The sequence below is a fragment of the Colossoma macropomum genome, unplaced genomic scaffold (genome assembly GCF_904425465.1).
Source record: "Colossoma macropomum unplaced genomic scaffold, Colossoma_macropomum, whole genome shotgun sequence".
Lineage (NCBI taxonomy): Eukaryota > Metazoa > Chordata > Actinopteri > Characiformes > Serrasalmidae > Colossoma > Colossoma macropomum.
Genome location: NW_023496040.1, coordinates 406,752 through 478,840, shown reverse-complemented (window position 1 = coordinate 478,840; position 72,089 = coordinate 406,752). Strand labels below are relative to the sequence as shown.

Genomic DNA, 72,089 nt, shown 5'->3' with positions numbered 1-72,089 from the left:
CTGTAGCACCAATACTCATCTCTACATTGCCAACTACCACACCCCCAACTACCGACACAGGGTCTTCATCAACATCTTCTGTAGCACCAATACCCATATCTACATTGCCAACTACCACACCCCCAACTACCGACACAGGGTCTTCATCAACATCTTCTGTAGCACCAACACTCAAATCTACATTGCCAACTACCACACCCCCAACTACCGACACAGTGTCTTCATCAACATCTTCTGTAGCACCAGTACTCATATCTGCATTGCCAACTACCACACCCCAAACTACCGACACAGCGTCTTCATCAACATTTTCTGTAGCACCAACACTCAAATCTACATTGCCAACTACTACACCCCCAACTACCGACACAGGGTCTACATCAACATCTTCTGTAGCACCGATAACACTCAAATCTACACTGCCAACTACCACACCCCCAACTACCGACACAGGGTCTACATCAACATCTTCTGTAGCACCAACAACACTCAAATCTACACTGCCAACTACCACACCCCCAACTACCGACACAGTGTCTTCATCAACATCTTCTGTAGCACCAGTACTCATATCTGCATTGCCAACTACCACACCCCAAACTACCGACACAGCGTCTTCATCAACATCTTCTGTAGCACCAACACTCGAATCTACATTGCCAACTACCACACCCCCAACTACCGACACAGGGTCTTCATCAACATCTTCTGTAGCACCAACACTCGAATCTACACTGCCAACTACCACACCCCCAACTACCAACACAGGGTCTTCATCAACAACTTCTATAGCACCAACACTCAAATCTACATTGCCAACTACCACACCCCCAACTACCGACACAGTGTCTTCATCAACATCTTCTGTAGCACCAACACTCGAATCTACACTGCCAACTACCACACTCCCAACTACCGACACAGCGTCTTCATCAACATCTTCTGTAGCACCAATACTCATCTCTACATTGCCAACTACCACACCCCCAACTACCGACACAGGGTCTTCATCAACATCTTCTGTAGCACCAACACTCAAATCTACATTGCCAACTACCACACCCCCAACTACCGACACAGTGTCTTCATCAACATCTTCTGTAGCACCAGTACTCATATCTGCATTGCCAACTACCACACCCCAAACTACCGACACAGCGTCTTCATCAACATCTTCTGTAGCACCAACACTCAAATCTACATTGCCAACTACCACACCCCCAACTACCGACACAGGGTCTACATCAACATCTTCTGTAGCACCGATAACACTCAAATCTACACTGCCAACTACCACACCCCCAACTACCGACACAGGGTCTACATCAACATCTTCTGTAGCACCAACAACACTCAAATCTACACTGCCAACTACCACACCCCCAACTACCGACACAGTGTCTTCATCAACATCTTCTGTAGCACCGACAACACTCAAATCTACACTGCCAACTACCACACCCCCAACTACCGACACAGTGTCTTCATCAACATCTTCTGTAGCACCGACAACACTCAAATCTACACTGCCAACTACCACACCCCCAACTACCGACACAGTGTCTTCATCAACATCTTCTGTAGCACCGACAACACTCAAATCTACACTGCCAACTACCACACCCCCAACTACCGACACAGTGTCTACATCAACATCTTCTGTAGCACCAACACTCAAATCTACACTGCCAACTACCACACCCCCAACTACCGACACAGTGTCTACATCAACATCTTCTGTAGCACCAACACTGAAATCATCTTCTGTAGCACCGACACTCAAATCATCTTCTGTAGCACCGACACTCAAATCATCTTCTGTAGCACCGACAACATTCAAATCTACATTGCCAACTACCACACCTCCAACTACAGACACAGTGTCTACATCAACTACCAGGGTGCCAACAACAGTGACTCAAACATTAACTTCTACACAAGCAACAACAACAAAACCAAAAAGCACAGCTGACCCAGTGACCTCACAAACAACCCCAACAACTACACAGATCACCAGTGAGTAATAATTCGAGAAAAGAACAGTATCGGCTGCATGATGACATTTTGAATTTACATTTTTGTTTTTTCAGGACCACCAACTACAATGACTACAACGACTACAACAACCCCAACAACAACAACAGTAACACCTAAACCTGGTACAGCTATCTCAACAATATCTACCGCAGTGCAAACTTATCCTCCGACTCAACCTCCAACAGCAGAAGAAAAAGTGGTGATCCTCAAATTCAGTTTGGCTTTGGATTTCACGAGTGATCTGAAAAACCACTCATCACCTGCTTTCATATCCCTGGCCATTGAGATTGAGATTAAGGTAAAAAATTTTTATTCAGGAGCATGTAACGCTGTTGTTGTTGGTTTTTGGGGTGGTGGGATGTACACATATCATACTTACCATTTGCACTTTAGGTTTGCCTGAAAAAACAACTTACAAAATGTATGTCTTTCAATCAGATTAATGCCATATATACATTAAAATATGCAGACTTCAGACGATGCATTATTAATGGCTTTTCGTGAGTATAACGTATTTATTTGTACTAAAACTGTAAAACTGTACACAGTTTTTAAATGCTGTTTTTTAATAATCTCAAACCATTAATTTTGCCAACAGTCAAGGATCAGTTGTTGTGAATTCGACACTTGTCTTTGCCAACACAACACTGCCTACCAATATCGAAATAACCAAAACCCTGATTGACGCCTGGACACAAAATCAGACTTCCTTGCTGCTTGTAAATGGCACCGTTTTTGTTGTTGGTAAGTGTATGCTGTCATCTTTGACCCTGGCATTAGACAAAACAACAATATCAAATGTGTAACAAAGTTCTGAACTATTTTTTTGTTTCCAGAACCAACCACATCCACCTCCAGTACCTCTCCAGAAATGGTGCTCTATTCTGCAGTGGCACTCTTTCTCACTACTGCAGCTGTAATCTTACATAACCTTTCAATAACGTAGTCTACAGAATGTTTGTCACCATTCAAATATCTCCAAGTAAAAAAAATCTGGATTTAGTGCATTTAGACTGCTTATTATGCTAATACATAGTGCATTCCAAACTTGATAACTTCTTTATGAAGATAACTAGATAATCCAAACCCTCAATTCTTCAGTCTGACTAGATTAGATCCTTAAATTTGTTAGTTGTATCGGTGAGAGCATGTCTTGCTGTATACATGTTTTTAGAGATTATTACACTATTTATAAACTCATTTGCATCCTCAGAGAAGTTTATCTCGTGTTTTAGCTTTTAGAAAATAAGAACGCTGACCCTGCCGGAACTCAGGGCAGATCTAAGCTAATTATTGCAGTATGTAACTGCCTCAGCTTGATGAATCCTGTGAACGATCCTTGAAGCATTTCACAAATTGGTTCATAGCAAAGAATTTGTGCCCAAAACTGACGACTGAGTTCTCGTCATCTAAAAGCAACAAACTTAAATATGACATTTTAGTGCACAATTACTGTGTGTTTGCTGAATTTAACATATTAAGGGGAAAAAATAAAATGTGACCTGCATAAAACGTATGGCACATTTTATACATTTTTTCAATATGTTATACTCAGCAAATAAATCAAAACTGTGCACTAAAACTTGCAGAAAACGCCGTATTTACATTTGTTCTCCGTAGATGTTTTAACTTATTTTCACTTAGAAAATCAAAAAACATAATGTGACTGGGGTGTATTCAAACTTCTGCTTACAACTGTATACAAGTGTTTAAAGATCACTTGCAGACAATAAGGTTTTAGTAGGAATGAAAAAAAGTCTGATGAAAAAAATATGTATATTATTGTTCATCTTTTTCATTCCAAAGGATATGAATATAACGTGCCAGTCACATACTTCATTCATGTTCTAATGAATTTGCTACTAGTTTGACCAAAATATTTGATGTCCACAAAACGCAGGCTGGTAAATAGATCATTTAAATGACTGCCAGAAATGAATTGCTTAATTAAGTCCAAAGTATCTCATCTAGCCTTTGGACTTAGGATGTCCAAGAATATGGGAAACATTTTAAGCCAAACTTGTCTCTGTATACCTCCCCATTTGTAAGATTAAGCTTCAGCAAGTCAGCACTTCTTTGGAGGTTTGTTAATATTTTACTGTTGTTGTGCAAAGCAGTAGTTCAAATCTGTAACAATTTGTGCCATGGTTCCTATTTGGTAGTCAAATTGATGAATTTTAGTTAAATAACACGTGCCTGATACTTGTTTGAGCAAATGTCAGTCAGCTGTAAATATTTGTAATTATTCTGTATTATATGTATTTGTCATTTACTGTGTATATTTATTTATTACTATAGCTCTATGTATGTCTGGGTGGCACAGTTAGACTAAACTCTGACCTATAAAAACCATTATGATCTTCCAGTCCTACTTACTTTGTAAAAGTAATCCAATGTTGATGTTACTGAAATGCTAAAATGGAAAGTGCAATATTTGCTAACATGTATGGTTGACTTCAAATAAATATATATGAAGCATCTGAACTTGTTTTGACTACAGTATTTCCAGGTATCCGTTCTCCTTCTTGAGGATTCCCTTATATTATTGGAATGAAATTTAAAGAACTTGAGACAGTATATGAAATGCTAATAGATTGATCTGCATCGCATTGGAAAAAAAAAATACAAAAACACAATATTTTCTGTTTTACTTTATGAACTTTGTTTTAAATTTGAGGCTTGCAACATGTTCCAAAAAAAGGTTTAACAGGTTAAACATAGGGACACAAACTGGTCCAGTTTTGAAAGCATAATTTTTTGCCATTATTCTGTTATACAATTCTTTAGCTATGCAGCCATATGGGGCCTTTTTGTTGTATTTTGAGTTAATATGATACCTGTTTTCAGTGAAAGACAGTTCTGGACTGCAGACAGGCCAGACTAGCGCCCTGCAGTCTCTGATGATGCAGCCATGCTGTTGTAACACAAGCAGAATGTGGGTTGGCATTGTCATATTTAAATTTCTGAAAAAGACGTCATTTAAATGGCAGCACATGTTTGCTCCTAAGTAAGTTCAGTGGTACTTTCACAGATTACTCACTAATATCTTACTCACTAATATAATGTTAGACCCTGGCTTTTGAACTTCACACTGGTACAATCTGGATGGTCCTTTGCTTCTTTGGCCAACAGCTAATTTATTTCTATAAACAGTCTGAAAGGTTGACCCATTAGACCACACGTTTTCACCGTGCATCAGTCCATTTCAAATGAGCTCGAGCCCAGACAAGTCGGCAGACGTTGTTGACATATGGCTTCCACTGTGCGTTTGCAGATACAGCAACAGATGGTGTTTATTGACTGCAGTTTCTTAAAGTATTCCCAGACCCATATAGTGATATCCATCACAGGAGCATGCCGCTTTTAATGCAGTGCTGTCTGTAAGGTTAAAGGTCATGGGCGTTAATTCATGGTCTTCAGCCTTTTCATTTACACACAGGGATTTCTTCAGATTTCCTCCATCTTTTGGTGATATCATGCATGGTAGAGTGAAATACCTAAAATCCTTTCCTTCCCTGGCTGAGGAATGTTATTTTTTAAACTGTTCGATTTTTTGCTGACGTGGCGAGCCTCAACCCATCCTCATAAAAGACTAGGCTTTTCCTGGATGCTTTTTATAAGAATAATTGCATCACCTGATTAATATGTTTTCTGAACATTTCACAATGTTCTAGCCTTGAATTGAGAAATTGTAGAGAAAGAATCAGCATTAGCAAGTAGTCTGTTGTGACCAAAACACAGTGAGTGCCCTGTTTCTAGGAAGTCAAATTTCCTCTCCTGTTTGAGGCATTGTGATATCCTACAAATCTCCAAGTGGCACCTTACCCAACGTCTGTAAATCTACAGTGGTCACCCTATGGATCTCCAAGGGAGGTTTTTAGGGACCCAGTGGTGCAGACTAATCAACAGGGCAGAGTCAACAATACCAATAAAACCTTCTCAGAAGCATCAGTTTTTAATGAAGTGGGATTTGATGGGACAGTTTTCTTGTAAACTGTACTAAAAAGAGTTACCCGAAGCTTTTCAAAACTAGTGCCATCTAGTGGTCAAAAGAACAAACAGCAGGTATAAATCTAAGGGAAGGTGCAGCAATAGAGTTTAGGCATAGGCCACAGCAATGTTACATTTAGCCTAGCCTTGTGCTTCACCTATTCTTTTACAGGTAAGGCTCATGCAGGTTTCTTTCTGAACTCAAGATATAAATTAATCTACAGTTAATCTTTAAACCATGAAAACCTGCACCAAGGTTTGTGCTTCTTCTTTTTGCTTCTTTTGATTCCAAAGCAGCCATGTGGTTGTGCGCTGGATACACGTCGGACATAACTAAATAATTTTTAATATAAAATGAGCCATGCTTTATTTCATATTAATTTTTGTAATTCATGTTAGCGATGTTACATCCGGAACCTAAGACTGGCTAGGCGGTGGCTCCTTCCAGCAGGACAAAAATCCATAACATGCCTCCAAATACACACAAACATCAATTCACTCACCATAAAATGAAGCTTTTGCAGTAGTCATCACATTCTACTGTCCTAAACCCCAATGAAAACCCATGGAGTGAACAAAAGAGGAGATTTTTGTACACAAATCAACCAGAACATTAAAACCACACTCTTTGTCCATTTTATCAGCTCCACTCACCATATGGGGCACTTTGTAGTTCTACAGGTACAGACTGTAGTCCATCTGTTTCTCTGCCTACTTTGGTAGCCCCCCTTACCCTGTTCTTTAAGTCAGGACCACCACAGAGCAGAGTATTATTTCTGTGGTGGATCGTCCTTAGCACTGTAGTAACACTGACGTGGTGGTGGTGTGTGGGTCAGACACAGCAGTGCTGCTGGAGTTTTTAAACACTGTGTCCACTCACTGTCCACTCTATTAGACACTCCAGTCAGTCCACCTTGTAGATGTAAAGTCAGAGACGATAGCTCATCTGCTGCTGCGCAGTTTGTGTTGGTCATCCTCTAGTCCTTCATCAGTGGTCACAGGATGATGCTGACTGGATATTTCTGGTTGGTGGACTATTCTCAGTCCAGCAGTGACACTGAGGTGTTTAAAGACTCCAGCAACACTGCTGTGTGTGATCCACTCGTATCAGCACAACACACACTAACACACCACCACCATGTCAGTGTTATTTTTATATCAGAATCAGAATCAAGCTTTATTGGCCAGATATGCTTACACATACAAGGAATTTGGTTTTGGTTACAGGAGCTCACAGTGCACAGTATCAAACATTTACATGTAGTTAATAAAATAAAATAAAATAAATATAAAATAAAATAAAATACAATAAGATAAAATACAAAAAAATAAAATAAAGATAAAATAAAACACGCATTGCTACCATCACTCACTCATACACACACATACAGTCATACCTGTAACCTTTACATTGTGCAAAGTATGCATCTAAAGTTAAAGTGCTGAGTGCAGCAGCAGTTAAAGGATGTATAGTGGCAAAGAAGGGATCAGTGAGGTGACAGTCAAGATAAGTGGGGTGATGCTATATACCAGTATATTTAGAAGCGCAGTTTAGAAGCTGGAATATTTTAATGTGTAATACTTTAACTGTTTAAGAGAGTGATGGCTTGTGGAAAGAAGCTCCTCTGTAGCCTGAAGGTCCTGATCCTCATCTGGCTGAAGTGCCGGCCTGAGGGAAGGAGCTGGAACAGGTGGTGTCCAGGGTGTGACGAGTCAGTGGAGATCTTCTCTGCACGCTTCCTGGTTCTGGAGGCCTGCAGTTCCAGCAATGTGGGCAACCTAACCCCAGTTGTCCTCTCTGCAGACCTGATGATGCGCTGCACTCTGTGGAGGTCATGCTTGGTGGCTGAGCTGCCCCACACTGTGATGGACGTGGTGATGACAGATTCTATGATGGTGTAGAGCCACACCATCAGCTCCTGGGGCAGGTTGAACTTCCTCAGCTGACGCAGGAAGTACGTCCTCTGCTGGGCTCTCTTGATGATGAAGCTGATGTTGCTGTCCCACCTCAGTTCCCTGGTGATTGTTGTGCCCAGGAACTTGCAGGATTCTACTGCCACCACAGTTCTGTCCAGGATGGTGAGTGCTGCCAGGGTTGGAGGGCTCCTCCTGAAGTCCACTGTCATCTCCACTGTTTTCTCTCTATTCAACACCAGGTTATTGTGGCTGCTCCAAAGGACCACCTGATCAACCACCTGTCTGTAAGCAAACTCGTCACCGTCTCGGATGAGACCAATGACTGTAGTGTCATCTGTGGAGATTCAAGATTTTCACTGAGGGGTCCGTGAGAAGAGCAATGGTGAGAGTACACAACACTGTGGAGCGCCTGTACTGATAATCTGGGTGTTTGAGGTGAACTTTCCCAACCTCACCTGCTGCTCTCTGCCAGTGAGGAAGTTGGTGATCCACTGGCAGGTGGGGGTTGCCACACTGAGTTGGAGCAGTTTGTTGTGTAGCTGTCCTGGGAGATACACACATAAATTATATACTGTTCAGTCACTAGAAGATAAGAAGATACAGATTTTCCTAAAACATCCTCTAACACAGAGCAAATTTATAACTGCTGTTCATGCTTTTAACCACCAGGTGTCATTAATGTGCACTGGTGTTAAAAGCTTCGAGCAACCAACGTTTTTTTTACATCAATTTACATCAATAACAGTAACAATTAAGCTAACTCAAAGAAAAGGGTATATAAATAGAGAAAGTAATCACTGCTGATGTTGGCAAGTCTAATGTTTGATGTGTGCACATCACTGGGACATCGATCAACTCAGATCCTATTCTATTGCCAAATTATCTTAACAAATACTATGTGGAGGGTTGTGATATTACATATGCTAGTTAGAATCTTGTGTAATTTTACCTTTTAATCTCTCCATAACACTTTTACAGTGACTTTTTCAATAAAGTGCTAAATTTAAAGCCTGTCACTGCATATGACAGGAGCTTGTTACCATTAGCTATCTGCAAACATGACTGACCTGCTCTGGGGAGGGCATAATATATACCAGTTTCATAGAAGTTTTTACAAGTAACAGATGGTGTAGCACTGTCTTTATTATCTGGTTGCGATAGATTTCAACGACAACAACTACACACCAAAATGGAAAAGGTTTTGCTTTTAGCATTGGTTGTTATTTAGCTTATGAGTTGATTTAGTCGTTACGGCCACAGAACAATGTTTCTTATGCAGTGTGACCTATGCAGCTTTGCGTAGTTTTGTATGTGATTTTGGGTGCCCCAGTCATATTCTTATATGAAAAAAAAAAATTACAGGGTTTCTAATCTACCATCAATACTCTTCTAGCTCTGTCCTATCTCACTGATAATGCACTGTTTGAGTTCACCAAAACTGACATACGAAAAAGACTCCTGCAACAGGAAGACCCCCTTTCTTTGTGTTTGAAAAACATTTGATATGGTTAAAGACAAATGTTGCATTCTTGTACACATATCAGCCTCTGTTTTTTTTCATACTTTTTTCAAAGTCAAGTGAACAGTAAAGGTCCCCCCCTTGTGGATACACTATGTATAACATGCTCCATGCATTCACATGAAACGGCAGGTGAAGTTTGAGGATAGATTTAGGATCACCTTATATCTGCAACAACAGTTTATGGTGAAATGTGGCTTCCCTGTTAAAGAGCATCCTGAACCAGGAACGCTTGAGTCAAGGATGAACGAGTGCTTGTTCATCAGAACACCACATGTGGCTGAGGCAGACTCAATACATTGGTCAGAGAAATTTACCTGGCTTTTTGCGGCAACCTGCCAATCTTCAAAGACTGGTTCTTAGTTGGTTGGCTGGTTCCATGTAGACAGAGTGAAACAGAATATAAACATGGATTTATTTATCAGAGGATCAGTGATAGGTTAGATGAAGACTGGAGCATACCTGTCATTTTATGTGAATGTAGTGTGCATGTTGTTCACTATGTATCCACAAAGGGGGTCTTTATTGTTCGCTTGACTTTGAAGAAGGCATTAGGTAAAACGGGGCTAATATCCAGGGCAGCTGGGACCCAAAGATTTTATTGAGGTGGCACCCTGCTACAATATATATATATATACTGTATTATAATGAAAATTAGTGATGCTTCAGTTGTCTGTAATATAAAAACTAAATCTATCCATCATTTCCACATGAATAAAAGATCAACGTAATTATTAAACTAAACAAAAATAACTACATATTGAACTAAAACACAAAACTTTGTTGATGTAGTTTAGTTCTTAGAGGAAATGATGTGTCGATGTGTCGATTGATTCTTAGATGTATCGCGATGTGGACGTGGACATTGGTGAATCGAATCACAACTGTCAAAAATCTATTTTGTACATTTTAATAATAACGTAATGTTGACTGAACGCAAAAGGCGGAACTTGGAAGTGCGGAAGTGCAGGGTCCGAACAGTACGTTACGTAACAGTACACTACGTTAAAAGCTAGGGCAGGGGTCGGCAAGCCAAATGTTAATAAGAGTCGTTTTGTCCTTTCAATAAAAAATCAAACCAGCTTGGGAGCCACAACATTTTGAGTCCATTTTACCATCTTGGCTGTACAGCTTTAACACAGCTGTAGCCACTTTTCTTGCATCACCAGCAGGAAACTTTTCTACAAAAGTAGAAACATTTTTTTGTAAATTGTCTCTCAAATGTTTTTACGAGGCTGAAGTCAGTTTCTCGTTCTCCAGTTTCTTGTTCAAATTTTCCTGTTCCACCTGAGGCACCAGAACGTAACTGCTGCCCATTTAAGGTGGAACGAGAAAATTCAAACAAGAAGCTGACTTCAGCTTCACATTTTTTTTTAGTGTTTGACAGCTTCTTGTTGCAGATTAAATGTATCAGGAAACCAGCTGGAGTGCTTATAAATGCAAACAAGTCTATTCGTCTTTAAATTACAAATGTTCATCTTAAATCTTCTCTTTGCCTTTTCATTAGCTACTAGCTAGGTGAACTAACAGTTATAGGCTACATTAATTCCAGCGTTTAAGACCATTTATTGTTAAAATTGTGTTAGAATGATCAGCAGAGTTTTATTTTACTGCAAAGGAGGATTGTTTTTTTTTTTTTACATAGAAATCTAATTCTGACGTGGAGCCGCAACAGGGCAGTAAAAGAGCCGCAGGTTGCTGACCCCTGATCCAGCATATGGAAGCACTTTGGCTTCTATGGAGTTGAAGGGGAAAAAAGCACCTGGACCAGAGCCACACTACATGCAAAATGTTTCACACTAAACTAAAATATTTTGGAAACATGACAAACATGAGAAACCATATTACATGTTTCCACCCATTTTCCGCCCGGTTGTAGTTGCTGCCAACCAGAGGACCATCGATCAAGCGATGTCAAACCTTTCTTCCAACTCAGAAGCGAATTACAAACTCTATCGCTGCTTTTATTGCCAAGGATTTGCGTCCGTACTCAGTCTTTGAGAACCAGGGCTTTCGCACTATGTTGCACACTTTGGAGCTGAGATACAGCGTCTCGTATCGAAGATATTTTACTGACATATTTTAGCTACCCTCACTCTCTAAACGAGACCAAAACCGAAGCTATGGAATCACTGAAGAAAACGGGTAGGACAGCTGTAACATGATGCATGAACACGCATTGCCAGAGGATCTCATATCACCGTAACAGCGCAATTTATCACAGATGAGTGCCAGCTAGAACCTCATTCACTGCTCTAAACAAGAGCAGTGAAGTAAATTCATCATGGACTATTATAAATATTTTGCTTTAAAAGTACCAAGTTGTCACACAGTGAGAAAAAAAGAAATCCTGTATAGAAAAAAGATGCATCAAGATGCATCAATAATCATTTTATAATCGCATCACAGCCCTCTGAATCGTAATCGAATCAAATTGTGAGGTGCCTAGAGATTCCCCTCCCTAAGTGTAAGTAAATAGTTAACATGATAAACGATTATAAATGACTGATTTTTGAGAGATCACTCAAGGCCCAATCCCATTTCATCCCTTGCCCTCTACCGCTTAGCCCTTAGCCCTTACCCTTAGCGTTCACGTCTAGGGTTAGAGCGCCCAATTTTTGTTGAGATAGAGGGGTAGGGCGAGGTGTTAGGGCTACAGGGCCCTCCAAACCGAGGTTTTTCAGTGGCACACTCCAAACACAGTATTATGAGAAATAAAGAAAAAACGGCAATATGGCTGCACGAGTGACCAAAGAAACCCATAAATGTAAGTATTTTCTCCGTTAAAGAAATTACGATAACCATTGCATTATCTTAGTTTGATGTCATTTCAATGTATTATGGTCGTTTTCTTCGTAACAAGCATACAAATCACTAATAGCATGCTAATGTCTTGGTAGCTAGCTAGCTAACTTTCCCATTCCACCTTAAATAGTCCAGCAGTGCTGATGCATGAAGTGCCAGAATGTGACTGCTGCACCATGTAAGGTGGAACAGGAAAATTCTAACTAGAAGCTGGTGAATAGCTGACTTCAGCTTCGTATCACCAAAGAATTAGCAGTGGGAGATAATAAATAATTGTCTTATACCCCCACTTTGAAAGCATATGATGCCCTAAATGTAACTGAAGCCCAGCAGTGAGGTTGCTGAACTTTTCCCTTCTCTGCTATCACTGAAGACGGGCCGGGTCGCCTACAGGGCAGCGCTAGTAGCTGTTAATGAAGCAATTTTTATTTTATTTTATTTTTTAATTTGAGGGTTGTCCCATTTCGTAGGTCAAGATTTCAACCACTACCCCTTGTAACTCAGTTCCAAGGGGTTAGGGTGACACTCAAAAAGGGGTAGGGGTAAAAAAGAAGAAATGAGATTGGGCCAAAATGTAGCTCACAGAGCAGCACTGCTGATGGGACCCAGTTCACATTCACTCAATGTGCAAATTAGCCGATCACACCAAGATATGCTAATAATCTTATAATTGATGGTGCTCAGTAGCAGATTTTCACCAGAAAGCATAACTGATGCTTTATTGATGATGGCTGACTGTCTCACTTTCCATAACTTGGGACTTCCAGAAGGGTGGCCATGCTTCTATCTAGGGTGGCACTGATCACCCTTGGCTACACCTTTCATTATATCACTATTACTGTAACTTCTGAGAAATCAAATAATTTAGGTCAAATCTCAGAAGTTGTAAGAAATGCACCTTTTTCTGCCATTCTTGACTTATGGACACTATTCAGCAATATACGAAGAGATATATCAGGCAGAACTAAAAGAACATTTCACACTTGCTGAGATGAAAAAAATCAGTAAAGACACTTATGAAAATACTGTTTCTCTGGATGTTGCTACTTATCTGTTAGCATGCATTGTGTGAATTACCTTCCTTTGGATGTGTTTATGTTACTCAAGATTCATGAAACATTGGTGGTGGTCATAAAGATGTGCTACATAGGCATTTCCTCTATTTTTGCTGCACTGTAAAAAATTGTCGGCTCAACCCTAAAAAACCTTTGGTAACAAGCAATTTAACTGGTTTCATGCTTAAAAGGTTCTTTACATGGTGAAACCGTTCCTCAGATTGATGAAAAATGTACTTTATAACGTTTTTGAAGTTGGTTCTATTGTTACAAGCAGAACCATTTGTGGTGCTGTAAAAAACCATTTTCAAAAAGGTTCAATGCAGAACCGTATACAGCACAAATTGTGGTTCTCCACAAATCTGCAGAACCATTTCACCATGTAAAGATCGATTTAAGCATGCACATAGTTTTATATAAAAAAACTCATTGCCTTTACTAGCGAACCCCTAAAGAATCATCTTCGTAAGTGTGCATATATGTATGAATATATAATTAGAATATGATGAGTCACTAATGAACCATGGTGAAAATGTGGGTGTGGTTTGGGTGGAGGGCAAAACATTCTTTTATAGTAGCAGAACTAGTACGAACTTGGAAAATGACACAAAGACATTCATTCATGAAAGCTGCTTTACGCATCCTCGAGGGACTTGAGGCCTAATACATGAACAATGAACACCAGTTGTCTCTTATTGAGCTCAGGATTGCAAAGAACAAAAGTGAAATAGAAAACTGCATTCTTTACAACAGTAAAACACTTTTTAAATGTTCCATTTGTTATTTGTTGTCCATGTTAACTACAACACAATCTACATGAACATCTGGAATTCTCCAATAAACTAGGTCTTAGATTTGTTTAAAGTTAGCGAAGGAGGTCGGAGGCTTTGAAAAGTGGGTAAAATAAACATACGTCATACTAACATGCTAAGCTCACTCACTGCTATTACGCAGACAGCTCCACACCCTTCCCACAAGGAACCAGACATGAGTTCTAAAAACAGCTAATAATAACAATGCATACTCATCACCAGTTATTGATGCTGACGAACAAGAAACGTACATGCACTGGAATTCGAAACAGAATCCAGAAGCTGACTTTCAAGCAAAATCAAAGAAACCAAATTATGTCAGGCCAGGTGACTTGAATAAAAAAATAAACAGCACTAGAAATCATGAAATCTAAAATGTGGGTTGGGATTCCAGAGATTCTTCTAGCAGAAACTGACATGTAAGGAAGGTTGGAGACTGAATAGACTTTGCATTCCAGTTCTGGCGCTGTTGGGACCCCTATTTGGCCATTTTGGGAAAATTACTGTTTTTAGAAACTAGTCTCCAAAATTAAAGAACCATTATGCAAGGGCATATTTATTAAACTTAGGTAAGCATGCTCAGCAGCTGACATGAGACATTACATTACTTACAGTAACCAGCATGCCCAGTCTGACCACCTATTAGTCCAAGACTGTCACGAGTGCATGTGAAAAGGTATGGATCACATAATTGTTTATTTCATATCATTCAACATACTTTGACATACTATTTGTGTTGTTAACCTGAACACTTCCACCAACTTGAATATTTGAACAAATTTTTTTATCTAAATCAATGTCATATATTTGCTTGCTATCTTGGGAGTCACAGAGGGCAAGAGAACACAACAGACTGTAACCATTTAAATATCAAAGGTAAATGTCATATTTTACGTCAGCGCAAGGACATTTTGGAGCCTGATGCCCCAAAGCAGCATCCATCAAAAACAATACGTCAAAACCTCGCGTAAGAATTTGTGCAAGGGTGGAGTAAACAGGGTGGGGAACAAAAGGATATAAATTAGGATGCTAAACACTAAGCCAGTCATTTTTTGCAAAGCAGGTGACGGACGCTGTGACAGCACTGAAGAACAAATAAGTGAGTGTTTGTACATCTTTTAATAAATAAAACAGAATTTTTAATACCCGTAATTACTTTATTACTGAAAAATACCAATGTAATAAGGTGTGAGGAGTGATAAAAATCACAATTTCTGATATTTGTTATAATGCACAATATAATATCTGAAGTAAATCATGCGTTATGATACTATCAGCTACTATCAGCATTATGCTAGTGTTGTATGGTTCAGTTCTTTGTTGAATTTTACAGAACAATTTTTACAAAAAACAGTATATCAGAATCAAAAAAACTGTTTATGACATAATTTAAGCATTAACTCAGGCAAATCTTCATCTTTGCTATACAGAAATCTGACACATCCTGCCTCACTCAGTCTGAGTGACATTGTGACCTTTTATTGTTCATCAATACTACTTTTTCTTACATTTATTATGATTACATATTACTCTGGTCAGTTTTTACATTTATAAAAGCAATTTTATCCATTAATATTACTAAATGTATTTTATTCTACATTTCAGCCAGAGCAAACTAACTGAGAACAACATGAAGGAAATAAAACTATACATAACCATTGGTGAGTAGCTCATCACACCATAGCAGATTTTAAACAAAAGCAAATCAGTAAAGACACTTATGAAAATACTGTTTCTTTGGATGCTGCTACTTATCTGTTAGCATACATTGTGTGTATTACCTTCCTTTGGATGTGTTTATGTTACTCAAGATTCATGAAACATTGGTGGTGGTCATAAAGATATGCTACATAGACATTTCCTTTATTTTTGCTGCACTGTAAAAAATGTCGGCTCAACCTTAAAAACCTTTGGTAACAAGCAATTTAACTGCTTTTATTCAACTCAATTAAATCCTCTGAATTGAATAATGCAAAGCAAAATGAATAGGTTATCAACTAGCAAAAAGTATTTCAGTGAACTGAACCAACTTAGAGAAATCTGTTTTTCTCCCCCTTTCAAGTTCAAAATCGAAGTCTTTCTAAGTTTTTAAAGCTGAGAGGGCTAGCTGAGTTGGTGTGGTGTGATCCATCTCTAAAATTACTATTAGACAGCTTGTTCTCCGTTTTGGACTTTTTACTCACCATTCAGAGATCGATCGAGAACAGCAAAATGGTCTATTTTTCTGCAGGGGGTTTCAAGCGTGTAGAGTTAAGCCACTGCTACTGGAGCTGGGTTGTCACGTTGCCTGAGAGACACCATTGTCAATCATTTTGCGTTCTGACGTGCCCACTCAGTTCTGATGAGGCAGCAGTTAGGAATTTTCAGAGTATTTATCGACTACTGAACTGTATTTATTTATGTTTCTTGAATATGAACACTGGTAAACTTTTTTCCAAGCCATATCTTTACTATTAAAACAAACATTTTAATATTTGACAGGGCTTTAAGAGTTTTTTTTTTTAAACCACAGCCAATGGCCATACAATTTTAAAATGCTCTATAGATTGAGACTCTAAATCTGTAAAATACAACAATTAAAACATGTCTTTTTTATTTCATTAGTTGCCTTGTTAAGCTTTTAGATTAAACTGTTGTCATTCACTTACCTTAGTTTGTCTGGACATATGTAAGCAAGAAATGTGATGTAACTTTGCAAGTTCACATTGAAGACCCTGGGTTAGAGGAAAAAAAAAAAAACGTAAATTCAAATACTTTAAAAGAGTGCTGCTTTTTACAGTGTGTACATGTTTTTCAAAACCACCAAACTAAGAAGTGCTTTGCCCTTTTTGAAATAATTTCCTGTGTTTACTTCATTTTGGAAACTTAAAAATACAAAATCTTTAAAAAAAACAACATAGTTTTTAAAACACAAAAAAATCCAAAAATGCTTCAGTAAGTTTAGAATCAGAAATAAGAAAACACCTTATTACACTGATCTTAAGGTGCACAGCCAAGTATCTGAACATGTATTGGAAAAGTAGAGCTGTGGTTAAGACCACATTTGTTGAGTCCAAGACAAGACCATAACTAAATGAGACAGAATTGAGACTAAGTCTAAAAGGGGCCCAAATGAAGAAGTGAGACAAATCAAGTCAGAGTCCAAATGAGAGTAAGACCGGGTCAAGAAACCCAAAGAATTGAGTCCTCTTCAAGACTGCTACAAATTACTGGAAAAATATAAAGGATTTTTTTCCACAAAACACCATAAATACAAAAATAACTCGTGATAATAAAATACCTCCTCTTCTACATACAAACACAAATGAATTGTATGAATTGAGTTTTTTTGCATTCAACACCTGCTCTGAATGAATCCAACCAATGCCTGCTTTATAAAATATCAACACATGTTTCTGTCTTGATGCCTTAATTAAGTCAATTAATTTACTTGGCAATTTTAAGTAACCCTTGTTAGCTAGTTTTAGCATCAAAATTACATCAGGCTACCTTCTATTTCTTTTATGACAGAAATGTAAGACAAATTAAAGCCTTTAAATTGGCAACATGAACTGTTCTTATCACTAATGCTGCCCAACTGACATCAACAACCCTTCCTGTCCTTTTATCTGCTTGAGTCAGCTGCCTCTTGTTTTTAATGGAATGTAATACCAAAGTTTATACAGAAAAACATGTGAAATGGTTCACCTCTGTGTAACACTTATTGCCAGGTTCAGTGCCATCCTATCAGATTTTAGACTCTACACACTGACCTTTCACTCTTAAAAAGATGATTAATCAAGGGTTCTTTAGTAAAGAACAATGTGTTCCATATAGAACCATATGCATACTTTGCATGGTGAAATGTTTTTTCAAACGGATGGAGAATGTGCTGTATATTGCACTATATAGCACCAAAAACGATGTCAAGCATGAACCCATTTTATATATAGAACCAATAAATACATTCTCCATAAATATGCAGAACCATTTCACTGTGTAGAACTCATGGTTCTAAATAGAACCTTTGAAGATATACATTTTTAAGAGTATAAGATAGCCTAGCTACGAACTACATACATTGTTAGCTATGTTAGCTAGCTAGCTAACCTAGCTATGTGCAAATGTGTGCCTTTAGAGTACATTTAACAACAGTTAGTTAGCATAACAGTAGACTAAACACTACACCAGTCAAGCTGACCAGGCTGTCAAATTCAGTAAAAACCCATTTACATGGACAAACCTACTATATGAGCAAATGTTTGCGTTAGTTCCCTCAGTCGTGACAGTTGAAACTCGGCTAATGTTATCTAGCTACACAAGCAAACTCGGCTAACTTAGTTACTTCTGCAACAGAATGCTTTAGCTAAATTACCTCAGATTTAACAAGATAAATAACAGCAAATAATCTGGGCTACCTGGTGCGGTATAATGAAATTGAAACGCGTCTATTTACGTAATTAAAACATCACTAAATAACAGGAATAACCCAGCCAACACTTTTAATGAGCACCGGCCAAAAACGGGTAGTAATGGGGAGTCGATTCCAAAAGAATCGATTCTTCGACTCCAACACGTAGGGAGTCGTGGTCGACTCTTGGTCAGTGACTAAGAGTAGAAATGTTTGGAGTAGATTCTTCGACTCTGTAGGGTTTGCAATACATAATCATTAGAAATGGTACAAGATACGAAAATTAAAACTGAAAACAATATTTTTCACAGGCTGTAGAAAAGATAACGAAGCTGAGATTTGCTGCTCCTTGCAGATTTTTTTCAAATTTCCATTACACCTTAAATGGTGCTGCAGTTACATTCTGGTGCCGGCACACCATTTAGGTAACTGCTGCATCACTTAAGATGGGCCAGAAAAGTCGAGTAAGAAGATTATATATACGAAGACAATTTAAGCCTCGTAAAAAGAGGAAGATAACATCCAACTAATTCCTTTCCAAAGAAAGACTTTGGAAATGGTTCATTTTCATAGCGTAATGATTTTCTAGCCAAGTACATCACTCTGAGCAAACTTAAGTTCATATCACAGCTGCAGGTACACTCAGTTGTTTAGGGTGGTTTAATCTTTGCTGTGTCCCTTTATCACCCGCTGTGGCGCTGTTTTAGTGACATGAAGTGGAGTCGAGGAGTCGACTCGATCAATTCGATTGGAAGGAGCTGATTCTAGCAAACCCGGTGTCGTGCATCACTACTGAGGGGAAGGGTTTTCTCACTGTGGTTTATTATATTTAATAGCAAAATGGTACAAAGATTTTATACCAAACATTTCCACCAAAATGGTTGGACCAGTAAATACTCCGTCTAGAACTGTGCTTCTCAACCCTGGCCCTGGAATCCCACTGTCCTGCACGTCTTAGTGTTTTCCCTGCCCTTACTCAACACTGTGCTGTTCATGAGCTGATTAGGTGGTTCAGGTGTGTTGGGAGCAGGCAAAACACTGCAAAAAAGGGCAAACCAGGGGGGCTCCAGGACTAGGGTTGAGAAACACTGCTTTAAAAAGGAATTCCATCATTTTTTCAAAATTTCTGAATCATTCAGAGTGGTTTGATGTGAAATGTTTCCATGTAGAAAAACGTACAGATTCTGGTGGTGATAGGAACCTATGGGTCACCGTATCTACAACACAAATATAGCCATTTACCATCCAAAACCACCAGTGGACCTGCACATGTCTTCTGAGTTTTTATATGTAATGCTGATGATGGTAAAATAGGGGTAAATATGAATAAGTTTTCTTTGGGGATTATTTTGCCCTAGAACACCCATCTAAAAAATAAGCATTTGCTGTGTTTATAAAAAAAAATGAAGAACTTTTACATTCTCCAGTAAGTTTATTTGCAAAGACTGTAGACTTCGCAAAGGCTTTCATAGATTATTTCCATTCATTATGCATGGAAATTATTAATGAAGGATCTAACACAGATAGCCTGCTAGCTCAACGTAGTAATGTTAGCTGCACATATTGAGTTACAAATGCAGTCTTAAATCTGTGATCGTGCAGTGTTTGAAAACTCAAGAAACCGTGAAGAAAGTACAGGTTGACTTATGAAAGCAGTTACCTTAGTTTGCAGATAGGTACAAACTCAAAGTGATAAAAAATGTTGAGATGAAGGTGGGAAGGGTTATCAATTTTTTTATGTATTTTTTCCAGGCCTGTTACTCCTTAAAAGCAGCGTTAGAGCTCAGACAACAAATATCACTACAGTGACCCAAGGACCTTCAGCATCAACTGACAGCATGACATCACCTGTACCTTCTGCTAGCTCAGTTTCAATAACTGCTGGAATCTCTCTTCTCACAACAAATCATTCCACAACATCTGTTACAGTTCCTGAAAGTTATTCACTCCCATCAACTACATCACAATCAACAGGCACAAGTGCTTCTTATCCAACAGCATCAGGTTACACTAGTTCTACTCCAACTACTGTTTCCACAAACCCATCAGTAGCAACTGGTAGTTCAGTGACAACTGCTAACCCAGCTACCTCAGCCACGACATTAGCAGTCACTTCAACAAGTTTATCAACTCAAAGCTCAGTGGTAACAAGCAGTGGGTCTTCAAGTTCTCCAGCAGCACAGAGTCCAATAATAACAAGTAGTTCTGCCACAGATTATGTGTCAACAACTACAAATGCAGCTGGAAGTTCCTCTGCAATGAGTTCTACCAAAACGACTGTTGACTCCATGATTTCAACAGCTCATCTAACACCTGGAGACACCACTCTTACTATGGGAGTACCTGGGAGTTCTTCTGCAACAACACTTGGTTTCACAGGCTCTCTTTCAGCAACACAGAGTCAAACAGTAACAAGCAATTCAGGGACTTCTACCACAGCTCAACTAACAACACCTGGATACACCACTTCTGCATCAGGAACAACAGAGAGTTCTACTGCAACAACTGTCAGCTCTATGAAAACTACTTTTTACCCTGTGACATCACCCACAGAATCTGCACTAACTTCTGTTGGTTCCACGAGTTCCTCTTCAGCAGCACCAGGTGTAAGCAGTTCTGGGACTTCTGCCACAAATTATTTGTCGACAACTGCACAAGCAACTGAAAGTTCTTCTGCAATAACTCCAACGTCAGTCAAAACAACATTTGACTCCATGCCTTCAACCACAGGTTCTGCAACAACAACACCTGGTTTCACAAGCTCACTTTCAGCAACACAGAGTCAAACAGTAACAAGCAATTCAGGGACTTCTACCACAGCTCAGCTAACAACACCTGGATACACCACTTCTGCATCAGGAACAACAGAGAGTTCTACTGCAACAACTGCAAGCTCTATGAAAACTACTTTTTATTCCATGACTTCACCCACAGATTCAACAACAATTTCAGTTGCTTCCACAAGTTCCTCTTCAGCAGCACCAGGTGTAAGCAGTTCTGGGACTTCTGCCACAAATATTTGTCAACAACTGCACAAGCAACTGGAAGTTCTTCTGCAGTAACTGTGACTTCAGTCAAAACAACATTTGACTCCATGCCTTCAACCACAGGTTCTGCAACAACTACTTTTTATTCCATGACTTCACCCACAGATTCGACAATTTCAGTTGGTTCCACAAGTTCCTCTTCAGCAGCACTAGGTGTAAGCAGTTCTGGGACTTCTGCCACAAATTATTTGTCGACAACTGCACAAGCAACTGAAAGTTCTTCTGCAATAACTCCAACGTCAGTCAAAACAACATTTGACTCCATGCCTTCAACCACAGGTTCTGCAACAACAACTGCTTTTTATTCCATGACTTCACCCACAGATTCAACAGTAATTTCAGTTGGTTCCACAAGTTCCTCTTCAGCAGCACTAGGTGTAAGCAGTTCTGGGACTTCTGCCACAAATTATTTGTCAACAACTGCACAAGAAACTGGAAGTTCTTCTGCAATAACTCCAACGTCAGTCAAAACAACATTTGACTCCTTCCCTTCGACCACAGCTTCTGCAACAACAACATCTGGTTTCACAAGCTCACTTTCAGCAACACAGAGTCAAACAGTAACAAGCAATTCAGGGGACTTCTACCACAGCTCATCTAACAACACCTGGATACACCACTTCTGCATCAGGAACAACAGAGAGTTCTACTGCAACAACTGCAAGCTCTATGAAAACTACTTTTTATTCCATGACTTCACCCACAGATTCAACAGTAATTTCAGTTGGTTCCACAAGTTCCTCTTCAGCAGCACTAGGTGTAAGCAGTTCTGGGACTTCTGCCACAAATTATTTGTCAACAACTGCACAAGCAACTGGAAGTTCTTCTGCAGTAACTGTGACTTCAGTCAAAACAACATTTGACTCCATGCCTTCAACCACAGGTTCTGCAACAACTGCTTTTTATTCCATGACTTCACCCACAGATTCAACAACAATTTCAGCTGGTTCCACAAGTTCCTCTTCAGCAGCACCAGTTGTAAGCAGTTCTGGGACTTCTGCCACAAATTATTTGTCAACAACTGCACAAGAAACTGGAGGTTCCTCTGCAATAACTCCAACGTCAGTCAAAACAACATTTGACTCCATACCTTCGACCACAGCTTCTGCAACAACAACATCTGGTTTCACAAGCTCTCTTTCAGCAACACAGAGTCAAACAGTAACAAGCAATTCAGGGACTTCTACCACAGCTCATCTAACAACACCTGGATACACCACTTCTGCATCAGGAACAACAGAGAGTTCTACTGCAACAACTGCAAGCTCTATGAAAACTACTTTTTATTCCATGACTTCACCCACTGATTCAACAACAATTTCAGTTGCTTCCACAAGTTCCTCTTCAGCAGCACCAGGTGTAAGCAGTTCTGGGACTTCTGCCACAAATTATTTGTCAACAACTGCACAAGCAACTGGAAGTTCTTCTGCAGTAACTGTGACTTCAGTCAAAACAACATTTGACTCCATGCCTTCAACCACAGGTTCTGCAACAACTGCTTTTTATTCCATGACTTCACCCACAGATTCAACAACAATTTCAGTTGGTTCCACAAGTTCCTCTTCAGCAGCACCAGTTGTAAGCAGTTCTGGGACTTTTGCCACAAATAATTTGTCAACAACTGCACAAGCAACTGAAAGTTCTTCTGCAATAACTCCAACATCAGTCAAAACAACATTTGACTCCATGCCTTCGACCACAGGTTCTGCAACAACTACTTTTTATTCCATGACTTCACCCACAGATTCAACAGTAATTTCAGTTGGTTCCACAAGTTCCTCTTCAGCAGCACTAGGTGTAAGCAGTTCTGGGACTTCTGCCACAAACTATTTGTCGACAACTGCACAAGCAACTGGAAGTTCTTCTGCAATAACTGCGACTTCAGTCAAAACAACATTTGACTCCATGCCTTCGACCACAGCTTCTGCAACGACAGCAAATGGTTCCACAAGCTCACTTTCAGCAACACAGAGTCAAACTGTAACAAGCAATTCAGGGACTTCTACCACAGCTCAGCTAACAACACCTGGATACACCACTTCTGCATCAGGAACAACAGAGAGTTCTACTGCAACGATTGCAAGCTCTATGAAAACTACTTTTTATTCCATGACTTCACCCACAGATTCAACAGTAATTTCAGTTGGTTCCACAAGTTCCTCTTCAGCAGCACTAGGTGTAAGCAGTTCTGGGACTTCTGCCACAAATTATTTGTCAACAACTGCACAAGCAACTGGAAGTTCTTCTGCATTAACTGCAACCTCAGTCAAAACAACATTTGACTCCATGCCTTCGACCACAGGTTCTGCAACAACTACTTTTTATTCCATGACTTCACCCACAGATTCAACAACAATTTCAGTTGGTTCCACAAGTTCCTCTTCAGCAGCACTAGGTGTAAGCAGTTCTGGGACTTCTGCCGCAAATTATTTGTCGACAACTGCACAAGCAACTGAAAGTTCTTCTGCAATAACTGCGACTTCAGTCAAAACAACATCTGACTCCATGCCTTCGACCACAGGTTCTGCAACAACACCTGGTTTCACAAGCTCTCTTTCAGCAACACAGAGTCAAACAGTAACAAGCAATTCAGGGACTTCTACCACAGCTCATCTAACAACACCTGGATACACCACTTCTGCATCAGGAACAACAGAGAGTTCTACTGCAACAACTGCAAGCTCTATGAAAACTACTTTTTATTCCATGACTTCACCCACTGATTCAACAACAATTTCAGTTGCTTCCACAAGTTCCTCTTCAGCAGCACCAGGTGTAAGCAGTTCTGGGACTTCTGCCACAAATTATTTGTCAACAACTGCACAAGCAACTGGAAGTTCTTCTGCAGTAACTGTGACTTCAGTCAAAACAACATTTGACTCCATGCCTTCAACCACAGGTTCTGCAACAACTGCTTTTTATTCCATGACTTCACCCACAGATTCAACAACAATTTCAGTTGGTTCCACAAGTTCCTCTTCAGCAGCACTAGGTGTAAGCAGTTCTGGGACTTCTGCCACAAACTATTTGTCGACAACTGCACAAGCAACTGGAAGTTCCTCTGCAATAACTGCGACTTCAGTCAAAACAACATTTGACTCCATGCCTTCGACCACAGCTTCTGCAATGACAGCAAATGGTTCCACAAGCTCACTTTCAGCAACACAGAGTCAAACTGTAACAAGCAATTCAGGGACTTCTACCACAGCTCAACTAACAACACCTGGATACACCACTTCTGCATCAGGAACAACAGAGAGTTCTACTGCAACAACTGCAAGCTCTATGAAAACTACTTTTTATTCCATGACTTCACCCACAGATTCAACAGTAATTTCAGTTGGTTCCACAAGTTCCTCTTCAGCAGCACTAGGTGTAAGCAGTTCTGGGACTTCTGCCACAAATAATTTGTCAACAACTGCACAAGCAACTGGAAGTTCTTCTGCATTAACTGCAACCTCAGTCAAAACAACATTTGACTCCATGCCTTCGACCACAGGTTCTGCAACAACTACTTTTTATTCCATGACTTCACCCACAGATTCAACAACAATTTCAGTTGGTTCCACAAGTTCCTCTTCAGCAGCACTAGGTGTAAGCAGTTCTGGGACTTCTGCCGCAAATTATTTGTCGACAACTGCACAAGCAACTGAAGTTCTTCTGCAATAACTGCGACTTCAGTCAAAACAACATCTGACTCCATGCCTTCGACCACAGGTTCTGCAACAACACCTGGTTTCACAAGCTCTCTGTTGACACAGAGTCCAACAGTAACAAGCAATTCAGGGACTTCTACCACAGCTCATCTAACAACACCTGGATACACCACTTCTGCCACTGCTGGAGCACCTGAGGGTTCTTCTGCAACAACTGTGAGTTCTATTAAAACAACTGATAATTCAACCAGGAATTTGGTGACTTCAGTTGCTTCCACCAGTTCTCAGGTAACAGTCGAGAGTCCCTTTGTAACAAGCCATTCAATGATTACTACCACAATTCCAACATCCACACTTTCAGGGTCAACTGGTTCTACATATACATCTGGGACTCACGAAACAACTGCTGCATCCACAAGTTCTTCTGCATCAACTCCAACTCTAAAAGCAACAAGCAGTTCAGGGACCTCTACCACAGGTCCACTATCAACCACAAGACCTTCTACAAGCATTACAGAAAATACAGCTAGTTCATTTGTCCTTTCAGGGGCTGTAGTGGGAAACGGAGGCATTTCTGGAAATTTCTCTTCAACTACAAATTCCATCACCAATACCAAGAACATTATTACATTAACAACTCAATCTACTCCATCATCATCTGGGTCAGGATCTAAAGAGTCTAGTTCAATTACTGCAGTTCCTACTTCTAGCACAGCAAGATTTACATCTGCAAATGGAGTTTTATCACATTCCAATGAAACATTGGCAACAGCGGCTAGTCTCACAGTAACAATCTCTTCTACTTCTCTTACACAAACTGCAAGTCCCACCCCTGTTACAGTAACAGATTCCACAGCCCCACCTTCAAATGGTGAGGGATCCATGGAGCTTGGATTCAGAATGATACGGCAGTTTGAACCAGATTATGCGGATGAGACAACAGTGAAATATAAGGAACTGGCAGCAAATGTTACCACAGAGGTAAGAAAATACTACCTGTCTATCTATAAACATTTTTAATTTTATGTCTTTTTACATAACTTAATAAGTGATAACAAACATTCAAATTGGGAACTGGTATTAAACTTTCTAAACTTTTTTGAAACATGTTGCTGGCATTAAATTCAAAATGGGCATATTTTTCAAAAAACAATACAATTTCTCACTATCAACACTTGACATATTGTCTTTGTACTATTTTGAATTAAACATAGGGTTTAAACTTTTTGCAAATCGTTGGATTTTGTTTTTATTTACATTTTGCACACATCCCAACTTTTTTGGAAAAAAAATGATCTTGTCTTCTCTCACAGGTGAATCGAGGTTATAAGATTATTTTCCCTTACACATACAAGAGATGTCGGGTACAGCAATTTTCGTAAGTACTTTCTTTTTGCAATGGCTAACGGAGAGCTACAGCCAAAAACTGACCACCTTCCAAAACTAACCATCATCTCTTTGCCTTTTTCAGCCCAGGGTCAGTGATTGTCAACATGACGCTGATTTTCAACAACGAGTCTGTTGTTCCGAACACAACGCAAGCTGAAAATGCTCTTGCAGTGTCTGTAGAAAAAGGAAACACATTTCTGAATGTGGATCTTTCTTCTATCACTGCCAGTAAGTTTGCTAAGCTTCTCATTCATAAATAAATATATAAATAAATAAATAGAATAAAGACAGCAAATCAAAACTACGATGAACTGAAAATGTTAAAGTGACACTAATTTTCTGATCTGTCAAAACTCTCTCTTAGCTCTACTGACCACAACAAACGCCACTACTGCTGCCAGTACATCTGCAAACATCACTACTGCTGCCAGTACATCTGCAACAGCTGCATCCAATACAACATCAGCCAGTACCGCATCAAACACTACACAATCAGGAGCTGCTAGCTTCACTGGAACAATGCTGATCTGGATCACCTTGATTCACACCACCTATGCAGGATTTTGTAATTGACTTTAGTTACTGTCCAAAGAAATACAACAAGAGCAAATCTCTGACTTTAAATATGTCTGTACATGAAACAATGTTCTGGAGATACATTCTGATACAATAGTAATTGCAGAGTAGTTGTAGGTGAACAGTTAAACCTTATAGCCCCTAGCTATCTGCAGGTCATTTCCACTGGGATGCAGTATAACACTCAATAATTATTTAAGTTAAAAAAACAACAAAAAACTTTCAAATATATTTCTCCAAATAGGAATGCATATCTTACGATATACTGCTTTGTCATGCCCATTGGCTACTGGAACCATAGTTAGAGTTCATTGGTTCGTGCAAGTGCACGCTGAGCAAACCGAAAGCCAATGAAAATATATGTGATTTAAATGAGACTATGTAGCCTAGATTTGCTTAGACCAGTGGTCATCAAAGCTGTTCCTGGAGATCCACTTTCCACTAACCCTAACTGACCCCACCAGATCAATCTAATTATTGCCTTAAGAAGTCCTTGATTAGCTGAATGAGGTGTGTTAGAATTGGGTTGAAGAAGAAAGTTGCAGGAAGGTCAATCTCCAGGAGGAGGGCTGGTGACCAATTGCTTAAACATAAGTTAAAAGAGATCATTCAGCACTCGTTTTATAACTTTATCAAATCTTGCTATGACATTGATAGACTTTAGGCAATCGTTTTTTACAGCATGTAAGATAGAGTCACCAGCATCCCCATGGGGTTCTAAGGGTTAATCTATGTACAATTGATCTGAAGGGAAATGATGTATTATCTGCTAAGGTGACATTGTATATAATGCACACACTGGACATATAGAGTCAGATGTACTAACATTTTTTGAAATTTTGGCACTATATGTGCCTGCAATTGTTTGCACTCAGGGAAAAAGAATAGAGAGAGTTATTCAGACACATTTATTTATTTTCAATGGAAAAAAAAATGTATGTATGTATGTATGTATGCCGTGTAACACTTTTCTTATTTAGATGAAGGAAAAAAAACTGTCATAGGAGTAAACTGCTTATTTCTAATACGTTGGGTATATTTTACAGCACACATCTTCAGAGTATGCTTTCTTTTGCAAATCATTGTTAAAAGATATTTATTAATGGCTGTTCAAGCCCTATATTACTAAAGCTACCTGTTACTTCATTACCTCATGTTCACACTGCATGCTCAGACAGAGAAGTCACAGCCTGTGATGCCCTGCACAAAGCCAAGAACTCACTCTGACCAAAAGTTTAAAACAATATAGTTCCTAAACAACCAGGATGCACTCAGGAAAACTAAAACATTTTACAGTATCCATGGTTTCTGAATGCACTTATCATGAAAAGCCTTATTTTCTCAATATAATGACTTACGTCCCAATAATTAACTATTTTTTAACATTACTTTGACTTCAAATTACTCAAAACAATGGTTTATTTTTATTTATAACATTTTAAAATGAAATTTCATTTATTGTATTTTATTCAATTTGAACTAAGGCTGAAACAATTACGTGTCATGATCCATAACGTTGACAATAAAAACTGTCTGCAAATATTTCGGTTGTCAGTTTTTCATTTACATTTTAAAGTGACATCTGACCTGGGGTGAGTTAACCACTTTATCTGATGAGTGCAGAAATAGCCATACCTATGTGAGCAGATAGCTAAAGAAAAACTACTATCATGGCTGAAAGTTTTCAGTTCCAGTGTTTACAAGTGCATGATACAATGTAAACCTTTTACAATATTTAAAATAAATTTGTCATACTACAGGCTTTCAACTTTCAAATGACAAAAAAGTGAATAAAGTACATAGAAATGAGCTTCAAGATGGCCAAACAAATCTTTTCATGTTCTTTTTTTTCACTAGCATAAGAGGCATACTGTTAAATGTTAGGCTTTTTTCTCTTACTTACACTTAACTTTCATCACTACCACCCCATCACATTCAAAGTTGAGACTACACTAGATTTGAACAGGTAAACAATAATCTTTTCAACTGATGCTTGTTTATAGGTATAAGTAAAACCCAAACCTGTGAATCTTAAGTGCAAAAAAATGCATGAGGTGTGGTGGCTCACTTCTAGGAACCATAAACATGGAATCAAGTGTTCAGCAGTTCAAATCCTGCTTGGGGTGTGTTTTTGCATGTCTTTACTGTGAAGCTGTAAATATCAGAGATAAATATCCAAAAAAAAGAGATGACTGTTTCTGATCTGAATAAGCTGCAAGGTGGACTTATTACATCGCCTGTGTCAAGCTCCAGCCCTCATGGGCCAAAACACTGCAGACTTCAGCATGCTGCCTCATTAAACACACCTGATTCAGCTCATCAGCTAATTAGCAAAGTCTTCATGAGCTGAATTCAGAGCTTTAGTTGAGGATAAACGCTAATCTTCACAGCACTTTGGCCTGGAAGGTCCACAGTTTGACATGCCTGTTTTACATTATCGAGGGCAGTTTATGTTTTATGACTGTCTTCCTGATACAAATGATTGTTTAGTGTGGGAAAGTGTGGAAACCATAATCAGGGCGGAAGCAAGTAGCACATATCTGTATTATTAAGATTGTCTCTTATAGTAACTCATTTGCTTTCAGTTCTGTTCAAATGAGGTAAACATTCTAAAACCACATGTGGTGTGTTCAGATCAAAAACAGACAGTCCTCTCTTCCTCGAGATATCCTAGTCTAAGAGTCTTATAAACATCAGTAGAACCAACCTGGGAATCTCAAAGTCAAATGTCCAAAAAAAAAGGCACTTTACACAGTAGCCATGGTGGTGTCCTTGAATAAAGCTATTGCTTTGAATACAAAAGATCGTGGGTTCAAATCCTGTGTAAGAAGTTTCTTTATGTATATAAGCTGGGATTCGAGAGATAAATGTCGAAAAAAAACAAACAATAACCGTGAGATCCTGTGGCTCGCTGGTAGATGCCATGCCCTGTGGTTGGGGGTTATCGGTTCAAATCCCGATCAGGAACTCCACGTCATGGTTGCGGTTGTCAGTTGAAGTCACCTTCCAAGGAGATCCTGGATGGAGCCTGGAGGTGCGCTGAAGCCGGAGGAAGGCCGGAGGGCGATACCCGAGAAGGGGGGGGAAATAACCCGGGCTACCCCCCCCGGGCCTCCCGGACGAAGACAAGAAGGGGTTATAAAGCTGGAACTAAGATTTTTTTTTCGACTTAGGTTTTAAATATATAGGTGTGGTTTAAAACCTATCACCCTCCTTTTGAGCGGCTTCTGGAAGGAAGACCGCTGCTATTCTTCTTTACTTCTGTCTCGCGCCTTACCGCCTCTCCCTCTCTTTCCAGCACCATGTCCATTACCCACCAGGATGAGAGACTAGGCCAGATTTGAACCAGCAACCTCTTGGATTTGAGGCAAGGCTTTTCCCACAAAGCCACCAAGTCTCACACTACACAACCTTTTTTTTGGGGGGTTTATCATGAAGATTGACCACAGCCAGAAAACCCCACAAGGGCTCCACCTTGAGCACACATGGTGTGTTTAAGTTACTCGTTTCCTTTTTAAAGTGATACTGATTTAACATGCTCCTCAACACAAGGAAAAAGAACAGTTCACCCCTACTTTTATTACCTCAAACAACAGTTGTAACAGCAGATTTGGGCAGGCAGTGAAGCATGATTCAGAACTCCAGAGAACATGTTTCTGCTGCTCCAGAGCCCAGTGACAGCATGCTTTACACCACTCCAACTGACGCTTTGCGTTGCACAAAGTGGTCTCGAGCTATGCATGAACAACTCACTCAATCTTGATCGCTGATACATTTCAAAACTGCTCATTGACTGGCTGCATTCAGGCTGATAAACTACTAGAGGTTGCTTTTTCAAAGAACAGACCCTTGATCCACTGCCTGTGTGCATGTGGTGAGAATGTTTGGTAGCACAACTCTTAGATCCATTGGCGCCAACTTGGGTTACATTTCGTGGGGGGATTCAAATATTTTTAAATAGATGTCCTAATCCAATTAAAAAGGTTTCACTTTGTGGAATTATGAATTATTTATTTTGTTAATCAATTATACTAGATTTTTTTCATTTTTAACATTATATGGTGACTGTGCTTCCCTGCCATTACGCTGCAGGTGAGGAAGGGATTGCTCATTGAGTCAAAGACACCAAATAGAGAGCTTCAAAGTACATCCCGTCAACTAATTTCTGCAATTAACTTACAAAGTCCAAAAACTTTGTACTTCTGCTAAACAAAACCAACAATGACTTTTCAAACGCATCCGCCCTCTGCTTTAAGAAGACCTGGTTTTCTGATCTGACCCTAGACAGCATGCTGCACCTACCCGGCTTCCTGCTGCACAGAGTGGACAGAGACGCAGAGGTCACCAGCGAAACCAAAGGGGGAAGGAATGTGCTTCTATGTTAACAAACGCTGGCGTAAAGAAACTGCAAACTGTTTTACTCCCACAAAGAGTTTGCTTCTTTCATTCTTGTCGCTGTTTACATTCCACCAGACTCAAGCAATTCCATGAGGGATGCACTGAAATTAGAGAGAGAGAATCTGTATTCTGTATACTATATATATATATGCATGAATACATGATCAGAATATAATGGGTGATTGATGAACCATGGTGTAAATGTGGGTGTGGATTGGGTGGAGTGCAAAACATTCTTTCATAATAGCAGAACTAGTATGAACACAGAAAATGCAATTTTCAAATTCAAATTGCAAAGAACAAAAGTTTTTTAAAAAACTGTTTTCCTTAAAACAGTAAAAAGCCTTTAGATTATCCATGTTAACAACAACAGAATCTACATGAGCATCAGAATTTTCCAATAAGCTATTTTGTTTAAAGTAAGTGAAGGAGGTAGGAGGCTTTGATTCCTTTATGTTCTTTTTAGATCAATCCGCAGAGATTTTCTTGCTGATTTGATGAGGCTAGCCCAGGCTATACTGCTTTTAAAGCAGTTCAAACACTGGGAAATAATAGTTTCTGTCACTTCAGTCTGGCTCTACCTGAACACTTCCCTAAGAAAACTGGACTTGTATCTCCAGAAAGGTAACTTTACTGTTGCTCCATTCATCATGAAATTTTTTCACAACATTAAGGGCAACTCCCTTTTTCAAATTATGTGAAAAAATGAAAAATGAAAGACACAAGGTTTTGTCATGACAGCAGTGATCTGTCATGCTAACGTGCTAAGCTCACTTACTGCTATTACGCAGATAGCTCCACATCCTCCAGACAGGGAACCAGACATCAGCTCTAAAAACAGCTCTGAACAATACAGACTAATCACCAGTTATTGATGCTGACGAAGGAGAAATGTACATTCACTGTTATTCGAAACAGAATCCAGAAGCTAACTTTCAAGCAAAATCAAAGACACCAAGCTATTTCAAGCCAGGGGGACGGACTGGCAATCAAAAAATAAACAAATAAATAAACTGAGCTAGGACTGAACTAGAAATCATTTAATCTAAAATATGTGTTTCAGTGTGCCAGGCTTTTAAAAATGTTTGCATTGTTTAGGTTCAGATTCCAGAGATTCTTCCAGCAGAATGTGAAATGAAAGGCTTGGTTAGAGATAGATTCTGCCTTCCAGCTTTGGTGCTAGTGTGCTTCCTGTTTGGCCAACATGGGAAAATGACAGGTGCAATGCCTTCCTGGCCAATGGTAGAATTATAAAACATGGGTAAGAATGCTGATAGACAGCGTTATATTTAAAAGACTTACAGTCTGACCACTCATCAGTCCATAGTCAGTGCATGTGAACAGGTATGCATGGCGTGATTAATGTTTATATCACTCAAGATACTATTTAAAACCAAAACCAATTTGTTGAATTTTAATAGGGAACGAGAATGCAATAGATTCTAAATATCTAAATGTTAAACAGTAAATGTCATATGTTTCACTTCAGTCCAAGAACAGATTAGCTTGATATAAATGTGTCCTCTTCTTCAGTTGTCTTTCTCTGTGAATTTGGGGATAATCTTTAGTTTATAGTTTTTAGTGATTTCAGTGGATTTTGCTTTCCCAGTAGACAAAAACAATTCATGTATTATATTATTTGCCAGAGATGTATTATGTTGCGTAGCAGAGAATGTTTGATTACAAAAAAAATTGTTTTTAAAGTGTCCAGTGTTAGGACTGAGTAGGGTTCACAGACCATCAATCAAAAACAATACGTCATAACCGTCATTACATAGACTTTGCGCAAGGGTGGAGTGAACAGGGTGGGGAACAGAAATCAATGCAAAGAAATATGCTGAACACTAAGCCAGTCAAAAAATAGGTGACAGACGCTGTGACAGCACTGAGGAACAGTACAAACAAGTGAGTGTTTTCATATCTATCAATAAATATAATTTTATATCTTTAATAAATATAATTGTACCTTTTCATAGATAGCATTTTAGAATTTTTAATACCCATAATTACATATTACTGAAAAATACCAATGTAATAAGGTGTGAGGAGTGATAAAAATCACAATTTCTGATATTTGTTATAGTGCAGAATATAATATCTGAAGTAAATCATAGAAAACTACTACCTGTGGTGTGCCAATATGGCATTGTTTAGTTCTTTGTCAAATTTTACAGAACAATGTTCACAAAAATAGCACATTAGAACCACAAAAAACTATTTAATAACATAGTTATAGCAAATCTTTGTCTTTGCTGTCATAGAGAAATCCTGCCTTACTCAGTCTGAATGACTTTTATTGTTTGGTATTTTCCTTGTTTCATCAATACTATTATGATAGCGTATTACTCTGGTCAGTTGTTACAGTTATAAAAGCAATATTATTATTTAACATTATAGCCATTAACATTATAACAACATACATAACCATTGGTGAGTAGCTCACAACACTATATCAGACAAATCAGTAAAATCAGTAAAGACACTTATGAAAATACTGTTTCTTTGGATACTGGTACCTTATCTTACCTTATAAATGTAATGTATATACTACCTTGCTTTGGATGGATTTATGTAACTCGATATTCATTAAAAATCATTGGCGGTCACAAAGATGTGCTACATAGGCATTTCCTCTATTTTTGCTGCACTGCAGATAATGGATTGTCGGCTTAACCTTAAAAATTACTTTGTGTGGTAACAAGCAATTTAACTGGTTTTATTCAACTCAATTAAATCCTCTGAATGGAATAATGCAAAGCAGAATATACAGGTTAGAGCAGTGTCATCAACTGGCAGACCAAAAGTATTTCAGTGAACCGAATAAGGAACTTGAAAAAAATTCTGTAGTGAACCTGATTAACGCATGTCAAACATGAACTTGAACCAGTTCTGTCTGTGTTACAGTTTATGCAATCATATGCATTTATGTCAGGGGTCATATTTTTTATTAACTATTTCTGGTTTGAGTAGAGAATGGACAACATGGTTTGTTAAAAAAAGGCAGATGGCAAATTAATGATCAGAGAAATCTATGTTTTTATCCTCAGTTCAACCTCAAAACTGATGGTCATACAATCATAATTTGCTCATTAGATTACAAGATTATAAGATATAAAGACTATTAGATTATAAAGGTATGTCATGTTTTCCTTATATTTTAATGTGTTTTTTTATTTTATTATTTGCCTAGACTAATTATTAATGGTTAAGCATTTAAGAGCACATAAATGTGCACATAAAAACCTAGTCACTGCTTTCAAAGGTTCATCTTTGTTTTTGGGCAGCTTTTTAACTGAAAAGGAACTTCAGTAGGCCTCACACTGAAGTCACTCATCAGAAACATACCTCGTAACTGTTGCTGCACTGAACAAGTGATTACACCTGTTTACTCGCAGTCACTCGTTAACTTGCACTTACCACCTGTCTGTAAAGTATTACCTCAGTGTATTAGGATGGATCCTGAATTTGCAGCAGCTTTTTGCCTTGCATTGCCACTGCTGTGGGAATTTAGTGTGGATGAAGAACAGGCAGCTGTAAGGCCGTTTTTTTCAACCCTTGTCCATCAGGCCCACTGCTCTTCACATTTTAGTGTTTTCCCTGCTTTACCTCACACACATTAACTCAATACTGAGCTGTTAATGATCTGATTAGTTGGATAAGGTGTGTTGGGAGCAGAGAAAACAGTAAAAAGTGCAGTCCAGTGGGCCTCCAGGACTGGTGTTGCATCCATTTCAGTTTCCCCTCAATTTTACATTCCCCTTTACAGATCAAGTCAAGAGGCTGTGTCTGAAATACCATGAATGCTGCCTACTCAGTCAGTATGCAGGGCAGCATTTTGTCATGTCTGAATCAAATGTGTGTATAAAAAGCTGCCTTCTGAAGTTTCTACTTTGAAGACAGCATAAATGTATCCTTCGCTGCCTTACATATCCCATAATCAAAAAATAGCCCAAAACACAGGGCTATGTCCAAAACTGTGCCCTATTAACTACAAAGTGCACTATTTTGATATTCTGCCATATAGTAGTGGTGTCCGAAATCTTAGTAAAGAATATCCAGTGCACTCTCAGAGTAAATACTGTGCAACCGATGTACCCTAGAGAATAGAGAATACACATAATGTGCTGCATTGTTTGTAAGTAATGAGCAAATCCATATGACAGTATATGACAGTGTAGTCACAAACTCTGATCCCTATAATAGTGTCCCTATAATCCCTATAATAGTGTATATAATATAATAGTATAATAGGATATATGATATAGTGATCCAGCATTTCAAATGTAGGGAGCATTGACACAGTGGACAACTGAGGCACTGACTTAAGAGACAGCTGCCCAGTTTCAGACACAAAATCAATGCTAAGCAACACTAGAACTACGGAAAGCGAATAAATTCAATTCTTGTATGGCTGAAATGTTGACAGAAAGAATAATAAACGGCTGTGTTTCTTAAACTTTTTCGCTTTCTGTAGTTCCAGTGTTGATTGACCTTTATTTTTGATGCAACATCGCCTCCTGCCAGCACGCACTTTTCCCCCCTGCAACAGCCCCTCTTCTGCAGCCCCTCAGTCAGTACCTGTCTACTTCTGTAATGTTCATCCCTTTTGTCCCTGAGGACAGAAAAAAATATAAAAAACTAGCAACAGCATCTCAAAGTATAGAATCAAATCAACAAATTATGAAAATGCACTACTGAACACTGAGCAGTCAGTATTTTAAACAGGACTCTCTCCTGTATTGGAGGGTAAGCAAACTGCCTAAGTTTAACCACAGGGAACACCCATATGGAAAAAAACATATATAGATGTATTTTTATAGATTTGAAATGCATGTCGATGCTGAAATACATTCCAAACACTAAAATGTAATTCAGACTATATTGCCATATTAACCAATTAGATTTTAAAATACATTTATTTTTAAGTGTATGGGAAAATGTTACATACACAAATGTACCATGAATAAATGTATGAAAATGCATTATCAAATTCATTCAACAACATTAATGTTTTGATACCATCTGAAATTAATTTGTATTACAGTATCTTAATTTATATTAGCAAACAAACTTTTAATATGAAAAAAAGCAAGTGTTGTAGATGTTGATGCACTGTGAAAATGCAGTCATGGTTTGATGTCCTGTTTATTTGAAATACATTTTGAGCGAGTGTGTCTTACCATATATATACAAGGTTAATACAAAATACAAAGCAAAACACAGAAGTCAGTACCTCACTTCAGTTCATGTATATTTAGTTATATCTGTAAACTTTGTTTAAACTACATACAATTGAAAAGATATAATAACAAATATAAATAAACATATTTTAAAATATATGTTTGACAAATACAATTTTGGCCACTTTCACACATTGCAGAACATATTTGATAAATACTTCTGGAATATATATTTTTCCATATTGCTACTGCTAGTGACCTACAAACATAACTGACTACGTTATTTGTTTAACAATCAAAACAGTAAAAACAGAAGACAAGAAGTAACTTACATCTGTAAATGTGCTGGTGGGCAGAAATGACCACTCCGTCTGCCATGTTTCCAAAACTGAAGCAGAACTCTTGGCCGTTGAACAGTATTATGGGACTGCCTTCACTTCAAATTTGGGCAAAATAAGGCACCTTGTGCTGCATCTCAATGGGACAGAACTGTCTCAGGAGCCTGCAAATGCTGCATTAAAATGCTGCCTCAGGGTTGCCAGGTTTCTTCTAAAATTTTAAGACCCAACAAAATACATGAAAAACCACCAAAAAAGGAAACGGTCTAGGATCATTTGAACCATAATAAGAAATAGTCCAGCATTTAAATAACATGTCAGCAAATAAGCTTCTGGGTACAATGACATTAACCACTGCTAGATGATGCTGTCGGTCTCTTAAACAAAGAAGTTGTTTTTTTTTTTTTATCACAAACACAAAAAAACAAAAGCTTTTCACGTTCACGTTCAACATTGTATACAAATGAAATCTATCACAAATTACAAAGAAGCTATAAATAATTTCCACAGCGTAATTAAATTGTTTAATTTGCATGTGTCCTCATTTCTATGCCTTAAGGAGCTTGCACAAACTCATCAGTGTTTTCAGAGTACTACCATTTTTTAACGTATTGTGTACATTAGGACTAATGATCTCATGCAGTTAGAAAGGCAAACGAACAGCAATAATATTTCGAGTATAACTATTCCTCATAGACATTTTTAAACTTGTTTACTTTATAGGCTCTGCTGAACAGAACAGGGGCTGGTCGTGTTTCCAACAACAGCAGAACTGTGTACAATCAGTAAAACCATGTGAACTAGAGAGTCTGTGTCGTGTTCAGCCCCAGCGCATATCTATCAATAATCCATTAATAATAAACTGGGTACATAAACCCGTTGCGAACAATACAAATAGATGGGGCAGCGGCTTCCTCGCAAGATAAGCTGCATTATTAAATAAGTAATGTAGATTATTAAATAAATATTATTTTTAAAAATCCCTCCAAATGGTGACAAATCAGCCCAATCTGGCAACACTCTGCTGCCTACTTAGACAGCTGCCTCCCGAATGAACCATCCTGATAGTTTCAGAAGCAGGTGGTTACCAGCATAACTAGCTTTCTGGGATTTATGGACGGTGTGGTTTTTGTTTTAGCCGAGTGTAGCCTACTGTGTGAAAAAGTTTCACAATCACCTCACAATCCACTGTAGGGTCCTGCAGTCTGTGCAGTTCCCATGTCAGACAGTGAGACAGTGCCCCCTATAGAATGTAGTGAGGCTGGGAAGAGGGAGGTTTGCTCTCTTTATTCTCTGCAGGAAGTGAAACTGCTGCTAGGCTTTTTTGGCTAGGCAGTCATTTGCTGTAGCAGTCTGTTTGAGTGTGAAGAGGAAGAGGAGAACCAGACTGCAATAGAAGATGTGGGAATGCTTTTAATAACGGCCTTAAATGTTCACCTCCCACTTGAGGGTCTGGTAATAGCAGAGGCCTGAGCATTTACTCTCACAGTTCACAGTAATGCTGTTAATTACCGGAGAACGGGGGGAGCTGGAGCCTATCCCAGCAGCCATTGGGTGGAAGGCAGGATACACCCTGCACAGGTCACCAGTCCATCGCAGGGCTACAGCTACACAGAGCCAGCAAATTCATATTTGCGTGATTTTCTCCTCTGACTCTGTTCTATTTTACACCAAGTACAAAGTACACAATACAATGAATGCATAAACACAGGCATAACACAACATTTACAGCATGGCTGATTTGCTCCATGTTTGTCCATCCTCTCTCAGGGCGTGTTTAGAGTGATGTCTCTCTAAAATCTGTGAAAGTCTTTCAGAGTAGCTACACCTATACTCTGGAGGCCTGTGAAGCCCAATCTCACGTCCGCGACCTGATTTAGCTTCCCAAGGACCCTTGGCCAGAGTTAGCAAGTTAGTCTTCATTATCATGCCAGCCAGTGCAGTTAAGTGTTTTAACGTCACTGTTTTAATTTAGTTGTGTGCTAGCTGTGTTGCATTTGTTTATGAATACATTTAAGTCTACAAAAAGAAAGGCACATACATATCTATCTATACCTTTAGAGTTTCCTATTAGAATTGTTGATTGACAGCTGATATGTACGATTCATCCAGTAACACTGCGAATACCATGACCGGAAACGACAAGATATTAAATCAGGATGGGGCCTTTTTTTAATTCAATCAGTATGAGAAAAGCTTTCCAATCATATTTCATGCAGCAACTTTGATAAACAGAGCAGCAACAATCTGTTCAAATCGTATTAACAGAATAAGAACTTACATAAAACTAACCTCGGGGTAAAAAAAGAGATGCAAGGCATTAATATTCAAAATACAAATGTAACATTGAGGACTGTTTAAAGGCATCTTTACTACACATGAATTTTAAGGATTTGTAAAACAAAGCCAAATCATTTTGAAATGCTGCCAAAAAAAAAGTTTTTTTTTTAAAATCTGCATTTATTTATGTATAAGACGGGGACGTGATACAGACCACCACACCCGAATTTGGACAGTTAATGAGATGGCGTCAGAGCCGGTTTATGAGGAGCAGCCACTGCCTACTCTCCCGTTATATCAAAAACAGGACTGCTGAACAGCAGAGGGCGCCCGCGAGAAAGTCCTTAATGAATGGGAGTAAATGGCGCTCAATGGCTAAAAACGAAAAGTTTAAATATTTTCTAATTACTCGCCCAGAACGTTTCTTTAATTTTAGAGAGTAGAAGGATGTATTTCACTAAAAAAACAAAGAAATCTCATCTGTATATTTCCTTTTTTCTACAGGAAACGGGTTTTGGGCAGCAGAATGCTAGCATTACTGCTACTGAGTGCTGACTGGTTGGCGAGCGGAGCAGCTCATTGACTGTTCGCGCTCACTGACGTCATGAACATACAAGAGGTGCCATTTTAAACTCCTATAACTCGAGTTAAAAGCCCTTAAAAATATAACAGTGGTGTTAAAATGTTTTATGATATTCTGTGTTCAGGAAGTGATTGTATTCTTTTACATTAAAAATGTTTAAACATTTAGAAACTATGATTTTGCTCAAATGCTCCGTATCAACCCATTCATTTTGGACTCACTCGGGAGCGCCCTCTAGCGTTTGAGAAAACCGGAAGACGTTGCAGAGAGGTAATTCTCATCTCTACAAGTTCTCTGGACAGGCCGCCACACCAGAATTTGGACAGTTAATGAGATGTCGTGGCGTCACCAAAACGGTTTCCGGGTCACGGAGGAGAGGAGGAGGAAAAAGCAGTACCTTTTAGGGTTTCTGGATGCAGCTCCTGTTGCCACTCACTCAACCTTCAGTACTTAAACCCATGACTTTGTCTCACTCTTACTGAAGTCTCGTATGCAGCTGCAGTTACGTTTCTGAGCCTCTGCTCTGCGCCCACCTCGTTCATGTCCGTTTTTGGATTGACGTTTTCAGACGGAGCCTTGTGAAGATTTTTTAGGCTTCTTCTTTATTACGCCGAAGAGCCAAAACCTTGGAGCATGGACAACAGTGACATCTGGTGGTTGTCAGAAATGATAGCAGCCAGTTTCTTAAGACTGCGGAAGAGGCATCTCGTTGATTTGATTTCATAGATTCAGTCTGATACAAGCATTTGAAGCCTAAGACCAATAGCCTTCACTTATTAAAGTGCGGCTAAGTACGCTGTTGTGTATGTGTTTCATTTTATACATGTTTATTTGATGAATGTGAATGTGATACAAAAAAAAATGTTCATATGGGTTATAAGTACATGGCTAGGGGGTTTCACAATGCTCTTTGTATCTTGTAGCACATAGGATGGCCAGCCAGTCCACTGACACAGTCACATATCTCTACTGGTGGGTAGGTGATGTCCAAAGCTGTGAAAATCAATAGCATGTTGACTCTTTTGACTCTCGTTTTTGTACTGTTAACCTACTTTTGTATTTTTGTAATAAACCCTGACCTACACTTAGAAATAAAGGCTCTGTGCAGGTACATTTTTCATTCATCAAAGTAAAACCAATGTAAATGTGCCCTCAATGGTACAACAATGGTTTTAAGGTCCAACTATGTACCTTAAATAAGTTTTAGAACAATAGTTCTAAGTAAGTAACAGAACAATAAAATAAAAAAAGCCTGGAGATGAGATGGGGTGTGTGGAGTCAATACAACTTAGAAGATATTATTTCAATGGATTATGGTTCAGTTATGTTCCCTGACTAAAGGGAACTTCAAGTTCTCCAGCAGCACAGAGTCTAATGGTAACAGCGAATCATGTGTCGACAACTACAAACGCAGCTGGAAGTTCTTATGCAAGACTACTGCGGACTCCTTGACATCAGCTTCTCCATTGACTGCATTTTCACAAGGAACACAGAGTCAAACAGTAACAAGCAATTCAGGGACTTCTACCACAGCTCATCTAACAACACCTGGAGGCACCACTCCTACTACGGCAGTACCTGGGAGTTGTACTGCAGCAACTGTCAGCTCTATGAAAACTACCTTTCATTCCATGATTTCAGCCACAAATTCTGCAGCAACTTCAGTTTGTTCCACAAGTTCCTCCGCAGCACCTCAAGGTCTAACAGTAACAAGCAGTTCTGGGACTTCCGCTATGAATTCTACCACAACTGTGAGCTTTATGAAAACCTTCTTCCCAATGACCTCAGCAACAGCTTCAGTAGTCAGTTCACATTCTATAAATTCTCCACAAGTGACACAAAGTTCAACCGTTACAAGCAACTCAGGTATTGCTACGATATCTCATTCACTCATCTCTAAGAGACTCCAGGCTGCACAGCTTCTACAGAAGCATCTCAGATTTCTCTTTCGGCAACTGCTGGTTCTGCAGTAGCGGGGAGTTCTCATACAACAACTGTGTTCTATCAAAACAAGAGGTCACTCAGCCATGTATTTGATGAGTTCTGTTGGACCTCTGCAATCAACCACAAGACGTTCTACAAGCATTACAGAAAAGGCAAGTAGTTCATCCATCCCTTCAGGCGCTGTAGTGGGAAATGGAGGCATTTCTGGAAGTTTCTCAATGACAAATTCCATCACCAACACCAAAAACATTATTACATTAAAAACTGAATCTACTCCATCATCATCTGGGTCAGGATCTATACAGCCTAGCTTAATGTTGGCAGTTCCCACCTCCAACACAGCAAGACCACTGACTATGAGTTATACCAATTACAGCAACAGATTCTACAGCCCCACTTTCAAATGGTGAGGGATCCATGGAGCTTGGATTCAGAATGATACGGCAGTTTGAACATTTACAATTATGGCATTTGGCAGACGCTCTTATCCAGAGATACTTACAATTTGATCATTTTACAAAGGTAGTGTTAGGAGTCTTGCCCAAGGACTCTTATTGGCATAGTGCAGGGTGCTTACCCAGGCGGGGGGATTGACCCCCAGTCTACAGCATAGAAGGCAGAGATGTTACCCACTACACTACACCAACCATAAAGGTTGTTGCCACAGAACAAGACTACACAAATGATACGACAGTAAAACATAAGGAACTGGCAGCAAATGTTATCACAGAGGTAAGAAAAATCTGACCATCTATAAACATGTTTAATATGTTAATATATTTCCATTGCATTACATTAAGATTTTATTAATGAAGCGTTGACACAATACAATGGCTACCTATGAAAAAAACTATATCTATATATCTATTTAACTATATATATCACTATATCTCTATAGATACAGTGGGGTCCAAAAGTCTGATACCATATTGAAGGTCTGGGTTTTTTCTATCATTAGAACTAAATAAAAGAAAGTTTTCAAAAATGTAAAACAAGGAAAAGTTTTGACAAGTAAAATGAAAAAGAAACCTCTGCACTATTTCTAGGTGACTTCAAATTTGAGACATGACCATGTTAAGGCCATTGTACAAAAAGGTCAGACTTGTTTTGGGTCTTGTCTCTTCAGTGAAAGCACAGGTACAGATGATCATTTGATCTACTCATCAGAGGCTTTTGCATGAACTCTTGCAGTCAGTGCCAGCTTGACTTCATTAAAGCAAAATGGGGAACCTATTAATACTAAAAAAATCAGAAATTCTTTCAAATATTTCAAAGATTCTAATTTTCATTCAAAATCTTACACTGAGAATATAATTATCAATAGAAAGTGTTGTACTAATTGAGCAAAGAAGTAAAATAGAAGCATTTTCACTAGTGGTTTTAGACCTACTGTATATCTGTACTGTAAAGTATCTCCATTTTTTTATGTTTTCTATTTTTCTACATCATTTGAGCTCAACAACTGTCCTTTACTTTGTGTGAAAGTTGCTGATGAATGGGCCAGTAGTAATGCTCCAGAATACACTTACATTAAAAGTAACAAGCATTTTTGCCTTCTTTTTTGAAGATATTTGTTTTTTTTTAGACAGCGACAATATGTATGAACAACACATTCAGTAAAACAGAACAATGATCAATCTTATAGTGATACACGCACTAGCTGCATGGTTCAAACTCCTGTTTACAGAAATACTTTCAGCTTTAAAAAACTGAACACATAAACAAAAAGATAAATGTGATTTGTAGCCTGACAGAATCGTAGTCGACTAAAAACAGCACAATTAGTCAGCTAGTCGACCAATTGAGGGAATAGCCTGAGCTAATGTTTCTGGTTTAAATATATGTTATTAGCTCTTCTTAAAACAGTGTTTCTGTTGTTGATAAGCTCATCAAATGTCAAAATTAAGGTTTTCATCTTCATCTTTTCTGTTCTTTATTTCAGTATTTTTAAATAAAGCATATAAAACATCATTGTATATGTTAAAAGAAAGATTCATCTATTTCATTGTAAGATTTATCCCCAAAATCTGAAAATCTGTATGAAAAGTATGTGTACATAGATTAGGTGGGCTTATTAGGCACTTTTCCCCTAGATTATCAAAATCAGTTATATTAACTAACTGCAGTTATTCCTCCCTTGCTACAGTTAAGACAAACACATAGCCAGTTTGTTAAGAGGTTTATTATCTAAGATGACAGTCAGGTTATCCAACATAAGAGACTATATGTAGCTTTTGATTGTTTGGGCTGTGGGAGACTTTACAGTGGTGTAGCCCCCTACTGGACTTGCATGGGTACTTACAGATGTAACACTGACTAGAACCTGAAATAAATGAAGGAATATATTCTAATATAAGAGCACCAACTGGAGACCCAAGCAAAACATTGTCAAATATTACTATGGCAATCATCTTATTCAGCAGTATTTTAATGCACTCATAAGGTTTAAGAATTTGCACGTTGCTTGATACAAACTGTTTTATTGACTGTTTTATTTTATTAATTTTAACTAAATGTATTGTCAAAACTTCAACAAAACAAACTCTACAAATAAAAAAACAGCAAATATCTCAATTTTTGTAGTTTTTACATTTTTTATGAATCAAGAATTATTTTCCCTTTCACGTACAAGAGGTGTCGAATACAAAAGTTTTCATGAATACTTACTTTTTGGAATAGCTAACAGAGAGCTACAGCTAGAAACTGACCACCCTCCAAAAATAACCTTCATCTTTTTACAATTTTCAGCCCATTATACTCAATATGTATAATGTTCTTTAAAAATTGTGTATGTGTGATTGCTTCATACAATTTAGCAATAATGAACATTGAATTTATGTGGTATTGTTACTTTCAAGAAGTCATTTTATTCAAATACCAAAGTTTTTGCAGAAACAATAAAAACATACTTTCTGAAACAGATAAAATGTGCAAGCTTTATTTGATACTGCCTTTATAGTATACATAGGTATTTAAAATTTGTACATAGTGCTTAGTAGTTTCAAAGTATAAGATCATTATGCACTGTTAAGTACACTATAATAATACAACATCATTATTACATGTGTAAGGTTTCTTATTAATCTTATTAATAAAAGGCAAAAATCCTTGTAATTTGTCAGATGTGGAGGAATTTTCAGGAAGGTCCTAACCATTAGGACACCCCCTTCATTAAATTTCCAATTACATTAGAACAAAAGAAGAGTAGAATATACTTCAAACATAAACGGACACCCTGTATTTATAACAAAGAATGGATTCCCTTTTATAATGTAATTTTGTTATCACTCATTTGATAATTCCCAGCTTCAAATAAAACATCTTGTTTATTTATTATGAGCTAGAAAAACATAGATAATGTGTATTTATTCTGACACAACACTGAATTGTGTTTAGAAGTGCAGTGCAACCTAAAGCAAACGCGATAGAAGGGACATCAGTAGCACAGGAAGCAAGCAGATCATTCCGGGTGCCACGGAAATACCTGTGAAAATATACATAAAATTCAGTGTACAGACCAAGCATTTAAAAGAAATGTGACTTTAACAACTGCATGAAGTAATTCAGTGGGCAGTGGGATGCCACCTTCTGATAAATATGGCTGTGCAGCAAGGGTGAATATATATAGTATATAATCTTTGTGAGTGTACACTGACCTGAACTCACGGCAACAGAGGTCTCATCAATAGCAAAGGTAAAACTTCCGTTTCTTATGGCCGCAATGATGGTGTTTTTCAGTTGTTCTGCAGTAGTTTCATTAGTACTAAACTCAACTGCGGAATCAGCCACAATGGAGCCACTCCTGAAAACATACAAAGCATATTGGCAAACAGGTTCAAACTCAGAATCATCATCAAAAAGCAACAGTTATTCAGAACAGCATCTGCTTTCTCACCTGAAACTCCGAATGAACATGCGGATGAAGCTTTTGAAGATTCTCTTGAAAACTACTCCAAACTGAAAGAGAAACATTTACAGATTATTATAGAATACAGATTACAATTATTTTAAATACTTTGGCAAAGTGTTGGGAAACTGTTAGATAGGGCTAAAAAGTTACCAAATAACTCACTATGTATAATATTCTTTCATATGCATTCTGTAAAAAGGGCTAATTCAGTTCAACCTAAAAATTACTCCATGTGAAAACAAGCAAATTTACTAGTTTTATCCAACCTAAATAAATACTTTGAATGAACGATTGTTTCTTTTAATGTAATTTTTTGGGTTGAATAAAACCAGTTCAGTTGCTTGTTACGACATGAAGTCAGTTTTTTGTTTGTTTGTAAGAACTAATTAGAGATAGTAAAATAGCAGTGACTGTAACAGTATCACTGTTGACAAATTACCTGAGAGGTGATGTTGCTAGCTTTTGCTTTAAACTGATCAGAGCTGCTATTGGACAGATTTGTATCAAAGTTTTCATTGATTCTGAAGGACACGTTGAATGTTGCAGCAACTACAGTTGCGGTGGTTGATGCACTTGCAGTTGCATTTTGAGTTGAGGCTGAAGTTGCATTTTGAGTTGAGGCTGAAGTTGCATTCTGAGTCGAGGCTGAAGATGCATTTTGAGTTGAGGCTGAAGTTGCAACAGTTGAAGCCTGAGTTGTAGCGGCACTGACTGCAGGTGTAGTTGTATCTGATGAGGTTGAGACTGGTATGACAAAGCAGATGACAGACAAAACATTTTTATAAAGTGGAGCTAATTCTGTGCACTGCTTATTAGACTAATCCTGGCCAAATATGAAACACCTGGGATATGAGGACTTCCTCTATACTAGTGCAGTATAATCACAACCAAAATGGCTGTGATGGCTGTGATGTGTAACATCAGTGCATAACATTAAGTACATTACAACAATACTAAATCATTTTCAGATGTGTAATGTTTTCTGTTCTACTTAATAAAAGACAATAATCTTTGTAATTTGTCAGATACGGAAAATATGGAATTTATAACCATTAGGACACCATCTTCATTAAATATCCAATTACATTAGTACAACAGAAGAGTAGAATATTCATTAAATAAATAGATACTCTTTATTTCTACTGAAGATTGGCTTCCTTTTATACCATGAGAATTATATAATCATACATTTACCAATTTGCAGCTTAAAATGAGTTTAACATACAAAATAAAGCCTATACCTAGTAAAACAGACTAGGTGTACTCATTTCAATACAATACTTTTGCATTTGACTTCATGATATTACAGCGTGTGTATCTGTGCTCTGATCTGGTTTATGGTTAACAGTGCAGTGCGGCTATAAGCACAAGTGATATAAGGGATAATGATAAGAAAAAAAGTGAGCTGGCCATTCTGGGTACCATGAAAGGACTTGTGCTATTACTTGTAAAAAATACATAAATCTCAATATACTGAAGAACTTTTAACAACTGCATTAAGATATTCAGTGGGCGGCGGGACGCTACCTTCTAATAAATATGGCTGTGCACTGTGTACACTGACCTGGATTCTGGGTGACATTGATGGAGTTTGTATCAATAGCAAGGGTCACATTTCCATCTCTAACTGCTTGAGCAAGGGTGTTACTCAGTTGGGTTGCGTTAGTGCTACTGTTACTCGAACTAAACTCAAGTGTGATATCAGCCACAATGGAGCCTTTCCTGAAAACACACAAGCATATTGACAAACAAGTTCAAACTCTGAATCATCATTCAAAAAGCAACATTTATTCAGAACAACATCTGTTTTCTCACCGGAATGCCCGAATGATCATGCGGAGGAAGTTTCTGAAAAGTCTCTTGTAAAGTCGTTCAAGCTGGAAAAAAAATGTATTAGATTATAGATTACAGTGATCACAAATACTCTGACAAAATGTTGGGTCACTTCAAGGACTAAAAAGTTACCAAATATAACTCACTATATATAATATTCTTTCATATGCATGGTTTCTTTATCTGTGTGCTAAGGCTGCTAAGAACCTTATGGAACTACTGCTATAGTTGGAAAAAGTACTTATTTTCTTAGCTTTGATCGTAAGACATTATTGAAATAGTAAAATAGTAGTCACTGTAACAATGTTAATATAGCTAATATATAATAAGTTCATTTATCAGTAATCAAAACAATTGAACAATTACCTGCACTGTGATTTTGTCGGCTTGTGCTTTAAACTGATCAGAGCTGCTATTGGACAGATTGTCATTAAAGGTTTCATTGATGCTGAAGGACATGTTGAATGATGCAGCAACTACAAGTGCTGTGGTTGATGTGATTTGAGTTGAGGCTGAAGTTGCATTTTGAGCTGGGGCTAAAGTTGCGTTAGGTGAAGGTGAACTGACTGAAGGTGTAGTTGTATCTGGTGGGGTTGGGACTGGCATGACAAAGCAGATGACAGACAAAACATTTCAGTTAATAAAGTGGAGCTATTTCAAAGCACAAATATGAAACATCTGGGATATCAGGATCATCACTAGTGTAGTTCAATCACACCCAAAATGGCGCATCAGTAAACAATATAATATCACACTATGTATAGTGTACATAGGTATGTAGTAGTTGTATGAAACTTGACACGTAAGTGTTCAGTAGTTTCAAAGTATAACATCAGTGCATAACATTAAGTACACTACAACAATACTAAATCATTTTCAGATGTGTAATGTTTTCTGTTCTACTTAATAAAAGACAATAATCTTTGTAATTTGTCAGATACGGAAAATATGGAATTTATAACCATTAGGACACCATCTTCATTAAATATCCAATTACATTAGTACAACAGAAGAGTAGAATATTCATTAAATAAATAGATACTCTTTATTTCTACTAAAGATTGGCTTCCTTTTATACCATGAGAATTATATAATCATACATTTACCAATTTGCAGCTTAAAATGAGTTTAACATACAAAATAAAGCCTATACCTAGTAAAACAGACTAGGTGTACTCATTTCAATACAATACTTTTGCATTTGACTTCATGATATTACAGCGTGTGTATCTGTGCTCTGATCTGGTTTATGGTTAACAGTGCAGTGCGGCTATAAGCACAAGTGATATAAGGGATAATGATAAGAAAAAAAGTGAGCTGGCCATTCTGGGTACCATGAAAGGACTTGTGCTATTACTTGTAAAAAATACATAAATCTCAATATACTGAAGAACTTTTAACAACTGCATTAAGATATTCAGTGGGCGGCGGGACGCTACCTTCTAATAAATATGGCTGTGCACTGTGTACACTGACCTGGATTCTGGGTGACATTGATGGAGTTTGTATCAATAGCAAGGGTCACATTTCCATCTCTAACTGCTTGAGCAAGGGTGTTACTCAGTTGGGTTGCGTTAGTGCTACTGTTACTCGAACTAAACTCAAGTGTGATATCAGCCACAATGGAGCCTTTCCTGAAAACACACAAGCATATTGACAAACAAGTTCAAACTCTGAATCATCATTCAAAAAGCAACATTTATTCAGAACAACATCTGTTTTCTCACCGGAATGCCCGAATGATCATGCGGAGGAAGTTTCTGAAAAGTCTCTTGTAAAGTGGTTCAAGCTGGAAAAAAAAATGTATTAGATTATAGATTACAGTGATCACAAATACTCTGACAAAATGTTGGGTCACTTCAAGGACTAAAAAGTTACCAAATATAACTCACTATATATAATATTCTTTCATATGCATGGTTTCTTTATCTGTGTGCTAAGGCTGCTAAGAACCTTATGGAACTACTGCTATAGTTGGAAAAAGTACTTATTTTCTTAGCTTTGATCGTAAGACATTATTGAAATAGTAAAATAGTAGTCACTGTAACAATGTTAATATAGCTAATATATAATAAGTTCATTTATCAGTAATCAAAACAATTGAACAATTACCTGCACTGTGATTTTGTCGGCTTGTGCTTTAAACTGATCAGAGCTGCTATTGGACAGATTGTCATTAAAGGTTTCATTGATGCTGAAGGACATGTTGAATGATGCAGCAACTACAAGTGCTGTGGTTGATGTGATTTGAGTTGAGGCTGAAGTTGCATTTTGAGCTGGGGCTAAAGTTGCGTTAGGTGAAGGTGAACTGACTGAAGGTGTAGTTGTATCTGGTGGGGTTGGGACTGGCATGACAAAGCAGATGACAGACAAAACATTTCAGTTAATAAAGTGGAGCTATTTCAAAGCACAAATATGAAACATCTGGGATATCAGGATCATCACTAGTGTAGTTCAATCACACCCAAAATGGCGCAACAGTAAAAAAAAACAAAACAATATAATATCACACTATGTATAGTGTACATAGGTATGTAGTAGTTGTATGAAACTTGACACGTAAGTGTTCAGTAGTTTCAAAGTATAACATCAGTGCATAACATTAAGTACACTACAACAATACTAAATCATTTTCAGATGTGTAATGTTTTCTGTTCTACTTAATAAAAGACAATAATCTTTGTAATTTGTCAGATACGGAAAATATGGAATTTATAACCATTAGGACACCATCTTCATTAAATATCCAATTACATTAGTACAACAGAAGAGTAGAATATTCATTAAATAAATAGATACTCTTTATTTCTACTAAAGATTGGCTTCCTTTTATACCATGAGAATTATATAATCATACATTTACCAATTTGCAGCTTAAAATGAGTTTAACATACAAAATAAAGCCTATACCTAGTAAAACAGACTAGGTGTACTCATTTCAATACAATACTTTTGCATTTGACTTCATGATATTACAGCGTGTGTATCTGTGCTCTGATCTGGTTTATGGTTAACAGTGCAGTGTGGCTATAAGCACAAGTGATATAAGGGATAATGATAAGAAAAAAGTGAGCTGGCCATTCTGGGTACCATGAAAGGACTTGTGCTATTACTTGTAAAAAATACATAAATCTCAATGTACTGAAGAACTTTTAACAACTGCATTAAGATATTCAGTGGGCGGCGGGACGCTACCTTCTAACAAATATGGCTGTGCACTGTGTACACTGACCTGGATTCTGGGTGACATTGATGGAGTTTGTATCAATAGCAAGGGTCACATTTCCATCTCTAACTGCTTGAGCAAGGGTGTTTCTCAGTTGGGTTGCGTTAATGCTATTGTCACTCGAACTAAACTCAAGTGTGATATCAGCCACAATGGAGCCTTTCCTGAAAACACACAAGCATATTGACAAACAGGTTCAAACTCTGAATCATCATTCAAAAAGCAACATTTATTCAGAACAACATCTGTTTTCTCACCGGAATGCCCGAATGATCATGCGGAGGAAGTTTCCGAAAGGTCCCTTGTAAAGTGGTTCAAGCTGAAAAAAATTTACAGATTATAGATTACAGTGATCACAAATACTCTGACAAAATTTTGGGTCACTTCAAGGACTAAAAAGTTACCAAATATAACTCACTATATATAATATTCTTTCATATGCATGGTTTCTTTATCTGTGTGCTAAGGCTGCTAAGAACCTTATGGAACTACTGCTATAGTTGGAAAAAGTACTTATTTTCTTAGCTTTGATCGTAAGACATTATTGAAATGGTAAAATAGTAGTCACTGTAACAATGTTAATATAGCTAATATATAATAAGTTCATTTATCAGTAATCAAAACAATTGAACAATTACCTGCACTTTGATTTTGTCGGCTTGTGCTTTAAACTGATCAGAGCTGCTATTGGACAGATTGTCATTAAAGGTTTCATTGATGCTGAAGGACATGTTGAATGATGCAGCTACAGGAGTACTTCGGGTTGGGTTTGGTATGACTAAACAGATGGGAGACAAAACATTTCAGTCAATAAAATGGAACTAATTCAAAGCTGAAATATGAAACATCGGGAATATCAGGATTGCCAGTGCAGTGCAGTAAATACTATAGAGTAACAGTCAACATATCAGGCACACTTCTAGAAACTACTGGGGTACCTGGTGGTGATTCATTGCCAGGAAATCTGGTTCCAGGTGCTGTTGCATTTGGCGAAGTAGTGGGTTTTTTAGTACTCAATGTTTCATTCGGTGCAGACCATGAAGGAATGGGGCTCGTAACATTCATTGTCGAATTTGGGGAAATCTCATTCAAGTGTGAAGGAGTGGGTTTTGTTGCATTCCATGTTTCATTCAGTGTAGACCATGTAGGAACGGGGGTTGTAGCATTCTCTGTTGGTGAAGTCTGAGTCACTGTCTGTGCTGTCACGAGAGAGGCAAACAAATTAGAAGTTTGTTAACAAAATATATAGGAATGGTGCATCACTTCTTTGCCTTACACACTAGATTTCCTCATTCAGATGAGGATAGAAATATACAAATTTTGTAATGCACAAATTAGGAATAGCAACACTGGTTTGTGGTGAATCTGGTTGAACTTGTACAAGTATGAGTGATGCAAGCAACTCTTAGAGCAGAGTGAAGCCTTTAAAATGTTATATCACATTATAAAATGCATGAAATGTTGAAAGCTGATCAAATTATTTTCCTAGTAATGTACATCCTGGAAGTCATTTTTTTCTACCATTCATCCCATCATCCTGTATTCATCTGAAAAATAAGGATGAGGGACTCACATTGGACCCACTAAACTTTGCGTAACCCTAATCAGAAGCTGCTGAGGAGTGGAGAGTTTCTCTACACTAAAGCTATCAGCAAGGTTGTACTAATAATAAGTAACAGAGATACTGTGGCATCAAAATAATAATAATATATATAATATAATAATAATAACTAACAAAAATTCTTCCTTTGATTAAGTGGTTCAATCCAGTCCCTAGGGCCCTTAAGACGGCCCACATTGTAGCTCTCCACCACAGCGGAGCCAAACCAAACACTAAATACTGGCTATAAATACCTGGGAGCTGGATTAGAGCAAACACCCTGAAGACTGTTGGTTTGAGAACCAACAACATTAAAATAGGGAATTTTGTCATGCTTTTTTAGGACTTTCTGTTTTTGATAGATGGTTCACAGTTTCCAAGCAGGTAGATATTACAATAAAACATAAAGCTCAATCTGCTAAACATTATGATTGCTTTGCAATATGGATTTATTCTTTAGTCACTGAACAAGTGTTAACAAATAATCTTTGAAGGCCCACTTAGCGGTTAAGAGCAAAGTCAAGTGGGAATAAAGAGTTCAAATTTTTTGCTTAGAAATAAATAATTTCCAAAGAAATTAACATTTCAACCTGTAATTCCTGACCCCTGGTTCTGGAGTACCCACTGCTCTCAGTATCTTCCATGGTTTCAACACACCTGATCCAAATAATCATTCATTAACAACCCCTCCTGAACTGAACTTGGTGTGTTAGAGCAGAAAAACACTAAACTGTGAAGGACAGGATTACTCCAAAACCAGGGTGCTCCAATGGAACTTTAACCCCTGATTTAAAGTACCTGCATCATTTAGTAACTTTTCAGATAAGTAACATTTTTGGTGGAAATAATGAAATATTGTGTTGTTAATTAGTTAAAAATATATAAGAAAAACACGATTGATAAATATCTTGTACACACATCTGGTTATTCTAGAAAATAAATATACGGCTTGATTCCTTCTGTCAGATTCTTTACTGATTAAGCTTGTTGTAGCTGCCCCATGTACTGACATCCCGCTCCAGAAACTGAGCCAAATTCAGATTCTCAGAGGGAGTGAAAAGAGCAGTGCTGACATAAAGTAACTGATTTAGAGTGAAATCTTACCAATCAGGCCCAAAACGGCCAGAATAATCCTCCAGTCCATTATACTGTCTTTAACCTAGAGTGGAAAGAATTACATTATTAAATAAATAGAAATGCATATAAACTATATATGAAGGATGTAGTTCCAAAAAGCATTAAATGCTGCTTTCTTTTTTTACACATACAAGAAATATTTAAATTTTATGTTGTGATTCACCCGTATTAAAGAAATACATTTTGTGCTATATGTCAGCTAATATTCATTTCAAATCTCTTCTTGTTACAAACGAGTATGCAGCATTTTAGAATAAAATTCTTCATGTATACAATGGTAGGCAACAGTTTGGGTGCCCTGGTGACATTATAAGTTTTCTAAGTGAAAACAAGTGAGCACGTCCTCTTTTTATATATCATCGATCTCATGCAAAAACTTTTTTTTTTTTCAGAGTAAAAAAGATCTTTAGTTCTTTCAGTTGACAGAGGTTGGTGATTCATGATCCCTGAAAGCATCCATTCTAGACAACGCCCATGTAATTCAAGAGCTTTATCCTCATAACATCATGAACAATATGCAGCTGCCAATATATTTCAATAAATCATATTTGAATTTGATTTTGATTTAAATTTTACTAACCCTGCTACTCATCAGTCTTGCTGTTGACATTCTATCTAATGTGCTTTGGGGAAAATGCTGTCTGTGACTTACCTGTATGGACGGCCGCTGTTTGGGAGCGGAGTGAAGTTCTCGGACAAGCAGCAAAGACCAAAGGTGAACAGAGAGCAAGTAAATGGGCATTTAGCTGGAGGAAGAATGGTGTCATATACTGTAATCCTGCCAATCCCATGACTTCAGAAACTGTCCAATGAGAAGCTGGCTGCATGTTGTTTACCCTGACAAACTTGAAAAACAACAAGCATTAGGAGTCAATGTTTCTAATGCCTTTCGACTTACCTCTTGTATCAAGTAAAGTAAGGCTGCCTATAGTTTCACAGAAAAAAGCATAAAAAAATTATGAAAATTTTGAACTTTTTCCAATAATAATATTCTAAAGTCATATAAAGCTTTTATTTGTCTCACATTCATACAGTAGTGCAGTAAAATAAATTAAATTAAAAAATAAGGTGTGGTTATTAATGCAAAACACCAGAATATTCCTTGTGACATTAAGGAAAAAGAGACAAGGTCAATGAGTCCTCAATTAAGTCTGAGATTAAACTTTACTCAACTCTTAGATTTTTGTGTGTTCTTTTATGAATATATCTGGGAAAGGCATCATTTACACCTTTTTCTTGTTGAAGAAATGCACAAGAGATTCCACAAATGTCATCTGAAGAATGTGACATACAAAGAAACTAATTTTTTTTTTTCTCGCACCAAAACTAGATAAAACAGACAAAAAAGAAAATCACTACTTTATACACTGAATGACAAACTCATTAGATTACTACAGTGGCAACAACATGGCAATTCAGAAATAAAATATAATAGCAACATTTGATGTGAATCATACCGTCTGGTCTAGCTAAAGCTAGTAAAGTGTCTTGGAATGCATAGAATGTTTCTTGAAACATCAAAATCTCTACCTTAGTTCCATTCATACTTGAAAACTACAACTGTGCTATCACACTATCTGACACTGACTGACGAGATTTTCCCGTCACATCATAGTTTGTGGTTGCAAGGAACATTTTTTAAAGACAAATGGATGACATCTCAGTATCTTTCCCTTCTACTATCAGTTTTCAGTTGAGTTTCTGTAGTAAAAGAGCTAAGTAATAAGGACAACTGGGCTCAGGCTTGTCACACTTCACTTGATTAGTTTTTTAAACTTGGACTGCCTCTTCAAAATTAGTTTGCTGTGCTTGTTTTACAAACAAATGAAAGTCTAAATAACCTGGGCTAAGTCTGTTTCTAGGCTTGAAGTTAAGGAGAACATTCAAAGTTAAGATGTAAAATATCGTGAAAAGTCCCTAAACACAGCCTGAGCAAGTAAGCAAGGAAAAATCCCATGTCACTGCCAAGGATCTACAGAAAGATTTGGCTAACACAAGAAAAGTGATGCACTGGCCCACTCAGAGCATCACTAGAAAGAATCCTTATCTGTGTTCTTAACACAAGGGTCACTGTACGCAAAACAGCCAAAGAAAACAGAAAAAACACTGTTGGGGCAAATGTGACAAAGTGAGTCAAGAAACTGAGGAATCAAACAGGTTGTACATTCCAAGATAACAATTCAAAACATACACGAAAATCAACCTTGGACTGCTTAGAGAACTGAAAGATAAAGGTTTTTGGTATAACCCTCACAGTCCCAGTGCACGCAAGCTGGCCTATGAATATTTCAGAACTAGAAACATTCTGCAAGAAAGAGTGGAAAGAATTCCTAAAGCAAGAACACAAAGAATGTTAGCTGGCCGCATTTGGAGGCTGTGATTTCAGCCAAAGGGGGTCTTACTAAGCTCTGACTGAAAGGGTGCAAAACCTATGCACTCATGCCATATCTCATGTTTTCCCAATATGTTAAGTTTAGCAAATACATAATAGGTGGTCTTGGTTGTTTCACTCAGAAAAGCAACAAAATGTGTAATTTGACCAGGTGTACTCAAAGTTTGGCATACAACTATAGGTGGAGCTCATAAAGTGGCCAGTGAGAGGAAGTCCAAGACAAATGTTTCTAATAAAGTGAATGGTGAGTATATAAATAATAATGTGGTAAACTGTCTTGTCTTCAGAGAAGCTTCAGTCCTTCTTGGAAAACCTGTTTTACACAATAAACAATGGAAAATTCAGCCATCCTGAGAAGATATCCACTGTCACGATCAGTTTGTAGCAGGCAAGCTAACAGTTCCGTTCATGAAGGTGTCTAATGTCTAGCATTTACGCTCATTACACCAGTTAATATTGGTTTTAGTTTCAGATTGCATACATATTTGGGCTCAATTATAACTGGCAGTGACGCACAATTTTGTTTAGACTTGCTACGTGGCTCATTTGTAGCCACTGCATTGCGTGTAATTGTATTTGTTGCCATTATCCTGTTTAACTCTCTGCTTATCTGTCTGTTTAACTGTCTGCTTGTCCGTCAGTGACATTTAACTTTTGTAGTCACTGTTGGTGGGAAAGACTACGTCTTAATAAAAAAACATGTTGGCATAACACATTCTGTGTGCATCTCCATTTTGTTTTGTTGTGCCCTCAGATTACCTACTTGTAATCTGGGCCCCTGAGAATTTTCACTGGGAGTTTTGTGTATTTATATATTGTTAGTGTTAACGGAAGAGGCGTGAATAGTGCTTTTTAAATAAGACTTAGTCTAAAATTTTAAAATAAAACCCCTTTGGATCCACCTAGACCTGAGTACCATTTGTAACATAAAACTACAGGTAAACATATGTGAATTATGCCATGTATAGTAATTGTTTTAGTTGCACATAGTTCCATATCCCACATTGCACATAACATGATTTCCTAAACTTTTCCCTTCATTTTGCCCAGTGTCACGTTCCTAGTTGCACTTAAAGGAGAGGTAAGCAGCAAACAAAATGACTGTTTTCAGTTTTGATTGAAAGACTGCAGTTATCTTCTTATCGAACTTAGCTTACCCAAGGAAAGCATTTTGTTCTTTTATCATGATTTTTTCATGATTTTTTCTTACTTATATTTTCCAGCTGTTTACATAAGAGGGTTGAAACACGATGAGTTTTTGTTTCCTCTTTCCAAAACTCCTACGTCATAATCAGAACAATCATATGCCAGAAATGAGTCAGTTCTTAAAATATGATCTAGCAAAATTGAAGGCCTCTGGGTTTCAAAAGTGATTTATCTGACTCTCTCTCTCTCTCTCTCTCTCTCTCTCTCTCTGACCCTTGCTTTCATGTTCTGTGTACACTTTTTTAAAATGGGATGAAGCAGAGAGTTGCAAAGAGAAGAACCACTTTTGGTTCTCTCATGTTTGAAACAGAGATTTGTGACGAACCTTTTAAAGGTTTAGAGTATTTTAATGTAATGCAAAGGTACTATACCAATTTAAGTGTCCTTCATAGAACCTTTACTTTATGTGGAGATTCTTTAAACATTAAAAAGGTTCTTCACACTCAGACATCACACTTACAAAAAGTGTTTGTCCTACTTTATTTGGATAGCCCCCCAATAGATTATCTATAAATGTTCACATTAATAACAAGCTAACTGGTGAAACTCAGGTGATTCTCAAAAATGTTAGGCTTAAGGTTACAATAAAGACTAGGGTTAGGTTTTGAGTTTAGGTTGAGGCTAAGGTTAGATGTAAGGCCATGTTTAGGGTTAGAGAAAGTTAATAGCTATTTACTTAAATGTACACTAAATGCAAGATAAGCATTTACAAAGTATCAGGGGGCTATCCAAATAAAGTACTGCCAAAGTGTTCTCTAAAGAGCCATACACTGAAAGGTTCTTTAGGTGGTTCAATGGTGGTTTTTCTGTGGCATCATGTAAAGAACCTTTATTTTCAAGAGTGTACATTATGAAACTATTTTCCCACATGTAATTATAAATGCTTGGAAACTATTAAAATAGAATATAGTACTGTAGGGAATAAATTAGGGGGAAAAATAATAGCTTTGTTGACAGAGAAGAAGAAGAGGAAGAAGGGAGAAAAGGACATGATCTGTGATTTAGACCATGTCAGAACAGGGAAGTTTCATTCCCAAATGCATTTGAAAGGCTTTTCGACTTAGAATTTCCAGTCAGAGGTTTCTTAAGAGCTCCATCTTCTCCAAGCCGCAATTCTGTGATGTCACTTAAGCAGCTTTTGGCCCTATGTTAATGGTGAATAGCCTACATCCACTTTTGAACTGAATGAAGAACTAACCAAATCACTTTTTAACTCTAGTGTAAAAGCTTTTTAAGAGCCTGGCATTCACTAGCCAAATACTTCAAACAGCAAAAACTTCAAACAGCTGAGTTGTGAAGAGGGAAGAGGACGCTCAGATTTAAAAAAAAAAATGTTCCCAGTTGTCATGAATACAGCATACATTTAGTATCCTCAAGGCTTAACATATTAATCGTCAACCCTCATCTACAGAGTCAGAATAAAGGCCACAGTACAGGTTCTTTAAACAAAATAACATGTAAATGTACCCTCAATGAACCTTAAAAGGTGCATATTTTGTACCCTTAAAGTGTTTAAAATAAAAAATTTAAAAAAAGCCAGTGGTACAGTTATGTTCCCTTAACTAAAGATACTCAAGATGTACTATTGACAGCACCACTCCAGTGACAGTTTAGTGCTTCATTCTGAACGTGTAGCACACCTAATCAAGGCCTTCAGGAATGTCTGAATATTAGAGCCAGTTGTGTTGAAACTACACTCTCCAGGACAGTAGATCAGAAGCAGGGTGGGGCTACAGAATGTGCAGTGTAAACATATGATTAAAATCATTGTCACACTATACATCACAGACACAAGCAGAGTGTTTAAAAAGTTCATTTAGTCCGATTTCAAAATGATTTATTTCACTTGTAAATCTTTATAAAACAATGCAGTAAATTGTAAATGGTTTAAGTGAGCATAAAGTTTATTATGTAATTTTACAAGTGCTCAATATGAACCTCCTCCAGCTGTACAGACAACATCAACGCCATAGTCAGATTCATCTCATATTTGATTGAGCTTGTCTGGTGTTACTGTACTCAAGGCTCTTTCAATGCGATTTTGGAGATCATCCAGTGTTGTGGAACCAACGACACTGAACGCTCTGAGCTGTTGGGGGTTCACTGCTGACGAAAATCACGTTGCACAATTATGATTGATTCACTCTTATTGAAGTGGAGAACGCAAAAAGCCTTCTGCTCAAAGGTCGCCATCTCTTCACAGACTGAAGGGAGCCATCTTCCGGTGACAGTCAGAAACTCTATGACCCCCTCTTTCAATTGGTATTTGATTGGTTCCTAGGTGCCTCATGGTTGTAAAATTATGGCACTTTGAAATGGGATGAATCCTTTTGAGTCACCTTTTATTATTAATACTGTTTGCACACCAACCGGAATTCCACCAAGTTTTCAAATTTGTAAAGTCATACAGAGTGGTTTGATGTTAAATAGTTACCGTTGAAATGTACCAACTTGGACATCTATACAGTGAAGGTGATAAGAACCAGAGGCCACGATGGCTACTATACAATTATGGCCATTTTTTACTATCAAAAATGACCAGTAAACTTACTGTGTTTTTATACTGTAATGTCCCACTATTGGCTGCGCTATCTCTAGGAAACACAGGAAGTGTGGCCATGTGAGGTGGTTCATGGGATTATTTATGTTGTTTGTTCTTTAAATAAAGGTATGTGTCTGTGTTTTATGTGTTTTATCATGTCTGGGGTGTGGGTTATTTCGTGTGGGGCATAGCCACTACCGAGTGAAAGCTTAGGACTAAGTGATCCCCTTTGTTTCATGTATGTTTTGTGCCTTTCTGCACGGTGTTTAATAAAAGAGCACTTCTTGCAGCAGAATCATGGCCTCCCCTGCGTCTTACTCTACGCTGAATATGTAATGTTGATAATGGCCAAAGATACATCTAAAAAAGTATGTTTTCTTTGGGGACTATTTTGCATGTAACTCTCCATCATGCACATATTTTAAAAATATGTTTTAGGCCAAAACCTTTTCAACTATCATAATGTCTAATGTATTAGATGCTGGGAACTGGCAGATTGGTAACCATTTCATGTAATAACTTTCTATAAGGGAGATTTTTTTAGAGGCATTACACTCTCCAAAAGCTTGGTTCCTATCACCAGCGCTGTGAACAATTCTGACTCAATAGTTTTTTTTCTAAAATTAAACATTTTATCACACTAAACCACGCTGAATGACTTTGTTTACATCTTAATCATTTAAGTGTGCAATTTCCAGTTGAATTCCATTTTAATCCCCCAAGCAAAATATATTTGTTCAAAGATTCTGTGATATTTAAGACTGCAAACATGACCGAATTAGTGTTCAAACAACAAGGCTATTATAAACAAACCATTAAAACAAGTTGTACTTTCTTTCAACATAAAACTGTCTATTTAATATTATCTCCACCTATTTTTTAAGCCTGACATGCTGCTATGGACTTCAAAGCATCTACTGTCCTGTTTCTTAGTTCAGGAGTAATTTCTGCCATGGTTTGTTAAAAGATAATTTATCTTCCTTTACATGGGCAGCAGACAATAAGCACATGATAAGTGATGGCTGGTCACGATATAGAATGGGAGGGTAAATGTACATAGCATTAAAAGCAATGTCGCATTTGAGACGGTGCCCTTTTGAGCGGTTAGTCTGAATCTCCTTTGTCTTGTTATAGGAACAAGAATGACATGCAACACTGCACAAACACATAGGAACACACAAACTGTAACTGAGATATGAGATATCTAGAAATTGGCTTACAATGACTAACCAAAGGCTTCTGTGAGAAAATAACTGGTGCAAGGTACCGGTCATTCCTAATTGCCTAAAATAATAATGTGTAACATTAAGTAATGGCTGTAGCTATTCTGCTTGGCCTGTAGCTTGCACATACCCCTTCTAAATAGTGGGTTCGACTATTTCAGCCACGTCGATTGCTAACCTACGCACATAATGAAACATTGGCAGTAGAACAGATCATACTAAGGAGCACACTGACTTTCAATGTGGCTCTGTCAGAGGATACAACCTTTACAAGTCCAATTTCTGCCCCATTAGAGCTGTCAAGTAATCTGAAGATTAACAAGTCCAATGCCATGCATGAGCTGGAGTGGAATAGTGATTTCTGGTGTGATGAATCTGTCTTGTCAGCCTGACAGACAAATCAAGGTCGTGCGGATGCCAGAACAACACTACCTCAATGCTACGAAGGCATGTTAAAGTTTGTTAGAGGTGAAATAACGGGAGTGTTTGTCATGGTTTGGGCCTCTTAATTCCAGACCCTTAATCACTGTCTAGAGCAGGGGTGCACAACTCCGGTCCTGGACACTTTGGTGATTTACCTGCTCCAACACACCTGATAACACTTATCCTTAATTGCCAGGTTAAGTGGGTGTGCTTGAGCAGAGAAACCCCCAAACTGTGCTGGACACCGGCCCTCCAGGACTGGAGTTGTGCTCCCCTGGTCTAAAGAATTGTGTGCTTACAACATTGTGGCAACAGTTTGGGGTAGGTCCTTTCCGGGTTCAGTATGACAATGCTTCCACGTACAAAGTAAAATTTCTAAAGAAATGGTTTGGTGACGTCGAAGTCCTGGCGCCATCGAACATCTTTAAGATTAAGCGAAGCGTCAACTGCAAGCCAAGCCTTATCATCATATATCAGTGCCAGACCTCAGTAATGTTCTTGACGCGAATTCCAGCAGCCATGTCAGAAATTTGCTGGAATGCCTCCCCAGCAGAGTGGAGCTGGTTCTAGCAGCAAAAAAAGGGTGCCAACTCTATTTTAATTCTATATCTATGCTTACGGATGTTCTTGGGACTGTAATAGTAGTAAGGCAGGGTTTTTGAGCTTCTAACAGGGGATTAAAAAGCTAATCGAAACAGTGAGAAAGGTTTGTTTGATGTTCATAACAAGAAGAGCGTAGCAACACAACTACTGCCTTTATCTTAAATCTGCATACCAATGTTTGTCCTCAAGGAGCGACTTTAAAGTTCCATAGTATTAAAGGGCCCAACCCTAGAGTAAAGAACAAAACTCAAAGTGTGAGTCACTTCAATGTTTTTTACTTTCACTCTACACACACCATCCCAAATGACGCATGGTTTCAGTGTTACATTTTAAATTTTCCTAATTTGAGATTAAGATAAACTTTGTGTATCTGACTCACTAAGTGTTCAAGAAAGCTCTTTTTTGCAGTAAAATCATTATGTATAGTATACTTAAAAAGAATGTTAGATGCTGACTGTCACACTTATTTATAAACTATATGTCAATTATTGTAATTATTCTCTGAAATCCTTGGACATTTGAAATTATATACACTTTATGTCTAAAAGTTTGTAGACACCTGATCCAACATTTCTACTGAAATTGAATATGAATACAGAGTTTGTCCCCCTGCCGTAACAACCTGTACTCTTCTGAGAAAGCTTAACACTAAAGATCGGAATGTTGCTGTAAGAATGAGACTGCATTCAGCTACGAGAGCATTAGTGAGGTCAGGTACTGATGTTAAATGATAAGTTCTAGATCAAAAACCGCACTCCAACTCATCCCAAAGCTATTTTTAAAGGTGCTCCATTGCTCCAGAGAATGCAGAGAAGTCATCTGAACTGTTTTGCTTTTACTCATACTTTGTATATGCTCACATAGACATTGCTATAACATGAGTATTGGTAAATTCTCAAGCTGTAGCACTGTCTGTAGCAGCACACAGCATGTACAATAAACCTCAGGAATCTTGGAACACCGGTTTCTATCATTCTTTACTGTCTAACATCACACATCCAACTGTTTCTATACTATGGCTACACCAGTGGATCATCTGGACCAGGTACAACAGTCATGACAAAGCTGAGCTTAGCATTATCTGGGTTACTCTTCTACTCTCTGGTGGGAAAAAAAAGACAAATCACATGATAATTCATGAGTGGTGGCCAAAAAATGCAGAGCAGGAAGCGTAGGGTACAACTAATGATGGTCAAGAACAAGGAAAAAAAAACACAGTTGAACTGATCTAACATGAAAACAATGCTGTTTTTCAAGAGAAGCATTAAAAAAATGCAGAAGTGCCAATGTGAACACACCACACTGTTTAGCAGACAACACACTCCATTAAACAGCTTAGGACAGTAAACAGCACTAGGATATCAAACTCAATTACATAATGCATAAATTAAAATTAAAGGAATAAAATCCAGATACACTGAAAAACATGGTTCTCTCAACTCAGATTAATTATTCAAATTAAACAATGTCAAGCACAAACAAATTAGATGAATAAAAGCAATATTTCAGATCAATTCAAACTAACTTGTGCCTTGTTCCACTTTTTACAGAGTGGAAGAACTACTTTTGGCTTCCATGGATGGTACACGCTTAAAAAAGATGGTTCTTCAAGAGTTCTTTAGTAAAGACAATGGTTCTATATAGAACCATTTCATGCTTAAATGGTTCTTTGCATGGTGAAATGGTTCTTCAGATTGATAGAGAATGTGCTATATATGTTTCTTTAAAAATGGTTCTGTATGGCACCAAAAAGAGTTCTTCTACAGGTTACAAGCTTGACACTGGAACAATAGCAGAACGCTTTTTGGTGCTATATAGAATCCTTTTCAAAAAAGTTCTATGAAGAACCATGTACAACACATTATCTATCAATCTGAAGAACACTTCACCATGCAAAGGCTCTTTGAGTGTTCATGGTACTATATAGAACCATTGTCTTTACTAAAGAACCTTTGAAGAAGCAATTTTTTAAGAGTAAAGGTTAAAGAAACTTTCTTGTTAAGCAGATTTAAGGCACAGCATAACGTAAATGTTCTGTACCAGTTATTAAGTGGTTCATCAGTTCAACTTGAACCAATGTTTCATTACAGCATATAGGTGAATCAAAAGGAATAAATAAAACCTGTTCAACTGCTTTTAACCAAGTCATTTTTTAGGTTACCATTTTGTACAGTGTAGAAGACAAACGTGGGAAAACACACTATAAAATGGCTCGTCAATTCAACCCAAAAAAATAACTTCTTCATATCTTCATATCAAATCATATAGTAACAAGAAAATAACTAGTTTTATTCAACTCAGTATTCAAATAAATACTTTAAATGAATGATTCTTACAATCAGAGTCATTTCTGAGTTGAATAAATCTAGATCAATTGCTTGTTACCATATAAAGTCATTTTTTTTTAGGTTGAACTGATGACCATTTTTTACGTGTGAGCCCGTAGTACAGAAACTAAAAGCCATTCGAAGGGTTCTCAAATCTTTTCTCACCACTGCATCTCAACTCATGAGTCAAGGCTCTGCAGCTTAAGTTGCACCTCTTTGTGCCAAAGCCAAAATATGCGTCACTTCACATGTTGTACGACAACCAGGCCAAACACTCCCTTCTGCCCTTCCCGTCTTTCCGTTTCTCCCCAAACTAGTAGGTTCACATAGTTGAAAAGTTACAGTTCTTGGTTCAGGGGTTCATCATGCGTCCGCTGCGTGCTGAGGGAGTGTCTGTAGCATGAACAAAAAGAATTTCCCTGACGTGCCCCTCGTGGCACAAGACAGGCTCCAGCTGCAAACACACTGAAAAACAAAACATGCTTTACAGCACTCATACCAGTGCGTGAATACCATCGATACTTTTCAGCTATTCACTATTGAGTAACAGCTCCGAGTTGAGTAAACGCTCCAGCGTAACTAAAAAAAAATGCTTGACCTAAAGTAAGAAAGAAAAACAGTTTCCAGAAAGTTACAGTAATGATAGAACACTGAAAAAATGGTTCGTCAGTTCAATGAAAAAGTACTTAATGTGGTATCAAGTAATTAAACTAGTTTTATTCAGCTTAAAAACATATTTTGAATTAACCCACATTTACTCAAAGTATTTGTCTAGGCTAAACGAAACGATTTAAGTTGCTTGTTACCACAGAAAGTAAATGTTTTTAAGTTAGCAGATTTTACAGTGAACTGCCCGTGGAGAATCCCCCTGTTTGCTTTCCTGGTTTTATTATAAAAGAAAAACAAACAAAAATATTAAAGCCATTGTAGAGACACAGATTCCATGTACTGTAAAAAATGGCTTGTCAGTTCAACCTAACAAAATTACTTCATGTGGTAACAAGTAAATAAACTAGTCTTATTCAACCCCAATAAATACTTCGAATGAATGATTCTTTCAAAGTAATTTTTAAATCGAATAAAACTTGTTCAACTGACGAGCCATTTTTACAGTGTAGTTCCATTGTTCACAAACAGATTATGATTTTAGATTCATCCACTCTTTTGTAATAAAAAAATTCCAAATTTTACATACACTGTAAAAAATTATGCAGTTTTAAGCTTAAAAAGAGTAAATAACCTGGTTAACTTGAAATGTTGAGCTCATTGAACTTCAAATAATAAGTTAACAAATGTAAAACACAAATTATTCAACCTGCTATGATACTGTTCTCAGAAAATAATCTCAGCAAAATCACTTGAGAGACTTTGGCAGGGTGTGGCTGAAACCACTAGCCTCCACGGTCAGGCTCCATCCCTTCCCCAAAAGGGGCCCCAAGCGACATCTAGTGGTCAGAAGTCTAGATCTATGTAGTCAAAGAACTGAAGGATAAAATTGGGATGCACTACAGTGCTTCGCCACTAGATGGAAGCATAACCTCCGTCAGCCGTCTTGCAACAACAAGAAGATGCAGAGAAATATTTTGAGCCTATATTTGAAAGTGTCCAGTGTCAGCGCTCTTCTAATGCTGGTTCCATTTGAGAGTAGCATAGTAGCTAAACCCTGCCCTTTTATGTTTAGTCTTTACCTTTGGCAGGACTAACTAACTAGTTCCTAATGATCTGAGAGATCTGCTCGGCTCATATCACTGCAGCATATCAAATAAACATGCAGCTCCTGCACCATTAAGTGATGTAAAGATGGGTAATAGTATCTTAAACTCTATTTTGTAACTTACTGGTAGCCAGTGTAAGGATTTAATAATGGGGGTGATGTGTTCCCTTCTTTTACTCCTAGTGAGACTCTGCATTCTGAATCATTTGAAGCTGTTGGATTGTCTTTTTTGGGAGTCCATTCAGGAGACTATTACAATAAATCAATCCTGCTAGAAATAAAGGCATGGATGAGTTTCTCCAGGTCTGCTGGAGAAACTCATCCATGCCTTTAAGGCTCTAAATGATCTAGCAACCCCTTACCTCAAAGAATGTCTGTCTGTTTAAAAAACATTTAAACATATTTCATTGAAAATAGTACGAAGACAACATATCAAATATTGAAACTGAGAAACTCATTGGTTTTTGAAAAATATTTGCCCATTTTGAATTTGATAACAACATGTTCCAAAAAAGTTGGGATGGGGCAAGAAAAAGCTGGTAAAGTTGTGTAATGCTAAAAAAACACCTAGAGGTTAATTGGCAACAGGTCAGTAACACGATTGAGTACAAACAAAGCATCCCAGAGAGGCTGAGTCTTTCAAAAGTAAAGATGAGGAGGGGTTCACCACTCTGTGAATAACCGCACGATCAAATAGTGCAACGATTCAAGAATAACGTTTCTCAACGTATAATAGCAAAGAACTTTGGGATTCAGCCTCTATGGTACATGATAACATTAAGAGATTCCGAGAATCTGGAAAAATCTCTGTATGGAAGGGACAAGGTCAAAAAACAGTATTTGCTGGCAATGATCTTTGGGCCCTCAGACGGCACTGCATTAAACACAGGCATGATTCTGTAGAGGAAATCACTGCATGGGCTCAGGAACATTTCTGAAAACCACTGTGTGTGAGAACAGTTCATCACTGTACCCACAAAGGCAAGTTAAAACTCTAAAACGCAAAGAAGAAACCAGATATAAACAGGATCCAGAAACACTGCCACCTTCTCTGGGCCCGAGCTCATTTAAAATGGACTGAGATGAAGTGGAAAAGTGTCCTGTGGTCTGACAAATCAACATTTGAAATTGTTTTTGGAAATCATGCACGCTGTGTCCTCCGGGCTAAAGACCACTCAGCTTGTTATCAATACACAGTTCAAAAGCCAGAATTCATGATGGTATAGGGGAGCATTAGTGTGCATGGCATGGGTGACATGCACATATGTGAAGGCACCATTAATGCTAAATGATATATACATGTTTTGGCAACATATGCTGCCATCCAGATGACTTCTTTTTCAGAGAAGGCCTTTATTTCAGCAAGACAATGACACACCACATTCTACATGTGTTACAACAGCATTACTCTGTATTAAAAGAGTCCGGGTGCTAAACTGACCTGCCTGCAGTCCAGATCTGTCACCACTCATAACATTTGGCACATTATGAAATAAAAAATACGACAAAGGAGATCCTGAACTGTTGAGCAGCTGAAATCCTATATCAAACAAGAATGGGAAAACATTTCACTTTCAAAACTACAGCAGTCGGTCTCCTCAGTTCCCAAACACTTACAGAGTGTTGTTAAAAGAAGAGGTGATGAAACACAGTGGTAAACATGCCCCCGTCCTAACTTTTTTGGAACGTGTTGTTGGCATCAAATTCAAAATGGGCATATATTTTTCAAAAAACAATAACATTTCTCAGTTTCAACATTTGATATGTCGTCTTTGCAGCATTTTCCTTTAAAAATATGGTTTACTTGATTTGCATCATTGCATTCTATTTTTATTTACATTCTGCACAGCGTCCCAACTTTTTTGGAAATGGGGTTGTAAAAGTGGCCCAAATCCGATCTTTTTCCTCATATGTGACAGATGTGTCTTCTGTGCGTCAGCGTGAACAGCAAAAAACACACTGAATCTGACATTTTCAATTCCGAGTTGAGACATATGTGGTACTGAAATCCAATCCATATTCGATCTGGGGCAATGCGACTCAGCCTGAACAGCCAGATTGTAATTCATACGACTTTTGCATCAATCTAAGTCGACATTTGTCATTATTTCACGCTGCTGAGACCTCATAAACATTAAGGCTGATGTTTCTGTACAAAAAAATTATTTTGGGCCACTTTTACCAGCTGTGTGAACGTAGCCTTAAAGACCTGTTTGATTCTCTCACAGAACCAAGGGATACAGATGTGATGCAATAAAGCGCTTCTCCACTAGATGGAAGCACAATCCGCCATATCTGTTAGCAATATTGAGTAGCGTCTATCTGCAGAGGCTGCAGAGCCACAACTTTGGCCCCTTCACTTTCAGACCTGCGTTTTCAGCTCCTTGCGCCTCAGTTTAGAAACTGCAGCCGCACTTTCGGCTTTTTACTACTACATTACTATTATTACATGAGTAAAAAACAGTTTTAACAGAGAAACTATTTGTGTTCATAGTAAGATTTTTGTTTTTCTGTCAGTACTACACCAAATTTCAGTGCTGAGGGCTGGCGTTAAGGATGCACCGGTGTTAATCATTACAGATTAGCTGATTGTTCAGATCAATCTCTCCACCTCAACTGCTCCCTACTCCCTATGTACTGTACCACGTAGATCTTACAATAATGACTCCAGCACATGAACAGTGTATAATACTGTGGTGCCCACCACAGGCCATGCTACCGTGGGGAGCTTAATGGGAATCTCAAAGCGTTTATGCAACTTCAGCTGTTACAGTTCAGGGAAACATGGACCCTCACAGCAAACTAGCACTTGTCTGGCTGCTGTTGGTGTATAAAACGCCCTGAAAAAGCCTTTAAACTACAGTTAAAAAGTTGTTTGGTTAGTGCTTCATTTGTTTTAAAAGTAGATGTACACTTTGGCAATTCACCATTAATTTAGCATCCATAATATAGCGAGAAATGTCATGAAAAATAACTCTGAAATAACTTTGGAATTATCCAAGCACCCCAGTGTAGTGATATCATTCACACATCAAGTCATACAAAAAAGCCTGCTCAAAAAAAAGCTTAAAACACTATTATTTTTTGTTCTGAGGGTGCTGCTACAAATGCAGTTAGAGGTTCGCTTAATGGGCCTATATCCCCAATAAGGAAATGTTAGAAGGACCACGTTTTACACTGTAAAAAATGGCTTGACAGATCAACCATAAAAACTACTTCATGTAGTAAGAAGTAAATTAACCAGTTTTATCCAACCTAAATACTTTAAATGAACTATGTTTTCAATGAATGCAATTTTTTGGGTTGAATTAAACTAGTTCAATTAAAAAATTACATAAAGTAATTTTTTTGATTGATCTAACGAGCCATTTTTACAGTTTAATTCATTTTTACAATGTTAATCTCTCTTTACCCCTGTTTTTGTCAATATGCCTTTAAGACTAATGCATGTAAATTATGCATGTAAATTATCTCACTCAAAAAGCAGTCCTCTTTATAACTTCTGTTTGAGTAGGCAGGGCTAAAGTGCTGTAGACTGAATAAGTGAACAAAAAGCAATGGCATATGCAAACGTTTGGGCGTTGCTGGTCAAATTACATGTTTTGTTGTTTTTCTAAGTGGAAACATGTCAACACATCCTCTACAGAGGACACACTTCTGCACAATTACTGTTTGCTGAATTTAACATATAAAAAAATAGAACATAAATTAAAAACGCATGTGTGAATGATCAGAGGTAGCTGGTAACTAGCTCCACTGACTTAATGACATATTCTTAAATTTTCTTTTGATGGATTTGTACTTTTCTAAGTATTTTTTAAAACTTCTAGTCAAGTATATTTATAAGGAAGGTAATCTATACATCATTTTATTCATTAACATTTAGTTAGTAATTCTTTTTTGCACTTAGTTTAATTATTTTATGCTAGTGACAGTAGATGTACTGTTTTTTCATTACTCACTCCTTGTGCTTTAACACTGTATTTTAGACTAAGAGTGCCTCAAAAAGAGAAGAACAGCAAACTTCAGCTGTTCTGCTGATACTAGATGTACTAAGAAGTTCCATTGCAGTTCCGTAACTTAATCAACTTCTAGTTAACATGAATCAGAAATCATGACACAGTTCTCTTCCTTACCATGACACATTCCTGAGTGATACATGGTATCATGGAGGGATTTTATCACATGTAGGGGGGTTAGGCGCAACACAAAACAAAGCCCTATTACCCATGACAAAATCATTGTAACATAAGGCCTCTTGGTTTATTGCTTTTTTAAAACGGCTGACAACATAAAATATGACAAAGAAGTTATTTTCAAAAATATTCGAGATAAACATGAATTTAATTGAAGCTTGTGATATTAATGGAGGAGTTGTTAAGCCAGTTTAATATCTATTAACCTGTTAGTTGGCTGATCAGCCTGGTTCTAGTTAAGAAAATGTGCTGTCAGCCACTCAGTTTAAACAAAACCGGGTTCTTACTTCATCAATATATTTGGTGGTTCCAGTAGCAGCGCAAGGATATTCTATAACTTGGTGCATTAATAATTGTTCTGAGGCGATCATAGTGTGTGCATATATTGAATATTTTACCATAATGATCAGCCAATCAGATTTTAGGACCGTAAAAATCATTACACTTCAGTCAATGATTACGAGAAAGCAAAATTTTTGCCTTTTAAAAGGTGTGGTATGGTTAATTGTGCTTAAACAAATGTCAGTTTTGATTTCAGGTTGTAGTTTTTTCAAAGAATTAGCAATACCCACTGGACCCACTGTCCTGCACATTTTCAAATCTTACCTGCTCCAAAACACCTGATCTAGTTAATGGAGGTGGAAGTTGAATCATGTGTAGAGGGCAAGGAATAAATAAATGTTCCTGAAAGGCTTGGACATACCGTTTTAGAAAAATCCTGGTGTAGAATTGGTGTACAAACCCCATTTCTGGAAAAAATGGGACCTTTTGTAAAATGCAATAAAAATAATAATGTGATTTGTTAATTCTCTTGAACCTTTATTAAACTAACAAAAGTACAAAGAAAAGATTTCCAATCTTTTGTCTGACCAGCTTGATTGTAATATGTAAATATAAACAAATTTAATGCCTGCAACAAACTCAAAAAAAAGTTGGGACAGGACAAAATAAATAATAATAATTAAACATTCCACAGGAAGCAGATAAATTGGTAACAGGAGAAGGTATCATGATTGGGTGTAAAAGGAACATCCACCAAATGCTCAGTCTGTGCAAGCAAAGATGGTTCTTGCCAAACTTTGTGAAAGAACTGTCAAAAAGAACATTTCTCAATGGAAGATTGCAAAGAATTTAGGTCTTTCACCATCTACTGTACATAATATTGTGAAAAGATTCAGGGAATCAGGAGAAATCTTAGTCTGTGTAGGGCAAGGCTGCAAACCACTGTTGAATGTGCATGACCTTCAAACCCTCAGACAGCATTGCATAAGAAACAGTCATGCTACTGTGTTAAATAGTCACACAGGCTCGGAAGTACTTCAGAATTCAAAAAGTCCACTTGCAAAACTGCAACAAGTAGCATTCTCAGTTCCCAAACCATTAAAAAGTGTAATAAAAAGGAAAGATAATGTAAAACAGTGCCATACCATGCCTCTGCCCCAGCTTTTTCTGAGCGTGTTGCAGGCATCAAATTCTAAATGTATATTTACAAAATATAATTATGTTGGTCAGTGAAAACTTGGAAATCTGTTGTCAGTTAAATAATAAACAAATCACAAATTCTTGTTTTTACTGCATTTTACAAAATGTCCCAACATTTTTGTAATTGAGCTTTAAAAAAACTTTCCATTTGCATTATGCTTTAAAGGGCTTATAACATTTTTATTTCATTTACCATTCTTAAAAAAAAGAATTTTCACATTTGCACATCTACTAAACGGGTCATTTAAAAACCATCCCTTGAAAGGCTTTTTGGGGAATCACAATTGATTCTTCATCAGCACAGCTCCAGACAACCACTTTAATTTTTAAGAGTATACTTAAAACTGTGCAGGGCATTG

The 72,089-nt window shown here is 37.7% G+C and overlaps 3 protein-coding genes across 3 annotated transcripts in view; 1 reads left to right on the top strand and 2 right to left on the bottom strand.

Annotated features, from left to right (window-relative positions):
• The window catches only part of LOC118804211 (serine-aspartate repeat-containing protein I-like), a 3,342-nt gene extending 1,424 nt beyond the window's left edge, over nt 1-1,918 (bottom strand). Inside the window, exons 1-2 of the mRNA XM_036564775.1 lie at nt 1,747-1,918; nt 1-1,668 (exon numbers count right to left, since the gene is read on the bottom strand). The exon at nt 1-1,668 is cut by the window's left edge and continues 1,424 nt beyond it. Coding sequence (XP_036420668.1) covers nt 1-1,117 — 1,117 coding nt within the window. The 5' untranslated portion in view covers nt 1,118-1,668; nt 1,747-1,918. The remainder of the gene's footprint in view (nt 1,669-1,746) is intronic.
• A 13,264-nt stretch (nt 1,919-15,182) lies between these two features.
• Nucleotides 15,183-25,758, top strand: LOC118804199 (serine-rich adhesin for platelets-like). The gene is made up of 6 exons (XM_036564757.1): nt 15,183-15,234; nt 15,741-15,796; nt 20,278-21,214; nt 21,256-22,403; nt 24,655-25,217; nt 25,480-25,758. The coding sequence occupies exons 2-6, from the start codon at nt 15,766-15,768 to the stop codon at nt 25,756-25,758; spliced, it is 2,958 nt and encodes a 985-aa protein (XP_036420650.1). The 5' UTR covers nt 15,183-15,234; nt 15,741-15,765.
• A 19,327-nt stretch (nt 25,759-45,085) lies between these two features.
• zgc:111983 (uncharacterized protein LOC550501 homolog) lies at nt 45,086-48,136 on the bottom strand. The gene is made up of 7 exons (XM_036564777.1): nt 48,026-48,136; nt 47,642-47,703; nt 47,391-47,548; nt 46,266-46,570; nt 45,812-45,873; nt 45,573-45,718; nt 45,086-45,400 (listed from the first exon to the last, which is right to left on the bottom strand). The coding sequence occupies exons 1-7, from the start codon at nt 48,116-48,118 to the stop codon at nt 45,327-45,329; spliced, it is 900 nt and encodes a 299-aa protein (XP_036420670.1). The 5' UTR covers nt 48,119-48,136; the 3' UTR covers nt 45,086-45,326.
• Between the last annotated feature and the right edge of the window lie 23,953 nt (nt 48,137-72,089).

Bases quoted from the DNA above. Each gene is read 5' to 3' on its own strand.
- zgc:111983 (XM_036564777.1), bottom strand. From the start codon at position 48,118: ATGTCCTTCAGCATCAATGAAACCTTTAATGACAATCTGTCCAATAGC. The intron at 47,549-47,641 runs GTGAGAAAACAG...GTGTGTTTTCAG, and splicing joins ATGATCATTCGGGCATTCCG to GAAAGGCTCCATTGTGGCTG. The intron at 45,401-45,572 runs GTCAGTGTACAC...ATATTTTCACAG, and splicing joins CTCTGTTGCCGTGAGTTCAG to GTATTTCCGTGGCACCCGGA.
- LOC118804199 (XM_036564757.1), top strand. From the start codon at position 15,766: ATGAAGGAAATAAAACTATACATAACCATTG. The intron at 15,797-20,277 runs GTGAGTAGCTCA...TATTTTTTCCAG, and splicing joins AAAACTATACATAACCATTG to GCCTGTTACTCCTTAAAAGC. The intron at 25,218-25,479 runs GCAACTGAAGTT...TAATTCAACCAG, and splicing joins ATTTGTCGACAACTGCACAA to GAATTTGGTGACTTCAGTTG.